Source organism: Phaethon aethereus, assembly GCF_964289735.1.
Source record: "Phaethon aethereus genome assembly, chromosome: 1".
NCBI classification, from domain to species: domain Eukaryota; kingdom Metazoa; phylum Chordata; class Aves; order Phaethontiformes; family Phaethontidae; genus Phaethon; species Phaethon aethereus.
The window spans coordinates 87,426,978-87,499,066 of NC_138575.1; the positions used below are offsets into that span (position 1 = coordinate 87,426,978).

Genomic DNA, 72,089 nt, shown 5'->3' on the forward strand with positions numbered 1-72,089 from the left:
CACACATGTTTTCACATCAGCTGTTTCCACAGATCTATGCACATAGCTTCTAAATAAAGTACTGAGTGTGCACAGACAGCACTGCCCACTTGGACTCGTGTTATGCCAAAGGTTGACAGAATCAGGGTGGGATTGCCTTGAGTCTGGACTTTCATGCCCCCCATCTCTTCAGTTTGTCTCATTTCCTACACAGACATCCTCGCTCCCTCTCTCCGCCGGCCCCGCAACTGCTTCTCTGCACAATGCAGAAGAGCACAATGTCTTTTAAAAAACATACAGCCACTTTCCCTGCTGAGGCTGAAATTGCCACAAGGTCCATCCATTACACAAAGCCAAGCAAGCAGCAGAGAAGACCTGGATCAATCCTCCCCCGGCTGTCTTTACTCCCGTTCTTTCTAGATGCAAAATATATTTAATTTGCATTACAGGCAAGACGAGAATAAAAGCAGCTAAGCTGCTCATCCCCTACCTGAGCAAGGATCTCTCATCCCCAGCTGGTGAGCGGATGGAGACAGGGAACCCAGCTGCTCTCCTTCCCTTACACTATCAATTATTCACGTAGGTTGCAGTGTCCTCCCTCTCCCTCCCTCCCTCCCTCCCTTTCTCTTCCGATGCCCCCACCTGCAGATGAATGGAGAATGAGCCAGTTGGTGCTGTCACACTTGAAACTAGAGATCATTGTCGATTGAACAGCCAGCCTTTGGAGTGGCTGGACTCTTTTAAGCAGAGAAGATTGGTCGTAGGGGAAGGAGCCAGACCGGCAGCTCCATAGGTGGAGCACGGGCAGCTCTGTATACCCACATCCTGCTCCCTGCACTTCTAATCCCACACCTGCAGGGATGACCTTTAAAAATGAGAGGATTTTTGGGGTTTTTTTTCCACAGAAAAGCACGTTTTTTTAGTCCTCTCAAGTATAATGACAGTAATTTGGTGATAGTGAACTGGGTCATGCAGATTCATGCGTATAGATCAGAGTACGAAGGGAAAATAGCAGAGTGGAAATATCTGAAAAATGCTTACTTAGTACTGACTCAATCCCATAGCAAAGGCACTGAAAGAGGATAATCTGAGGGGATAGGATGACATGGTAGTTTCTGCAAATGGTTTTGGAAATCATGAGTCATGAGACTGACCTGTGGATTGGAATGATTGTTCAGTCACAATTTATGTAGAAAAACAAGGAATTTCCTATGTGGTACCAGTCTTAGGCAATGATAAAATTAATTCAGGCAGACGTAGGTGAAGGTGTTTAAAGCATTTTGCCTTTGTAGGGGGCTGCTACCTAGAACTGTGTGAGTGCTTTAGATCTGTCTCAGGGCAAAATTAGGTTTAATTCCCAAGCCAAATTAACCACTCTATTTTGGACTGGAATAACTCAGCCTGACTCATTCTGGTCCCATCAGTCTGCTGAGGGACCTCCTACTAGGTCATCAAATCATAGAATCAGAGAATGGTTTGGGTTGGAAGGGACCTTTAAAGATCATCTAGTCCCCCTGTCGTCCCCCCCCGCCATAAGCAGGGACATCTTTAACTAGATCAGGTTGCTCAGAGCCCCATACAACCTGATGTTGAATGTTTCCAGGGATGGGGCATCTACCACCTCTCTGGGCAACCTGTGCCAGTGTTTCACCACCCTCATCATCTCAAACATCACAGTAATTTATTCTGTTAATTCTTCCCATGACCATATCCATGGCAGAGGTACCACTGAGACAAAAAATAGCACAAGGGTGCTATATATAAAATAGCATACTAGGGTGCTTAAACAAACAGTAGGTCATAATCAGCTTTTCTGCCCTATTTAACTTTTCCCATAATTTGAAAAAAAAATCTGCAGGAACTTTACCAGAAGTAATACAGAGTTTCCTGAAATTAGATTAAAGATAAGGTATCTAATAAAAAATTGTTGGTATTGCAACCTCAGTTGTGAGTAAGACTCCTGAAAACCAGCAACTCTTAAAAAGAGATCACTGTGATTGTTTGTATCTACAATTGTTTTGAATTATATTCTTGTTTTCCAAACTTCATAGATCAAGCTTTGCCAAGCTTTTTTCCACAATTATGCAAGCTGGAAATGCTTTATTTTAAAAAAAAGCAAAAGTCAGCACCTTTTTGTTTTCACATGAGCATGAGAACGAACAAGTTCTATGTATGGAACAACAGCCGTTTTCCAATGGATTTGTTCTGTGTAGTTGTTCCAGGTCTAAGAACTCTCACTGAATCTGCTGGAATACTTACAAGACCCTTCTCTTGTGCTGAATCTTTGATGAGGTTCATTTTGCAACCTATTCCTCTTTTGGGACATTTACAGGATTTTTTTTTTTCTTGGTTGACTTTTCATTAAGTCTATAGGAACCTTTTATCTAAGATAAGAGAACAAATTCTCTTTGAGATCATTATCAAAGATATTTTAAAGAGATAACTATCAAATTATCAAAATATAATTTTGAGAAAATTATCAAATGAACAAATTATCTTTGAGACCTCTATCCCTTAATTTTGGTAGAAGATAATCAACTATTCCAAAGGCTACTATGGGATAATGGTGTACAGGTACACCCACACAGACTGTGTAGAATATGTTTTGTTTCTATAAAAGTAAGCTAAGAACAAAGTATGGTAAAACTCAATAAAAGTAAGAAAACTGGCATGTAAATATTAGAAAAACAGTCATGTTTTTCTTTTCAGTAAACAGCAGATATCGATATCTGTATATCTACCTATAGATATAGGGACATAAGTTTATGCATTTTATTCTGAATATGAGACTCATACTGGACTTATTGTGTCACTGTTCTGGTATCTTACAATTTTAAACTAGTACTATTCATAACTTGATTAATAAAATTATAACACCCTGCCATTTTTACAAGCCTTTAAATTATCCTTAGATTACAAACTGACTGGATCTTCACATTTGTCTATAAAGAATCTAAAAGAAATTGTTTCCACAGAAGTACTAGCACTTCACGTTTCCTTGCCACCTTTATTTGCAGATCCCGCAATATGTTATTGATACTGGTTACCATTATTACCACTATTCCACATATAGATAAACTGGCACAGAGAGACTAACCCTCACTGTCACCCAGGACCAGGAAAAGGAAACAGAGCTCGGAGTCTGTCAGTACAGTTGCATAAACAGCTTGAGACACCTGCGTACCACACTGACATCAGGATAGTCCCACTCAGATCAGACAGCTGATCAACATCCTGAATGCTAGTGCTGGTGAAATGAAGAAGACTGGAATAAGTGGTCAGGGATGGAAATGGGATATGGCAGGACTCTCTTTTTTGCAAGCAACGACATTTGAAACTGGCCCATGAAACTGCATCATCAATCTCCTGGCAGAGGCTCTAGACAACAACTCAATTTATTTTCAAGTTTTCAGCAAAGTTGGCAATTGGGGGAGATTTTGGCAGTGTAAATCTGGATATTTGTCAACAAGGAAAATTCATATGGACGGAAATCATGGAATTACTTGCTAATTTCAGAGATGACTAGAATGGCCATGATTCAGAAAAGCAGAAGCAGCTCCTCCACAGAAGTGAATTCTAGATTCTCACATATGTGCACAAGCAGAAGGACAAGAGGTAACATTCAGGTTGCACCAAGGAAAATTTCAGCTATATGCACGGAAAAATTAGCTCCTCCTATGAGGATGGTTCAGTACTGGGAATAAGTGCCAAGAGAGGCTGAGTAATGTCCATTCTTGGACATCTTCAGAAGATGTATGGACAAAGCCCTGAGCAACTGGTTCGAGCTTTCCATTTCATGCAGGGTAGTTGACCTAAAGGAGACCTTTCTGTACTGACTTATTCTGTGATTTTACTCACTGCATGTTAGAACATGAGTGGCATGAAATGCCCAGAAGCTCAAAGTTCATTATTTCAGCACGAAATGTAAGAGCTTCAAGTTCTGTAGTGTATCAGATCATAACCAAGTTGAGATTCTGCACCACCAGTTTCCACCCAGAAGTCACTAAGTTTTCTAATAATTCAGCAGGTAAATATTTTCTTGGTATATGTGAGACCACTCTGAAAATCAGAGACAGTTTGTAGCATTCAGCAAGTCTTGCCCTGAAAGTATATCTCAGGTGCTCAGCAAGAGGATAATTCAGGCAGATGGAAAATATGAGATGTGAGGACAGCTGTAGTAGAGGAAGGCACTCTAATAAGCCCACATTTTGCAAACAGTAGTGCATTATCCATATAATAATCATGCCTAAGAGAAAGACTTAGTTCCTGGGCTTTACTGCACAATTAATTTCATAATTGGCTTTAATTAATAATTTTAACAAAAAATAACTTTCTTTATACTCTCAGTCAGCTCATTCCCTCAAAAGCAATAACATATGGATATACAAAGCCAGTTCATGTCCATAAATAACATGTGAAATCAAGGCAGAGAAGTGAAAGGATTTCCAGGGTCATGTTAAAACAGCAGGATGGAGAGACTTTTTTGACAGCAGAGGCACGTCATTAGAGTGAGGAAAGGCCGAAGAGCACATAGGTGAAGATACAGGACTTGCCTAGGTTGGGTCAACAAGTTTAACAGTTTGCAGCAATGAAATGGTATTCAAACAAAGGGAATAATAGCGGTCTAATTCAAACAGAAGGACAGGGTGCACATGCAAAGTTTTTGTGCTATGTATGTACCCACAAGTTTCTGAACTGGCACTGGGACTGCTGGAAAGATACACGAGATGGGTAGAAAGGGAGGTGAGACCAGGAAGGATGCAGTGTGGATGAGGACAACATGAGAATGCCTGGATGGAAATGCAATCAGATGAGTACATTCCTTTTTCAGAATTAGGGATAAAGCTGCTCCTAGTTTCTCAGAGCCAGCTGTGATTATTCTGAACTTCAGTCGGCTTGAAACTCCAAGGGGAGCAGAAACAGTTAAAGCACCCTGCAGTTACAAAGGGTGGCAGGGAGCGGCCCCTGCCAAGCAACCTCAAGCTGGCGAATCCCTGGCGGTAGGACGCTATCAGCCCAGAGCCGCCGCCTCCGGCACGAGTCTCTCCTTCTGGTGGATTCCCGGGAAATGAGAAAGATGCCGCGGTCCCTTTAAGAGCGGGAGCAGCCGCTTGTTAGTGTGGACTGCACGATCCACTGCGGCGCGGGCGGGGAGCAGGGGAGCATTCGCCAACTACTGTGCCCTAAAAATGTTAGGGAAACCCAACAGGCCATATACCTCGAGGTAGGAAAGTTCACTTATAAACACATGGGGCAGTGAGTTCGTGCTGCTAATTTCTTAGACTTCATCAACACCTGAAATGTTGTGAAATTACGTATCTCAGAGAAACATTTCTATTGTTTTTTTTATTGGAGGAGGCTGCAAGATAGCTCAGCAAGATCTCGGCTCTATTTGCAAGGCAAAAAATAAGAGTGAGTCCCCATTCTAAAAAAGATTCCTTCTCCAAGAGACCTGCTATGAACTAAACGATTTGCTTAAAGTCACAGCCGAAAGGTTTGTAGCAAATGGAAATTGAACTGAGATTACCTGAATCGGAGGCCAGTTCCTCAGTTAGAAGAACAGTCTCCTTGCTTCCCCCTTCCTTGCTATTACTCCTCAATAGAAGAAAAGCATGAAATACAGTGTCTTTCTTTAATCATAGGAAGGGGAGGACATTTTTAATTACTTGAATCAGGACAGTAAACAAACAATATACAGACTGTTCACAATTATTTCCTCAAGAGAATTTAGTCAAAAAGCAGCTACCAATTATTCCACAATGCTAGGCCACCAGGAAAGTGGCAAAGATGGTTTATGCAGAGCATTAGGAGACAAAATAATGGATCATTTTTTTGTTAACCAATAAGGACACATAAGAATAAGGAGGATCGAGTAGTTTAAGTATGTATGACTGCAGAAAACAGCTGATACTTGCTTTGACAAATACTTAGCATATATAACATCTTAAAAAGAATCACTTCATGATATTCAGTAAGAAAATGTCTACCACTTAGGAACCATACACTAATTCTAAATACCCAGAAAATCTATTAATGAAGAATGTGGGGGACATTTTGCTTCCATGAATGGCTAAATACATATCCTACTGTGTTTGTACAATGCATATCACAATAGGACACAGTTCCAGTTGGCATGTGTGGGCTGTAGAGTATAGGTGTACATACATTTACAAAATACATAATATATTCTGTCAGTAAAAACTGAATCTATGGCTTAAAGTTTAATTGTTACAGAGACGTCCTCCCTAAACCTTTTGGAGTACTGTCTCACAAAATAGTGTTTCCATATCAAACTTAAATGACAGAACAACTAAGGAAAAATTATTCTGTCAACCATTTTGTTAAGCACCTCACTGGCCTGGGTAGCACTAAGAGGACAAACAACTGAGCACCACTGGAAAATCAGCCTGCATAGAGCACTATGGATAGTAAGAATCTGCTAAAATTCCTAGAATGCAGTGAGCTGAACTGCTACAACAAAAAAATCCTAGTAGATTGCAGTGAAAGCAGCATGGGATAAAAAGCACCTAGCCATTCTTAGACAGTAAGTGACCACTTGGCTGCAATAGGAAACAGCCAGCAATTTCTAAAGTGCTGTAAATTGTAGACCTGAAATAAAGAATGCCAGCAGTGCTTTGGTGACACATAAAACTGACAACAGGGAGAATCCAGCAATCTTCTAACAGCAAGCAGAGCTCCACAAATGAAAATGTAATTAAAGGAGGGCAAGATGTTTATTGCCTTCTCAAAGAATATAAAGAACTGATAAATATACTGATATAACTGATGTAAATATATTTGTTCAATGAAAGGTAGAACTATAATCAATAGTGGGTCTCTACCAAAATGAGGAAAGTTAGATTTGTTAGGCAGTAAATATTTATACTGTGTTAGCACCCAAACCCCAGCTGGCTTGGTGTGAATGCTATGAAGAGAACTCAAAAGGGTCAACAGCTAAACCAGAGACTTTAGGAACCGCAACAACAACCAATTACTCTCTCATCCTGAAGAGTTTTACATAGGCATGTCAAATGTGGGAAGTCAGCTAACCACAGCCTCTTTGTTTATAATACCAATATTTCATCTATCACCCCAAAACAGTAATATTTTTTTCCCTTGACTCATCCAAAGGCATACATCCAGTGTTGACTTGGAGAATATCAGGTTTTATTTTCACAGAATCACAGAATCACTAGGTTGGAAAGGACCTTCAAGATCATCAAGTCCAACCATTAATCCAGCACTACCATGTCCCCTAAACCATGTCCTGAAGCGCCACATCCACATGTTTTTTGAACACTTCCAGAGACGGCGACTCCACCACCTCCCTGGGCAGCCTGTTCCAATGCCTGACCACTCTCTCAGTGAAGAAATTTTTCCTAATATCCAATCTAAACCTCCCCTGGCACAACTTGAGGCCATTTCCTCTTGTCCTATCACTAGTTACTTGGGAGAAGAGACCAAAACCCTCGTCGCCACAGCCCCTTTTCAGGTAGTTGTAGAGAGTGATAAGGTCTCCTCTCAGCCTCCTCTTCTCCAGACTAAACAACCCCAGTTCCCTCAGCCGCTCTTCATAAGACTTGTGCTCGAGACCCCTCACTAGCTTCGTTGCCCTTCTCTGGACACGCTCCAGCACCTCAACATCCTTCTTGTAGTGAGGGGCCCAAAACTGAACACAGTATTCAAGCTGCGGCCTCACCAGTGCCGAGTACAGGGGCACAATCACTTCCCTACTCCTGCTGGCCACACTATTCCTGATACAGGCCAGGATGCTGTTGGCCTTCTTGGCCACCTGGGCTCACTGCTGGCTCATGTTCAGCCCGCTGTCAACCAGCACCCCAGGTCCCTTACCGCCGGGCTGCTCTCTAGCCACCCTTCCCCAAGCCTGTAGTGTTGCATGGGGTTGTTATGGCCAAAGTGCAGGACCCTGCACTTGGCCTTATTAAACCTCATACAGTTGGCCTCTGCCCATCGATCCAGCCTGTCCAGATCCCTCTGCAGAGCCCTCCTACCCTCCAGCAGATCAACACTCCCACCCAGCTTGGTGTCATCTGCAAATTTACTGAGGGAGCACTCAATTCCCTCATCCAGATCATCAATAAAGATATTGAACAAGACCGGCCCCAGAACCGAGCCCTGGGGAACACCGCTTGTGACCATCCGCCAGCCGGATTTAACGCCGTTCACCACAACTCTCTGGGCTCGGCCATCCAGCCAGTTCCTCACCCAGCGAAGAGTAAACCTGTCTAAGCCATGAGCCGCCAGTTTCTCCAGGAGAATGCTGTGGGAGACACTGTCAAAGGCTTTACTAAAGTCCAGGTAGACAACGTCCACAGTCTTTCCCTCATCCACTAGGCAGGTCACCTGGTCATAGAAGGAGATCAGGTTGGTCAAGCAGGACCTCCCTTTCATGAACCCATGCTGGCTGGGCCTGATCCCTTGGTTCTCCTGCAGGTGCCCTGTGAGCACTCTCAAGACCAACCGCTCCATAATCTTCCCCGGTACAGAGGTCAGGCTGGCAGGCCTGTAGTTCCCAGGATCCTCCTTCCGGTCTTTCTTGTAGACGGGCGTCACATTGGCAAGCCTCCGGTCTTCTGGGACCTCCCCTGTTAACCAGGACTGCTGATAAATGATGGAGAGTGGCTTGGCAAGCTCCTCCACCAGCTCTCTCAGTACTCTCAGGTGGATCCCATCAGGCCTCATAGACTTGTGGGTGTCCAGGTGGTTTAGCATGTCATTGACTGCTTCCTCCTGGATCATGAGGAGTACATTGTGCTCTCCATCCTCATCTTCCAGCTCAGGGGGCTGAATACCCTGTGGATACCTGGACTGGCTATTAAAGACTGAGGCAAAGAAGGCATTAAGTACCTCAGCCTTGTCCTTGTCCTTGGAGACAACGTTCCCCGCTATATCCAGTAGGGGATGGAGATTCTCCTTGGCTCTCTTTTTGTTGTTAATATATTTGTAAAAACATTTTTTATTATCCTTTACGACTGTGGCCAGACTGAGCTCTAGCTGGGCTTTTGCCTTTCTAATTTTGTCCCTGCTTGACCTAACGAGATCCTTGTAATCTTCGTGAGTTGCCTGCCCCTTCTTCCAGAGGTGGTAAACTCTCCTCTTGTCCCTGAGTCCCAGCAAAAGCTCCCTGTTCAGCCAGGCTGGTCGCCTTCCCCGCCAGCTCTTCTTACGGCACATGGGGACCGCCTGCTCCTGCGCCTTTAAGATTTCCTTCTTGAAAACTGTCCAGCCTTCCTGGACCCCTTTGTCCTTCAGGGCTGTCTCCCAGGGGACTCTCTCAATCAGTGACCTGAACAGGCCAAAGTCTGCCCTCCGGAAGTCCATGATAGCAGTTTTGCTGACCCCTCTCCTTACTTCACTCACAACTGAGAATTCTATCATGTCGTGGTCGCTAAGCCCAAGACGGCCTCCGACCACCACATCTCTCACCAGTCCTTCTCTATTTGTAAACAGCAGGTCCAGCAAGGCACCTCCCCTGGTGGGCTCACTCACCAGCTGTGTCAGGAAGTTATCCTCCACAGACTCCAGGAACCTCCCAGATTGTTTCCTCTCTGCCGTGTTATACTTCCAGCAGATGTCTGGTAGACTGAAGTCCCCCACAAGAACAAGGGTCAGCGAATGCGAGACCTCTGCCAGTCGCTTATAGAATGTCTCATCTGTCTCTTCATCCTGGTTGGGTGGTCTGTAACAGACTCCCAGCAGGATATCTGCCTCATTGGCCTTCCCCCTCATCCTTACCCACAAGCACTCTACTTGGTCTTCACAATCTTCGATTTCTATGCAATCAAAACACTCCCTAACATACAGAGCCACTCCACCACCTCTCCTTCCCTGCCTATCCCTTCGGAAGAGCTTATAGCCATCCATTGCAGCACTCCAGTCATGAGAAGCATCCCACCATGTTTCTGTGATGGTAACTACATCATAGCTGTCGCGCTGCACAATGGCTTCTAGCTCCTCCTGTTTGGTGCCCATGCTGAGTGCATTGGTGTAGATGCACCTGAGCTGGGCTATCGATTTCAACTCTGGCACGTTGAACCTACCCCTAGGTTCAACTCTAGTGAGCCCGGTTTTATCCCCTCCCCCCTCCAAATCTAGTTTAAAGCCCTCTCAATGAGGGCTCAATTTTTCACCTTTTTCTGTATGTTCTTCAGTTGTCTCTTATCGACCTACCACAAAAACCTCTTACTATGGCAATTTCTAGCCAAAACTTCTCCACTGAGAGAGCCAAAATTCACAAGAAGCCTTGCTTTTGTCTCTGTTTTGTTTACAGTCAGATTCTACACTTCTTGTTCGACCTACCAGTTTCAACACAACCTATAAGAAAAACATTCAGCCTGCAAATTAACAAAATATAAAATAGGAGCATAAAAAAATCATCTCTGAAAAAATCTCTAGAAGCATTTTAATGACTCATATTTTGGTCTTAGTTACATTAAATAAGCCATACCTAGTTTGTGTTGAAAAGAACATATTTCTGCCTTGTCCAGTCCCATGGTGAAGTGTGTTGATCTGGTAGAAACTCATGTTGCCAGTGGCACGTGGAATTTGGAATTTCAGAAATTGTGAGACAGGCTTGAAGTTCACTGTAACTGGGCTGCCATGCAAGGACACTTCAGGGTAGGGTTGCAAGGGGAAAGAAGCATGCAGAAGCAAGAGATGCAGAAAGCTGTAGTACTCAATATAAGCAAACATTTGTTGGGGATTTTGCATAAATAAAGATCAGTGCATCATTTGGCCTTTACAGTGCTCATAGGAAACTGAACAAATCACCTAAAGGTGACAATTCTTCTTCACCTCCCCACCTTCCTCATTCTGCCCTACCCCAACTTTGCAAATATAATTTCAAGAACAGCAGGTGAACGTGATATTGCCAAGTAAGCACAGGAGTCAGCTCTCATCATGAAGGCCCTTTATTTTGTCTTCAGATGGCCAAATGTACATCCCATAGCAGTGGCTGAAGCAGAAATTCAGGAAGTCTTGATAATAGTCAAAGCTTTTTCTGAGTAGCTTGATAAGCAGGAGAATCAGGGTAAAAGTAGCACCACCATGTATCAAAGACTTGGAAACTTTACTAATATCAATGGAACCTTGGAGACTTTGTCAATATCAATGGTTATTTCCAGACGTATGGGTATAACCAGGTATAGACCAGAAACTGTTGAGAGATCTAGGTGTCACACACTGCCACACTTTCAAGTGTGTAAGTACTTTCAAGAAGTAAAGGGTGATATAACAGTGATCCTGACAAAAGACTATTATCCCTTTTTTTAATCAAGTGAGAAAAAAAAAGTGAGGATGCAGGGAAGAACTAGAGGAGGCAGTGGACGAGAATATATATCTCATTAGTAGTTCCAATATATTCAAAGAAGTCTCTTCAGCCAAAACTATGATCTCCAATGCACCAAGTGTCATGAGAGCTTTTCAAATAATTAACACTGCCTCTTGAATCCCTCTGACATCTTTCATCTGCAAGGGATTTCAAAGAACAGTCTTATGAGTCACAGGTTGCCAGCAGCCAGCAGACTTGACAACTTTTCTCAAGAAACAGAGTCTTCGGACGCAAATATTACTTCAGTCCAATACAGACATCCATGGACTATGACCACTCTATCCTGAAATCCTCCCTTCACCCGCAATATTCCCATATTCACGGAAGAGAGCAACCAGTCATCACTCTCCTCATGAGAACAGACATGATGTGGAACAAGCAGACAATTATCACTATTAATAAATTCTGACAAAACCATCAGTTCAACAAGATATACACTTAATTCCACATATGGCATGTCCTGTTTTTTTGTCACCTACAATGAATAAGAAAGCTCTCTCTCAGCAACAAAAGCCTTAATAAAACAGACTTCGCCTTTACAAACAGTTGGAGTTGCAGTATCACTACCGCTTCTGCCTCAGGAGAAATCAAAAGTGGTGTATTGCTTTCACAGCACTGATTTACAAACAGCAGCCTGGTCTGGCAGTGATGTGGCACTGTACTCTTTATGAGACCGTTCCTGCAGCTGATGGCTGACCTTGGAAAGAGTAGTTGACTCCAGAGGAAAAAAGATCCAAAACATCTTCACAATGCCACGCTAGAATGTACCAGGATAATAATTCAGATGCCACACAAACTTCAATACTACAGGGCATGATCATGGCACATGCCAGAAATACATTATGACGTGCTCTTGCTAAGCTGGCAGTGTCCATTAGAAATGCTCTTTGGCAACACCTCCCCCATTCTCCCACCCCACTATTTACTGAAAGAATTCGAAAAAAGTGCAACATTATACAATAGGAATGTAAAAGCGCCTCAATGAGAGACACTGTGGGTCCCACCAGTGACAGCGAACAATGTCCAATTCCTGCTCAAGAACCTACATTCTGTGACAGTAATTTCAATCTCTTTCTCCTCCTTGCAAGCCTATTACTTTTCGGTCCACAGTTATTTAGTATTACAGTGAGTTGCACAGTCACTGAATTCAAACCCAAGGAGGCTATATGTTAATGATGGGTGATAATTGCCAAATATTTCAGGTGTGGTTCCCTAGCAGAACCATCTAATGCTGTTGAAAGGAAAAGGGCATCCCCTGTTCTTCAACACAGAAATAGCTCATGAATCCTTTCTCCTCTCTCATGGCCATCCTGGCACTTCCTGCATGTTTTCATGACTGTTAGTTTACTAACCCAACAGAAAATAGCACTTTTTTTCCTTTTTAGTTTGTTAGTTTTATGCTTTGTTAGCAATTCAGAACATGACAGGGAGGGCTCCAGTGCGTAACACGTTTGGCAACATCAGCAGCAAGAATATGTGGCTAGGACCAGGGAGGAAGATAGGGAACAGGAACTCTATGGCAATTTCATGTTAACTTTTCTCACTGCATCTCATGTCCTTTGGCTGAAAACTGTCCAATTTTGGAGCGGTGAAATTACAACTGGAGAAAAGGAATGCAAACATTGTTCTATAATAAAGCAGCTTAGCATATACAGGTCTTACTTCCTCTTATTTCCAGAGACACCTAGTACAGTCTAGAATGACAGCAAAAGATCCTCCTGTGTTCTTTTAACTTCTCAATTGATTCCTTAATTTTCTCTTGAAACTATTTCTTTCTGCTCACTTGCTCTTTCCACACTGGGTATTCCACTTGATTTTTTCACCATATTCTCGCAGTAGGCTCTTAACTGCCCTCCTTCTTCTTCACCTTTAGTCACAGTGAAGTTCTCTCTTCCTCTGTCTGATCCACGTTAGGAGCATTATATTAGCACAAAAGGAGAAGTCACTCTAATATTCCATTTAGTAGCATTGAAGTCACCAAGGTGAATTCCTTCAAAAGAATGCATGCTGCCAATTTACATCCTATATAGAGCAACATCAGATTTTTCATCAGTAGAAGTACTGCAATGTGCAGAAATTCTACACAAGTATAGAAAGTCCTCCAACAAAACATAAATAATATAGACCAGATTGGCCTTTGTCATTAAACTAAACCAGCTGCAGAAAGTTTTACCAATGCTAATGAAATCTCACAGTTTTAAAGCTCCTGCCCTAGGGAGAATTCAGAATACAAAGATTAGGAATTTTCTAGCCTTTGCTTTCTTTTTTCGACAGAAAAACTGAAAAGTGACACATGTGAATTTGAAAGGCTGTAAGAGGAGATAAAAAACCTCATATATCATAGTCTTAGTAAACGCGTGTTACATTTCTGTCATTCTCATGGCAGAAAAGGAGCACTGCTTTGTTAATTTTAAATACTTAGGAACTTTACATGTGCAGGCAGCCCTGGAAACACTTCTCACCTTAAATGTAACTCCTCACTGCCAGAAGATAGAAATCCATTAGTTCTGCACAACATAACAAGTGTCTTTGACTCAATCTCTGTAGATTTATGCTTTTCAGGTATCCCTGAGACAGGTGAGGAACTAGTAGCAGCAGTAGAAGCTCTCCTTGTAATATCAGTCCTTCTATGACCACATCTTAACACTGATCTATAGAGGAAAGCCACTGCAGTTAGAAGACAGCCATACCAAAAAAACACCATATGGCAACTATACATATGGTAACTTTCAACCATTGTCCTGTAAGAACTGGAATAAGCTGGAAGACAAGAAGAGATTGCCAGGTCCCAAGAAATGTATGAACATTCAGCTACAGCAGATCAAGCACAATTGGATTTCTCAAAGTTGAACATCCAAGCATAGGCAAGATCTTGGGGTTTTCTTTCTCCTGTTCAAGACATTATACTGACCAGAAACATATCAACCATAGGTCATGGCTGCTCCATGACCTCTGTAGATACAATGTTGTCATGCTCCTGAACAGAAAAATCAAAGTCATGTTTCACAAAGGGAACTAAGCAGAACCTGGGAGACAAAAGGAGAGGTAGACAAGACAGGAAAAGGTGGTTCAGTAGCGTTTTGTCCCTAGCACTTGCTCAGGCTCTCAGAAATTGCTTCAGGACAAGGTTATGGGGAAGAATAGACTTAGTGATTACAGAGAGATTAATTGTGCAGTGGTATGTACGTCACAAGCCCTTGGGAATAAAGCAAGCTTCTCTGCATACCAAGCTGATAAGCGAGCTTACTGTAGCTGCTAAGTTAATTAGTGGCAATCTGGGCAGGAGGTAAGAGTAGATAGCAAGATGAAACAGGGGAAAGGTGAAATACTTCCTAGAGACCGAATGAAGAACGAAGATTAACAATGAGATAATGTAAGAAAATAAGGAAGAATGAAAAAAAGGAAATCTGTGGTCTCAACTAAAGAAATTTGCTGTTAAATGAAGTCTGGTCCCCACAGCATGACTGAACAACAGAGAACACAGAATCACAGAATCACAGAATCACTAGGTTGGAAAGGACCTTTAAGATCATCAAGTCCAACCATTAATCCAGGGCCACCATGTCCCCTAAACCATGTCCTGAAGCGCCACATCCACATGTTTTTTGAACACTTCCAGAGATGGCGACTCCACCACCTCCCTGGGCAGCCTGTTCCAATGTTTGACCACTCTCTCAGTGAAGAAATTTTTCCTAATATCCAATCTAAACCTCCCCTGGCACAACTTGAGGCCATTTCCTCTTGTCCTATCACTAGTTACTTGGGAGAAGAGACCAACACCCTCGTCGCCACAACCCCCTTTCAGGTAGTTGTAGAGAGCGATAAGGTCTCCTCTCAGCCTCCTCTTCTCCAGACTAAACAACCCCAGTTCCCTCAGCCACTCCTCATAAGACTTGTGCTCCATACCCCTCACCAGCTTCGTTGCCCTTCTCTGGACACGCTCCAGAACAGAAAGCTTTCACATGAAAGGGAGACAATATAGGATGGCAGTATCAATGTCCTTCTTTACTCTCCTTGACTTCCACCCCTTGCTTTACAAACACTGCAGAGTGATACCTCTCAGGCCTTTCGCAAGCCCCTCTGCATTTTCTGAATCTTGTCATTATCAAAAACTTCTTGATACAGCTATGTGATCAATTTTTGTTGTGGATCCCCACATACTGTAACCAATGACAGTCTGAACCAGACTATGGAAACAATGAAAATGGCAGACAGATAAAAAATTTTAGAAGTCCTTCAGGAATGCCAAAAGGCCTCTACATAGAAGCACTGTGTTGCTAGAAGTCATATTGCAAAGGTTAGTTCATCGAAGTTCATCCTGCTTTGTACCTAATCCACAAAGCAGTCAATATCACATTCATAAACATGTTCAACTAATGCATTCATAGCTGCATGGCAAAGTATCATCCTTGTAAATGCATAAAAATCCTTGCTACAGATTTGGCCCCGTCACACATGCAACTCCATGGGTAAAATATACAGCAGTTACTTAACTTTGAACTTCAACTGAAATAAACTGAAGTAATACAAGCAACAATGAATGCAGCAGAGTTATCTACCATTTTTAGCTTTTTTCATCCTGACATTTCATAACTATTTCTATAAATATTTTTAAAAATGGTGCACCAATCAAAACTACTACACAAATTTTCAGCAAAACTTCTATCTTTCTATCTATCCACAAATCAAATACAGCCTTTCCCATCACAGAGGTAGTTTTCCACCAAATAATGAAGATTTTTTTCACCTTTCTGACTTTTTCATAATTTAGCAAAAAGATCTATCCCCAAAGCAGTTTTTATGTGCCTACTCCCCACAGCAGAATGTGCAGACAAGCAAAGTGCCTCAGCTCCCTCTACATAGCCTAAGATATGATAAGAACCTTCTAGGTAAGGATAGGATAAGAACCTTCTGTAGGTACTTACAAGGGGGATTCAACAATAGTCATATTGTTGAGAGGATTCGACAACAGTCAGTGTACTTACCAGAGCTGGGAGTTGCCTAAAGTCATCAGGCTGAGCTGGAAATCCCTGATATAATTAATATGATTTGCTGAGGACAAGATGGGTCACCTTTGGGTAGAGTCTACACCTTTCTGCAGGGCCTACTTAGTCCAATCAGGAAGAACTTCCTTCTGCTCCAATGGTTTGGGCTGAGCTGATTAAACAGCGCTCACTGCAACCGTGGAAGTCATTCCCACTCTTCCTCCCTTCCCCTCCACCACTCAATCTATGCATTCCCATTGCTTCCCCTGAATGGGGATCTAGTGGTTAGAGGATACTTGGTGACTACATTCAGCCCACTAAATTTACTCTGGAAAAATTTAAATACTTTCCCACTAGCCAAGACAGCTGAGGTGGCTCAGCAAGAGATCAGCCAAGCACTAGAATCACTGCAAGGAGGACAGGCTTTGACAGCTGGGAGATGGAGAAGATACAGGAAGGGGGAAGGGCTACCATACTCCACAGCAATTATCTATTAGGTTTGTTTAGCTGCCTTGTCAAACCACACTTTCACTCGCTACTTCAAAATATAGAACCATCTTCTTTGAAAATAATTCTTACAGTAGTGATGCTCTTTTATTACAATAGCTCAGTAAACAGAACACTTAGCCAAGGTCTGTAGTATATTTTAACTCCCTCCTGAATCCAGTCGGATATAAATCTTTTATCTTTAAGGAACGGTTCTACCAACTACCAGCGACCCTGGTTGGAAGGAAGTACCAAGGCATCCAGATTCCACCATGAGTCAGTCATACTTTCCATGCAGAGAGGCTGTGAAAAAAGTTTTGTCAAATCTTCCTTAGCACTTACAGTGTTCTCAACACTAGGCAATTGCAAAATGAAGAGAGCTGTAAGAAACTAATCAGTTTTCCCATTTAAATTATAGTCTTGCAAAATGACACACTACACACCAGATGCCTGACTTCCTGCTCTTTACATGGGTGTTAAGTCTGTCACCTTCAAATGAATTCTCTTGAAAGCAAAGAATGGGTAACAACCAGAGCTGGAAGTCCTTTATCTGTCAGCAGCCAAAAAGGCAGGTATAAGGGAAAAATATGAGAAACATAGAAACATAGAAACATTGTCAGGTCTAGGCTCGTAGGGGAGATCACCTGGTCCAATCTCCTACTGAAAGCAGGGATTTAGACTCAGCTGAGTCTTTAATATTTCCAGCCAAGATGGTTCCTCCACTTCCCTGGGCAAGTATTGCAATGTTTCACTGTTTTCACATGGAAGACTTTTTTTCTTGTGTCCAGAGGCACTGACTCTCTCTCCTATTGCCTCTTGTCCTGTCACCATGTACCCTCATGAAGAATACCTCCATCCTCTGTAACTACCTACTAGGCTTTGGAAAACTGTGAGTAGACACTCAGCATCTGCCCAAGCCTTCTCTAGGCTGTACAAACCCAGTTCCTTAAGTTGTCAAAGTTCTCCAACCCTCAAATCACCTTGGCGGCAACTCACCAGACCGTATCTAATTTTTCAATTTCTCTCTTGAACTCGGGGGACGAAAAATGTACACAGTATTCCAAGTGTGTCCTAAAAAGTGCTGAGTAGAGTGGAATAATCACACCCTTTGATCTGTTGACTACACTTGATGCAGCCCAGGACACAGTTTGCCTTCATTGCTTCAAGGGCACACTGCTGACTCCTGCTGCCCTTCATCATGACCACCAGATCTATTTCAGCAGAGCTGCATCCCAGTCAGTCAGACCCCAGCCTGTACTGCTGCTTGAGATTATTCCATCCATTTATCTTTGTTAAATCTCATGCAATTCTTGTTGGCCCAATCTTCCAACCTGAATACTATTAATAAACATTGAGCAGTAGGATATCTTCCTATTACAGACAAGCATGAGTGGCAGATGGCTCTTTGAGGTAATTCAAGCTCTAGTATTTGAGAACTTCCAATGATTTTCAAATACATGCTAAAGGTTCAGATGATAACAGACTTTAAGAAGTAATTCAGTACCTGTTCTGTTGCTTATCAGTACCGCTCATTCCCAGAAACATCAGGGAGTAAGATGGATTTTAACCCATCTCACTGAAATAATAACCCATTGCCTTCCTTTTTCCTTTTGTTTGTAAAATCAAAGTGGGCATAAAACAACATCTGACAAACAGCACCCAATCAGGATAGGAAAATGTATGGATTTACATTTTGCAGAACTCATAAATAGATTTATGTGGTGGCCATGTGATATGGGCTGGGCTGGCAGTCCTTCCTGCTTTGTGAGGCAGAGATCAAGACTCCTCTGCTACGCCATGGGGAGAACGTAACTTTCAGGGCAGTGTTTCTCTCATTAAGGTAAGGCAGACCAAACAGATCTGACACAGGTAAGCACTCCCCCACTGCTCACTCCGCCCTCTTTCCTAATGAGTTTCCTGCTTTTGTGGGACAGACCTAGAAGAGCTGCAAAAGAGCAGAAGGTATGTGACCGTCTAGAAATTGCTTTGGATTCAGAACCTGGAAAAACGAGGTTCTAGTTTCCCATGCAAAACTTGTACAACAGGATCTTCCCATCGTTTGGTATCTTCCCATATTCACTAGTTACCAGCTTTTAGCTTCAAAAGAAATCTTCATTGTCTCTCTACAAGAAAAATCAAAAGGAGAGGAGAGCTTTTACTGGTCTCCCATTCTCAGGTCAGAAGGGGAAGGAGCAGGGACAAAAGAGCTTGCACATTTTTCCTTGTGATGAAGAAAGCAGTTAAAACATGACTGTTGCTACCTACCGAAACCTCTCTCTGGTAAGTATACACTGAAAGCTGAGAGCAGAAAAGATAACAAGAAGGTAATCAATTCAGAAAGAATGTGTTTCTTTTTCTGGCATTTGTATATATACATTTATCTATTTTTGCTGTAACAAGGGAACACATTTAGTGTGCGAAAGCACACAATGTAACATGGAACTATATAAAACTGTATATTTGTTTGGAGATGCATATTCATAAAAAATAAGTCCATTGTATCATGCTCTTTTCCTTCAAAGGGGTCTTCATCAAAACAGTGCAATATATGTAGGTTAGTAGAACACATGCAAGATGACTCCTTAATTACAGTGTTCTTGAATACCACAGATCCCTGATATTCATTCCATATTGACTGCACACAGTGACAACTGCTGTCTCTTTCACAGAGATGGGGTTTGGAATGGGGGACAGGAGGTGCTCTGGTGTTTGAGAATGGTGCAAGAAAGCACATCAACAGAAAGAGAATTGAGGATATACGCAAATACTCAAATGCATGCCTACCTCTTGCAAAAACAGACATACCCCTGCTGTATCTAGATCCTAAAGTAGTGTTATTGCTCTAATGCTACACTGAAGTTAGACACTCATTTTACTGGGGCAGACAGCCCCATTAATAAGGCAAGTAGCTTCTTCCAGGATCTGAACTAGTATCTGAACCTTCATTATGCAATGTACAAATGTCCTAGAATTAACCTTTAAAGTTTTTATTTGTTTCACTTTCTTAGTAACCTCAAATCTGCATCCTAGACTGCTCTAAGTTCTATTAAGATGTTAGACTTTTTTAGGTAAGTCTGGCAATAAGTGCTGATGGTCTATTTATGCATTTTATGTCTTGCAACTGTGTGTCCAAGCATTCCCATTATTCAATATCCATTCACATAGGAAATTTTAGTACATTTACATTGGCATGAATTTATGCACAGATTTCCCAGATTTATTACGTATGTGCATAGCTGCATGTTCTCATGATGGCAGGTACTTGTATGGCATGTATGTATATTCTTATTCTGATCACGACACTGATAATGTGTTTGTATGCTTATGTTTCATGCTGAATAAACTATTCCATCTTCCACAGATGTCTGTTCCCTTAACTGCTCATCTCTTCTCAACTGTCTGCTACCACCATCCATACTACCATGTGGTTAGAGACGCACTGGAAGAACATCCGCCAAGCCTTGTTGCTTCTTTTCACTGCTGCTCTTCTCATTGGGGTCACCATGCTGGCCATTTCATCTAACATCAATCCAGTAGGCTATTTCTTCCTAGGGTTAGGGGGAGTGTGCCTGGTCGGTTATTTGCTGACTGTGTTTGTTGACTGTTACCTGAGGAATCAGCACCGACATGACACAAATGAGACACATACAAGCAGACAAAGCCAAGCAGGGTAAGCAGCAACCTGGTTATTTCTCTTACTTTAACCCTCCTCAGATATGGCCATTTTACATGTTGTTTTGCTGCCCTTCTCCTAGGATACCAAACACAGACTCCATTCCAGAAGACGAAAGTTCTTTTTAGGTTGTTTTCCTTCATTCTTCAGGTGGAGGTTGCAAATGTCTGTGCAATGCATGTCCTGTATCTTGTCCAATATATATTTTCCTCCCTCAAGGAAGTGATCCACTAACAATTTCCAAGGTTAAACAGATCGCGGCCCAGTTTTATTTTACTTTGAGTAATTGAGTCTTGCCAAACAATGAGTCAGACAAGGAAAAAGAAAAAATGCTGAAGCGATACTGAATCTTAGCTGGGTTTAGCTCTATAAACCTTATCTCCAGAGCAACTGTTCCTAGGCAAACTTCTAAAAAGGAACCTGTAACTGTGTATGTTTCCAGTCTTAAAAATCCAACTTGACACTAATAAGCCCTGATTTTGAGAGGCTCCGAATACTCCCACACCTTTTTGGCTTCATGTATCTTTGCAGGTTTCCAGCATCACCTAATTTAACCCCAATTTGCCTACTGCACCTGAAGAGTTTAATTTTACTTGTATCTTTGCTTCCTTGTCTGTGTAATGCAGATAATCATTATCCACATCCTTAAATGACTTGACATTCTGAAATACAGGGTGGTGTGGTAGGGTAAAAATGTTATGACATGTTTATTTTTAGAAAAAGTACATAAAAAGAAGTCTATATTGGGTTTTGCTAGCTTGGGGGCATACTAGAAGAAAATTAATGTCTATTTATTTAAAAATATGACCTAAAAGGAAAATGTTTCTAAACTAACATTTTTCTCTGCAGACATACTTTTTAACACAGAATAGTTAGTCCTTGTTAATGAAAATACCTAATTTTCTCCACTTCTTAAAAATAGATGAACATTGAGCTCATGTATTAAAAAAGCAAAGTCCTGTTTTATTCTGAGAAATAATTAGTAGTTAGTAAGTCTTAGTAATACATTTTAACTGCTAGGAGATTTTAAATGAGGGGCATCATTCTTACGTGTTCCTTCCAAATTGAGATAATCTACGATTCTATGATTAAGCTAAGCCTAGGACACTGAAACCCAGTGTGAGGATTTTAAGTTATTCTGGGGAGTTTGGGAAAACGGTCACATGAGCCATTCTCTAGACTAGGAAGCAAGACATTAAGTTGTTAGCTGCACAAGTGAGTTGATCCAGTGGCAGAATATCACACACAATAATTGCACATGAGAAATCCTATCTCAGTCCCATCTATTGATCGGAGCATGGTCCCTGTACTACATTATTCAGTCCCTATTATACGGTCCCTATACTACATATATACCACCTGCCTCAGCATAAACTAAGCGGTAAAACAATGAGAGTAACTGCCATTCCTCTCTTTGTGCATAGGGTGAATGCGGCCTATGATGCGCCCACCTATGAGGAGGTGATGACTATGTCAGTTCCAGCAATATGGACGATTGCATCCAATCCAGGCTTAGTGCCATCACCACTGAATGAGCCTCCTCCTTACAATGTAGTTATTGAATCATCTGCCCAAGAAGAGATTATGGTGGAGGCTCTGGGGGTGTCAGTGGCATCAGACACAAGGTGCACCTCTGAGACACACACAGGCTCTAGGATGCAGTTGCAGCTGGTGCTGCCACCAAGACTGCAGCGGTTTGTTTCAGACATCCATGAAGTGAAAGGTATTGAAGACAGGTCTGAGCCACTGGAGCCACTCACTCCGCCACCTGCTTATGAGAGTGCCATCAATGATGAGGTCTTTGAAGATGCTTTTCAGCCCTCCATATTATGATTAATTTCACCTTCTATGAATGCAAAACCAAACCCTCACCCCAATACAGGGTGCTCCTGGAGGTAAAGGGAAAGAGCTGAGATTTTTCACACCCAAAACTGTAAAGTTTTGTTTTGTAAAAAAGTTTGTCTCACCATTCTTCGAACCAGAACTGAACTACAGACACAGCTTCCGATCTCACTAGAATCTTTTTGCACAAAATATAAATCAATCTAATACCACAATGCTTTGTCTTGGCAGATATGTAAAAGCATTGTGAGGAAAGTTTTGTTATATACAGCAACAATTCTCAAACTGGAGATACAACTTTATGGGGGAGGAGAGTGAATCATGAAAACAGACAAGGTTGCCAAAGGACCTCTGAAGAAGGACTGTAGGATGCAGCCAGGGGAAGCTGCCTCAGAAAGGGGAGGAACAGAAACAGCACTAAGTAGATTCTGCTGGTGCATTACAAACAGCAGTATTACTGAGAGCTGTGCAATCATCAGCCACCCTAAAATCCCTACTGAGAGACTGAGGCTGCAGTTCTCCGAGCTGCTGCTTTGCAGCAACACAAATTTATGGTCTACGCTGTTTGTTGCTACACCTCTGCTGCACTTGCTCCATGTCTTCAGCTGTGCTGCACCGGAGGATGACTGAGGGGAGGGTGGCTGTCTTCATCCGGAAGCTGGCACCACCCAATACATGTCACTTGCAGTTGAAAAGCTGACGGCAAGCACAGCACCATGAAATTACTTCTGTTGTTCACAAGGTTCTTATCCCACACAGCCTCCAGGTGGTGGACAAGAGGGAGATAGTACAGTTTTTCTCCTGTAAGAGAGGCCGGCCGTGGGATACATACACATATACATACCCTCTGCCTGGACTACCAGTCTTCGCAGCTCTACAGGAGGGTGTATTTCTCTGCTCTACTACAGCCCCAAACAGACCACTTGAGATACTTTATTGTCATCATGGCATTTGCACAGAAAGGTCAACGCTCCTCCAGTTCCCCGTAACAATGTGGTGTATGGAGGCTTCTCTCTGGACTCTGGAAAGGGCCAGTCTGTCTGCTGAGGCCATGGCTACAGCAGAGTGCACCTGAAAATAGCAGTCCACACCCACACATGGTCTTCAAGATGGCTCTAGGTTGGAGACAGGTTCTAGCACTCACTGATTAGTGATGCTGTGCGGGCTTTTAAAACGGGTGAGTTAAACTGATGGGCTCTGCAGCATTAAAGTGGGCTGCAATATGAAAAGAGATATTCATGTCTGGTGAGTCTCCATATAATAAAAAAAAAAGAATATGGTGGTCTGAATCTCCTATGAAGGACAGCAGCAATCATCACAGCTTTGTCTAGTATGACAGCATCATGTTTAATTCATATGAGGAAACATCAAACCATAGGCTAGAACCAAATAAAATGTTTCTTATTGTTTGATTCTTTATAGTTTAAAAAAAAGAGACTTTTAATGTTGTTTATAAATAAATGGGACTACACTAAAAATAGCCGGTGGCATCATTAGTTTTTCATCCCAAAAGAAACACTCCACAAAGCATGCTTTTGCTTGTATTATGGATATTTGATAATCTTGGCTTAGAAAAAGGAGTTCGATTTCTGAATCTACAGCTGAATCACTTTAATATCAATAATGATGAAATAGCTATGATACCTCTAGCATAAAAGTATTATGAGAGACAAATTTGCTGATTGAGGCAATGTGATTTTTTTCTTCATCTTCAATCATTTCTTGCATGTCCCTCCTGTAGCCGCAAAGACAAAAGAACACACCACAATAAAAAGCAGCGCAGGTGAACCACACAGGAATAGAAATTTAGGGTCTAAGCTGGGTAACCCAGGACCTTTCTGAGTGCACCAAAATGCCAGGAGTTGGGAAGAAATTCAGGAGACCAGCACACATAAAAACCATCCAAAACAAAGACAAAAAAATGCCACCAGCTATGATCACTAGGGTTTTGTCTTCATCATCTGTAAGGGTTATTCAAGCATTCGGAGTGTTAAGTTTTAGCATGTGAAACTCCTGTGCACCAAGGAACAACGTGGTGACTTGGGAGACAGCACCAGAGCTCATCAAAACCTTCCTGTTCTTGCTGGGAATCTCTGCCACCCCACAGACAAAACTCAAAGGTTCCGATTATCTGTGGGTGTTGGTCTCTTCTCCCAAGTAGCAAGCAATAGGACAAGAGAAAATGGCCTCAAGTTGCGCCAGGGGAGGTTTACATTGGATATTAGGAAAAATTTCTTCACCAAAAGGGTTATCAAGCATTGGAACAGGCTGCCCAGGGAAGTGGTGGAGTCACCATCCTTGGAACTATTTAAAAGACGTATGGATGTGGCGCCTAGAAACATGGTTTAGTGGTGGACTTGGCCGTGTTAGGTTTACGGCTGGACTTGACGATCCCAAGGGTCTTTTCCAACCTAAATGATTCTATGATTCTAACTATCAGAAGCTTTACATGACAGGAGCTGTAAATTTGCTTCTGGTAAAAGGATGTGCACTTGCTTTTCCCTTCGTATTTCACATGCATGCCCTGTGCGCTCCTTTTCTTCCAATTACTTAATGTTATTTGAGCCGTTTTTTGATTTCAGCTCAATTCAGCTGAAATGTATGTCAACAAAACATATGTAACAAAAAACTCTGAAAATAAAAATTCCCAGAGCCGGTATGTCTGCAAGGAAAGCTGCGTAGCTGTTAATTCTACCTGCACGCAGAATCCTCCCCGTTACCCTGATGTGCAAGACTACAAGTCCCTCTGCCAGCACGCTGGCCCGTACGCCTCCACACTGCCCCCCCGCCGGCCCGCGCACCGCGGGGCCCCGGACAGGCCGGGGCGGGGCCGGCACGCGCTAACAGGCCACGGGAGAAGCCCCGCCCCCCGCGGCCGAGCCGGGGAAGGAAAAGACGCGAAACTTCTTCCGTGCCGCGAGCCCTTTGGGAAGGCGGGGCTGCGCATGCGCACAACGGTGACGGCTTGACGCTTGCTTTGTTTAGCTTTCGGAAAGGGAGGGGCTATGTGGCACAAGCTCCCGCCTGGGCCACGTGACTGGAGGAAGCGGGTCTCGCGGCTTGACTCGTTGGGGCCGCCGGGAGGGAAGGCGAGCGTGTGCGCGGCGGAGCGAGAGGCGAGTGGCGGGATTTGGTACCGGCAGAACGTACAGCGCTTTGCGCTGGACTGTGGCCTGCCGCCGCCTGGCCTCTACGGCCTCGGGAGTCGGGAGTGGCGTGGAGCGGAGCGTGCCCTTCCCCGCCGATCGCCGGTGGCGCAGGCGGTAGAGGCCTCTTCCGCCCGTTGTGAGGCGGTGGCTGCCTGCGGAGATTGTCGTCTTCTTCCAGAAAGCTGGGAGGGGTAAGGGTAGTTCTTGCCGCTGAGTTTGGCTTTGGTCTCCCCTCTCCTGCCAGGATGCTGGTTGCGTGCGGCATGCAGCGATGTCACCAGGAAGCGCTAAAGAAGAACCGGGTGATGCTGGCAAAACAGCTAGTTTTAAAGGAATTGATGGAGCATATGATAGAGAAAGACATCATCACCATGGAGATGATGGAAATGATACAGGTATGCAGGTTATACTCGACTGCACAGTGAACTTTATTTCTAATTAAGCGCAGTGTCGTTCTTGGCAGTGGCAGCACGGTAGAACTCATCAGTGTGTTGTCTACATATTCTAATGTGATTATGTCTGGAGAACGTGCAAAGCAGTGTGGGATTTGCTTGCAGCACGGAGGAGGACTATAAGCTGCTTTTGTAAGCTGAGATTTACTAAATAGTTGGCTTGCATGCTGGTGTGTAGTTGTGGCAGGCTGCACTTCATGAGTCAGGTTGTATCTTCCAGTCCTTTGTTGTCATGTTGTGCCTCTTTTTTTTTTTTTTTGGTCCATTTGTAAAAGTAGGACTAATACCTATTTCCAAAAGAATACTGTGAAAGTAAGTGAATTAATATATTATAAACCAGGTTGTTGTGGCACTTGTGCATGTTGCACTTAAAGAATTTGTATTTCCTATGTGTTTTGGTAAATTGCATGAAGAAACTTACATGATCCAAGACTTGCTCTCAGATGGCAAATGCAGTTCATGGGCTTTTGCTACTTATCCTGAGCAGTGGGTGCTGTGAAGGGAAGTAATTGGAAGTAGGTTGGGATTATTCCCAGAGTTATAGTGATGCACTGAAGACTGTGTAGGATGCAGATACACTTCTTCAAAGAGAAAGCAAACTGGAACGGAAATTACTAAAGATGCACATCAAGTGCATCTCAAGACTCAAGTAAGCAGTTGAGGGGCTTTTTAGTCCCTTAGTAAGGTTGATGGTACTGTCATAAGAACAGATGCTGAGAAACAGAATTATGAGCTATTTGCTGGGCACAAGTGCAGGAAGTATAAACCTGAGACTGGTAAGGTTTTTGAAAGAAACAAGGAAATAACTTCCTGATGAATTTTGACTCGTGTCAAAGATAATGGCCCTCATGGGACCTGTCAAGGATACTTGTACTAAGTTGTGGGAGATGCAGGCAGTCTTACTTGAAATAGCTCCAATCCCTAGTGAAGGAGGACAATGATACAGGAAGACAGTGAAGGAGGACAATGATACAGGAAGACAGTGAAAGTCAGAGAATTAATCAAGAACTGATTGTACTGATTTTGTCTGGGATAGAGTTAATTTCTTGATAGTAGCTAGTATGGGCCTATGTTTTGGATTTGTAATGGAAACAGGATAACACAGGGATGTTTTAGTTATTGCTGAGCAGTGCTTACACAGAGTCAAGGCCTCTGCTGCTTCTTACACCACCCCACCAGCAAGTAGCCTAGGGATGCACAAGAAGTTGGGAAGGGACACGGCTGTGATAGCTGACCCCAGCTGACCACAGGGATATTCCATACCATATGACATCATACTCAGTGTATAAAGCTGGGGGAGAAAGAAGGAAGAGGGGGACGTTTGGAGTTACAGCATTTGTCTTCCCAGTTAACTGTTATGTGTGATGCAGCCCTCCTTTCCTGGAGATGGCTGAACATCTGCCTGCTGATGGCATGCAGTGAATCAATTCCTTCATTTTGTTTTGCTTCTGCGTGCAGATTTTGCTTCACTTGTTAAACCATCTTTATCTCATCCCGTGAGTTTTCTCACTTTTGCCTTTCTGGTTGTCCCTGCCATTTTGCTGGGGAGGGAGTGACTGAGTGGTTTGTGTGATGCTTAGCAGCCCACCGGGGTTAAACAACCCTGCTGAAGTATGCGTGCTTAGTAGGGATGTTCAATTGCTGGCCTGCAGCCACTGAAGGGGTGAGGGAGGGGAAGCAAAAAAAAAAAAAAAAAAAGCCCTCTCAAAGGTAGGATAATGCCAGAGAAAATCATCTTTTTGGGGAAAATGCTGCTGTAGTTAACTTTTAAACTGAGATGGAAGGGAAGAAGGCTAAGGGAATCTTCCCTTCCAGGTGTAATTGGGTAAAAGGAGATGCAACAATGCTTAGTAATGGATTATCAGTAATGAGAAAGGTGTTATGATGGGTAAGTCCAGTAAATAATAATGGCTTGGTGGAAAAAGTGTGCCAAATACAACATATACACATAACTAAGAGCTTAAATGTATGTAAATAGCAATAGCAACCTGAGCAAGAGAACAAAGTGACTTGAACTACTGTTGCAGGGTATAAATCTGGAAATTGCAGCAAAAATTGAAATATGTCAGGGATAGGAGGAAAGCATTCACAACTGCAACAATAGTACTGCAAAATATACATTGCATTAGAAGGATTGAAGTGAATGTTTGCAGGATAGTACTAATCATAACAGTGCTACAGATAAACAAAAAGTAATGTTTATTAAAAAAACAACAGTTGAGTAAAAGCCACTTTGTGTTACCTTTCATTTTTCTATAGGAGGTCTGTGAATTTGTAATAGTCTTCCAATTTCTGGCTCAATTGTGAACAAAGGTCTTAGGAGTGCTGTTAGGTAGCCTATTCTTGAAAATGTATTGTGACGCTAATCATCAAGTAGAAATAGGAAGAGACTAATGCCACTGTGTCTGATAGAGCATAGAGTTTCCTGGATATTGTGGTTCTATGTACCCCCCTGCTCCCTCAAAAAGTCAGGAAATCAAGAAGATCTAGATAAATGGTTATATTTTAAACAATCTTGTCTTAAAAACACAACAATTATACTGGTCCTGATAGTTTGATTTAAACTGAACAGAAGAATAAACAAACTGGTTATGGAAATAGGGCACTATTACAAATTAACTTTTATAGTCCACTTTTGTAACCTAAGGAACGTGAAATAAACCAAGGTACTCAGGGAGATGAAGGAAGGATGAAATTTCTTCAAGTGTGAGGTGCTAAACCAGTATTGAACCTTTACCACAAGTTAAGAAAAAGGTGGGAGGGGGAGAATGTTGCAGGAGAGACACTGAAGACAAAGGTGGTTGAGCTGGATGGAGAGCTCACAAGGAATATGAAGAATAAATAGAGAGTCTACAGATGTTCACCGGAGAAGAATTAATAAATAGGAGCAGCATGCTTTGATGTCCAAAACGGGAGGAGAGAGTAGGAACTGACAGGAATTGATTTAAATTGGGTCATTCAGAAAGATACTAAACAACTCCAGTTTTTTTTCAATTACATACACTTTTAAGAAAGAATAAAGAAAAAATTTGTGTTTACAGTGTAGCGAAGATGATGTAAATATAATTATCTTGATGAAGGCCCAGAAGAGAGGGATTTCAAACACAGAGCAAAAATGATGGTGGAAATAAAGTGGGACAGTGGAAACAGCTGTTTTTATGATGAAGTCCAAAATACACTTCATTAATGTCTTGTTGTCAGAGCATCAGATGTTCTTCCAGAGCTCTGGGATGGGCCTTCAAAATTGCAGATATGATAGCAAGAGTTTTCTCTTGTTTTTTAAATGAGTTGAATACTCTGTACTGTAATTTAAGACTATCAGATCATGTAGAGATTAAAATGCTTTGTGTTGCTCACTAGACAGTAATGAAGGGATCACTGGCTTTGACAAAGAGATTAGAATGTTTGTCAAGTATACATGCTCTCTCCACAGATGCTATGTGTATATTCAGGCTCAATAAGAAGACTAATACTATGGGATTTTGATAGGAATTCAGAGTTTATTGTGCATCCAGTTCATGTTACGCAGGTTATCAAACTCATCTGTGAGGGAACAAAAATAAATTAAGGATTTATTAGAAAATAAAATGAAAGAAGTCTGTCTTATGAAAGTTTTATTTCTGAATGTTTGCTCAACATTATTTTGTATAACCTAGGTGTGGTGTTGATGTGGATGTCAAGGAGGGGGTACAGCACTTTGGGTATTTAAGGAAGCATTAAGGAAGAAGTCTGCCAAAAGCTGACTACTGTACATACAAACTGCTGAATATGAACATTATGGAAATTTTTTAAATTTTCAATAAAACTTAAGATCCATTTCTTGAAGTCAGCTTGTGTTCTTAATTATGATTTATGGCTTAGAGTCATAGACTATGAAGACATACCAAGTGAAGAAGATTAATGATCCTAAGCTTGTCATAAAAAGCTGCAGGCCTACTAGAAAGGAAGAAACAATTAATAGGTACTTTAGAATATCATCTGTCAATTTACTTTATTAGGTAGAATAAAATTCATTGGGCTTACAGCACAATACAAGTATATGGAGCTGGTTATCTTCTACAGACAAATGGAGAAGTGTTACCAGGAGGAAGGGGCAAGCATTGTCGTACTTCTGGAAAGGCACAGGTGAGATGACTGTATACACTTCTAGTCAGCAGTGCTCTGAAAGTTGAGGTTTCTGTGGGAATAGGAAAGGGTACTTGCATTGTCAAGGGGAAGAGGACATTTTTGAGGAGGCTGAAAGTGGCTTGTTTACTGTAGCAAATGGAGACCAATTTATAGGAAGAAGTTTGATAATAAGGAAAAGGCTAGGAGAACACTGAAGTCAAGGGACATTGTTGATACAAAAATAAATGCAATTAGTTAGTCATGAATGAACATAGCTCTGAAATTTCAGAATAGGTTCATAAGCATTGGGTCAACAAGATTTTGCAATATCCTGTCGTGGTTTAACCCCAGCCGGCAATTAAGCACCACGCAACCACTCGCTCTCTCCCCCACAGTGGGATGGGGGAGAGAATCAGAAGAGTAAAAGTGAGGAAACTCATGGTTTGAGATAAAGACAGTTTAATAGGTAAAGCAAAAGCCGCACACACAAGCAGAGCAAAACAAGGAATTCATTCACTACTCCCCATGGGCAGGCAGGTGTTCAGCCATCTCCAGGAAAAGAGTGCTCCATCACACATAATGGTTTCTTGGGAAGACAGACGCCATAACTCCAAACGTCCCTCCACCTTTTCCTCCTTCTTCACCCCAGCTTTGTATACTGAGCATGACATCATATGGTATGGAATATCTCTTTGGCCAGCCTGGGTCAGCTGGCCTGGCTGTGTCCCCTTACAGCTTCCTGTGCACCCTCAGCCTTCTTGCTAGCAGCTGGACTGTCCTTGACTATGTAGCAACAACTCAAAACATCAGCACATTATCAACATTTTCTAATCCCAAATCCAAAACACAGTCTCATATTAGCTTCTATGAAGAAAATTAACTATCCTGGCTGAAACCAGGACACCTTCCAAACAATGTTATGGGACAAAAGCCAAACTACTTTTAACACCAAGCTTGGTAAATTTTATGAAAGAAACCAGATGATGTCAATTCTTCTGTAGCAGAGGATTTACACATGTGACTCAAGGTTTTTTTTTCTGATTTTCCTGTGATTGCAAATGTAGTGTTAGGCTTTGATTTTGTGTAACTCACCAACCATTTCTTATCATCCACCAAAAGAAGAAATCTTGGGTCTAAGTGGTCATTCCAAAAATATAGGATGAATGCCATGAAATTGATAAAATTTATTTTTGATACCAAATATTTTAGTATATGATATTTTGGTGTGTTTTAGATTTCACAGGGAAGGCTATTACTGTATAAATTACACAGTTTGTTGGCAAGTGTCTTGTTAATATTCTAACAATTAGAACTTCCTGGGATTGTTTTACAGATACATAAATTTATTTTTTTGTTTTTACTTTTTCTTATATACTACTATATATTGCTTCACTGGTCTAAATGTTGCAGCCTGTACCTATGTAATATCTTTTTTTAATTGACTGCATAAAATAAGTATTTTATGTAGCACTTTCTGAGGGATTTGCATTATTGGTGCATGAGACCATAAACCATCAGGCAGCAGTGAAAACGTATTCTGGACTTCAAATATTCAGTGAGGGGAAATAGATACTATTCCAACAGTAACTGGAAGTAAAAGTTTAGAGAGAAGAGGGTGTATTACTGTGTGTGGTAATGTATGAATTGTTGGCTTGCTGTGTTGTCATACGCTCTCCCCCTTCCGCTAATAACTGGGAGTGAAATCAACTAGGGAAAGCTATAAAAATGTATCTAGCACAGCTAAGCACAATGATGACATATTTACATGAAAGAAAAAGTTCAGTTTTTCTGAAGCTTCATTCAAAAGTTGGAGTCTCACTTTGAATGTAGATTTTGGTTTTTTTTCTCCGGATCTAGGCCAAGTCTGGGAGCTTCAGCCAAAATGTGGAGTTCCTCAATTTGCTACCCAAGAGAGGTCCTAATGCCTTCTCAGCCTTCTGTGAAGCTCTACGAGAAACCAAACAGCAGCATCTGGAGGCAATGATCTTGAACACAATATCCAGTCTGAGCCATGGGATTGCAAGGGTATAATAGTTTAAAAAAAATAAAATGGATGCACTGCATTTCAGATTGGGTTTGGGCACAAGTGGTCTTTTACAAATGGAAAAAAAGTTGTTTACAAGGGACAGCATGGGTTTTCGTTGCAAATTGAAACTTGTAGTAGCCTTAGTAAAAGCAGAGGGGAAGAAATTTGGGAAAAAGACAATTTTCACACAGAATCACAGGATGGTAGAGGTTGGAAGGTACCTCTGGAGGTAATCTCGTCCAACTCCCATTGCTCAAAGCAGGGTCACCTTGAGCAGGTTGCCCAGGACTACATCCATATGGCTTCTGAATATCTCCAAGGATGGAGACTCCACAACCTCCTCTGGTGCTTGGACACCCTCACAGTAAAAAAGTGTTTCCTGGTATTCAGAGGGAGCCTCTTGCATTTCAGTTTGTGCCCATTGCCTCTTGTTCTGTCACTGGGCACCACTGAAAAGAGGCTGACTCCATCCTCTTTGCACCCTCTCTTCAGTTGATTATGTACACTGATAAGATGCCCCTGAGCCTTTTCCAGGCTGAACAGTCGCAGGTCTCTCAGCCTTTCCTCGTATGTAAGGTGCCCCAGTCTGTCATCTTTGTGACCTGCTGTTGGACTCTCTCCGGTATGTCCATACCTCCCTTGTACAGAGGAGCCCAGAGCTGGACACAGGACTCTAGGTGCAGCCTTGCCAGAGCTAGTAGAGGGGAAGGATTATCTACCTTCATCTGATCTGCTGGCAACATTCCTCTTAATGCTGCCTAGGATACCATTAGGCTTGTTTGTGACAAGGGCACATTGCTGGCTCATGTTCAACTTGGTGTCCACCAAGTCTCCCAGGACCTTTTCTGCAAAGCTGCTTTCTAGCTGGTGGCCCCCAGCATATACTGGTGCATGGGGTTGTTCCTCAGGTGCAGAACTTTGCAGGTTTCTTTGTTGAACTGCACAAGGTTCCTGGATGTTCTTACATCCAGCATGTTCTTAATTGATGTGTCATCAGGAACCCAAAAGATGCAAAGAAAATATTTTCTCTGAAATCTTTTTAATTTAGTGTTCAATGATTCTCTGAGTAGAAAGCTACTGAAAGCTTTGTCAGTTGAGAGAGGGACTCTATTTTGTTATTTTTATTTTCACCTTTTTACTGTCTGCAGTGGTCAGCATTGGACTAAAGGAAGAATTTAATAAAGATTCAATATTCTCAGTGCGTTGACAAGCATGGAATCTCACAGTAAACATTTTATATGAAAGAAGGAAGACCTGATATTTTTGAGCAGGCATGTTCCCTTATTAAAAATGTAGGATTTATTAGACTACACTTTCTGGGTTTTTTGTTTTCAATTGTGCTTTACTGTACAAACAACGAAATCTTGAAAGCAAACAAAAAGATGAGAATCACTGGACAAATCAAGTTTTGGCAAAAATGGAGAGGATATGACCACACTGTAGGGTTTACAAACTGGGGATTTGAGTAGAAGTAGAGATGTGCAAAGAAGGGAAGGAATTTTGCATTGAGAGAAAATGCTGCTGCTATCTTGTCATGATATTTCGTTTGGATGTGAACCATATTACTAGTTTTTAAGTCACACGTACATGTATGTAAACATATGCATCTTTGTTCCATGATACCTACAGGCGTGTACTGTAGAGAAGAAAAATAGCTGTTTTATGCTACTCTCTCTCATGGATTTATTGGATGTCTTGTAGCTTGAACACTGTTATGGGTCAAATCTTCCATTTCCTGCCAGTGAATCATGTAATTCAAAGAAACTGCGCTGGACTGGTGAGTCACACACGACTTTGTGAATACTTGATTGGATATCTGGTTGGTTGCTTCTAATTTCTTAATACTCTATTAATTCAGTTCTAGAAATTAGCTTGCTACCACTTTGCTCATCCCAGGAACACGAACTTGACAGTGAACTGACTATATTGTGATCAGATGCAGGAGGCAGAATTAGGCTAGAAAATGAAAGTGAAATAGCATGTTGGAAGAGAGAACCCAATCAGTTTCTAGTCAGCTTCATTTATTCTTACAGGAGATGTTGTTGCTTAAACAGTACTTGTCAGTAAAACTTGAGATTTTTCAAAGATTTTCTTCTTTGTTTAAGATTTGTAGTAGACTTTAATTCAACTAGAGCTGTGAAAAGATTCTGATCTGGGGCAGTGTTCCTTAACATAGACTTTCTTCTTAGCAAATAAGTTTAAGTGCAAGGCCTTATATATGTTATATGGGCCCAACATAGATTTCTGTAGCTTCTGTCAAGTGCAGCAAGTCAGCTTTCTTTAGCAAGCATTTGTGACTTCCATCAGGGAACTAGTTGCTGGAATGAATCTCCTTGATAGTTTTCGTGTTGCCTCTGGTAATGCCTGTAGTACTTATCTTCCCTAACCACAGGTTTAACTGTCTGCTGGTTACTAGGAGCTCTCTCTGGTGTTAAAGAATATTTTTTTTTAATTATAGATAAAAATAGATTAAAAGCCTTAAAATAGATTTTTAAGGGGTTTTTTTATTTAGGTGCAAAGGTTATAGAGTTGGGTTGTTGGTTTTTTTTAGAGCATATGTTCCTCCAACCAGGAGAGCCATGTCTCAGAATGCCAAAAAAGGATTTTAAAGGAGATCATGAATGTCATTAGCTCTGTTTCTTCAGGATAGGGTTTGTCTGTAAATGGCAAATGGTTGATTATCATTCCCCTCATTTGCTCTTATCCAGAAGAAAGGGTTGTTCAGAGACAGGTAAACAAAACAGGGCATTTCACAAGTTAAAAACATGTAGTTTGGTCACTTATGCAGGTGTTCAGCAAAAAATAAAAAATAATTGTATCCAGTGAGCATGGGAGGCCTTTTATGAAAGGAAAAACACTATTCTAATTGAATATTTCTAGCAGTGGATTGTCAGCCTAACTGTGAAAGGAATAACTTAGGGCACAAAATGACAGAAAGCACACACTCTCTAACTTTAGATGAGAATTCTGTCTTCATACTGTGTACTAGACAAAAAGTTGCCAATTAAAATTATAAAAAAATAATTATACCATTCCAGTACTTTTGTTCTTTCTGCTCTGTTTCATTGTGTGTCTGTAGTCCCTGATCAAGGGAAAATTTTTAGAGGTATGAATAGTATAATAGAGGAATATGCCCAAGACCACATACTTCAGAATTTGCAAGTTACTACCTTAAGGCAGAGGTTTTCTAGTTGGAATTTTTTATTGTTATTGATATGTTTGTTTTGCACAGAACCAATGGAACATTCCTTGGATAATGGAGATGGTCCCCCACTTCCTCCAGTGAAGTATTGCACTCCTGAATTTTATCATGATCATCAGCACTTGGTAAGTAGTTGACAGATAAAATCTCCTAAGATGTGAAAGATGTGACGTGTCTGGATATATCAGCTGAACACGTGCTACTTAAAACTGAGTCGAAACACATGCTTCATTGGGATACAGATCAGTGTTGTGCTATTTGTGTAACTGAAAGATGTTACCAGCCATGTTTGATTCGAGGTAGTTCCAATTTACAGGTGTCAAGAAATTCTGAGAAGTTCTGTAGCTCTGTACAAATCTCTGCCTCTGATTTTTGTTCATTAAGAGCTTTGTGAAATGCCTTCTGTTCTGTTGCTCTGTGTAAGCTGTCAGTATTATTGCCTCATATTTATTTGTCTGCATCCTCATCTTCTGTATGATGGCACGCTCTGCAAATGACTAAGATACTAGAACTGTGTTTGAACTAGTAGTCACAGTCTTGGCTGTTTTAATTGCCAACTTGTACCCAGAAGAGTCTCTCCTTAGGCTCAAGAACCAGATCAGGATTCTGTACAGGGTAGAACAACTTGCCCAGAGAGATGGTAGGTGCCCCATCTGTGGAAACATTCAAGGTCAGGTTGGACAGGGCTCTGAGCAACCTGATGTACTTGAAGATGTCCCTGTTCATGGCAGGAGGGTTGGACTAGATGACCTCCAAAGGTCCCTTCCAGCCCAAACCATTCTATGAGTCAATGAATTTCTATTCCTCTGCAGCGTTAGAAGTTATGTAGGTAGTCTAATTACTTCTTGTTTATTCTGTTTGTAAAGCGTAGGTTGTGGTGGGATAAGCTTAATGAAAAAAAAAAAATTTCTTGTAATGGGACAGACACTTTACTAGGATTACACAATGTGCTAACACTTAACACTTCTGTCACAGGCCCTGACCGCAAAACAGATATTTTTTTTAACTATCTACTGGGGAAACCTAATTAGGCAGCGTCAGTGTGAGCTTGCCTTGCCTCCTTTTACATTTGCTTCTGGATACACCCTTTTTGATATGCTCCTTTGGTATTAAATTTCACTTCCAATTTACAGGAGTGTTAGTAACTGATTTACTACTGATTTGTTGTGGAGTGAAAGGGAACTTATTTTGAAGAGACTCCTCTCAAATTAGTTCTTTCCCTGTTAACCTTTTTTGCCAGCCACATAACTTTCAGGATCAGTGACTGACAGTCCCTTGCTATTAAAATTACACTCACATGCTATTTTACATCTCTCTCTGCTCCCAACAGCAAGTAAGAAATCTTAACTAAGTTTTACATAATGTTGTCCTAAAGCCTTTGATGAGAATGACAGAAATATGTGGGGCTTGTGCTGGGTGAGGGTGGGGAAAGGGAAGAAAGTTAGCAAGACCTAATTCACAGTTTGAAATGTATAAGCTGTGTTTCTTTTAAAACGAGAAATAAGGCAAGCTAGTATAACATTTTAATAATAGTGTTGTAGGATCATCAGTTATGGAGACTTGCAAATACAATTGTCTTTGGGACCCTTTGCAATACAAACATTTATTTTATTTATTAAAAAAACTTCAAAAATTTGATCTCTACTGTTTTTTTTGCCTTTTCAATTCAGAAGTCTTGCATATCATATCAAGCTGGTATATAGGGATTGATGTTCTACTCTAACACTCTATTGTTTCCTTGCGTAGCCTAAACTTACCGATTTTAAATCTTCTTCTTAGGCATATAAACTGATATCAGAGCCCCGAGGCTTAGCACTTATTCTCAGCAATGTCCATTTCAGCAGTGAGAAGGACTTGGAGTATCGTGCAGGGGGAGATGTGGACTGTACTTCCCTGGAGATGCTTTTCAAGCATCTTGGGTATCAAGTGACTGTGTTTCATGATCAAACTGCACAGGTAAGGGGGATGGATCCCAGTACTTCACAACCAATATGGATGAGAGTTTGTAACTGTTACATAAACATCTTAAGAGGTTTCCTTTGGTATAACTAAGCTTGAGCAGGAAGATGTGAATGGTCACTTAAATAGAAAATAAAACTAAATGGGATGATGTCTGCTAGCATACTGACAAATATGAAGAAGCTTGGAAGGCAAAGGACTTTAGGATGGAAAGTAGGTTCACAAAGGACCACAAGAGGTACTATTCTAGTCTTGACCGCTTGTAGTGCAAGGGGCAAGAATTTCTAGACCACACCTGACATATGTGTTAAAACTACAAATTAATAAAGTCTCCACTTTATGTAGACTTTTCCAGTGATCTGCTATCCTGAAAGTTAAACTTTACGAATATTTGACCTAACCTTTGCAAGTGTAAGTGATGTTTTCATGTCCTTTCACTGATGGACTCGATTGCCATCCTATTTATTAGTCTTCCAGTACCTATGCAGTTAAGTTTCACTCTTTCAGTTGTTGCTTTGCTAAAGTGGCTCTGCTTCACTTAAGAAAATTGGCAATGTTCCATGATTAACTGAATCAAGCCACGATCTTTCTGTAGGAGTGCAATTGCTGCATTCTCCAGCCTCATTTGTTCTTATTCCTTGTAGATCCCTATGAAACCAAGTGGTACAGAACCTGTTAAAGAGTGTTTTATTCAAGGCAGCTTTTGCAACATTATAATAAGACTTTTGCACTTGCCATGTTGCCAGAGTTCCTGAAGTTTTCCACTTTAAATTGTTATTGTGTTTTGATTGCTAGTGTTCAAATGCCTGAAGTACTAGACTATGTATCTATTAAGTGGCTCCAATACCCCAGCCAGACTCAAGTGTCAATGTAAAACCTCTATAAGATATCAGTTGATTTCTCCTGTGTTGAATCCACATGTGCCACTTCAAATATTTGCTGCATCCCCCTGTTGGCCATATAGAAATGTAGATGTTCTAAGTGATTTCCACTTCATAATGTTATACTTAGGACTGAATATTACATAAAAGAACAAGAGCATTTTGCTGATTTTTTTTATGGAACACATGTCTTTTGTCCTGTGAATTTGATGTACTTAAGGTTTATTTCATAACAGGAGGACCATTTGTGTTCTTCCTGTACCTTTATGTTTTTCCCTGTACATTGACCCACTTTCCCTGTGCAAGTCTGGAAAGTTGGGGTTTTTTTCCTCTCTTCCAGGAGATGCAGAATGCATTGGAGAGATTCTCTAAGCTGCCAGATCATCAGGATGTGGATTCCTGTATTGTAGCTTTACTTTCCCATGGTGTGGAGGGTGGGGTTTATGGCAGTGATGGCAAACTACTACAGGTATATTCCTGTATCCTGATGTAATGTGTTGTTGTAGGTTATATCTTGGAAAGTAACAATTGAAAGAGGGGGGAAAAAAAAGGTTAAAAAAAAAAGGAGAGAACGAGAAGGTGAAGTGATGGGAGACTGAGGATTTACATATTTCTAAAAAGGAAAAAATTAGTGCTTGTGGGAAGAAAAGGACAGGGGTCTGTCTGAGAGGTCTATAAGATAAAAAAAGGCATAGAAGTACGGCAGGTAGGAGAAGTTATTTCATATTCTCTTTTTGTACAAGTGCTAGGTAGAGTGAATGAACTCAAACTAGTAGGAGCTGGGGGAGGCGGGGGGAAGAGATGTGTTTGTCACACTGTTAGTTTGGAGATAAAAGAGAAAATACCAAGATTTAATAGATGTAATAACCAAAATACAGGGAAGCAAAGTGGGACTGGGTTTGGCTCACAGAAGTCTACAATGAAGAGTATTTACCTTCTTTCTTCTCACAGTTGCAGGAGGCTTTCCGGCTCTTTGATAATGCAAACTGTCCAAATCTCCAGAATAAGCCCAAAATGTTCTTTATTCAGGCCTGCCGGGGAGGTGAGTGCCCAAATACTAAAAGCCATGTATTTCACATGCCATTAGGGCTCACTTTACACACATACACACCCTCCCATTCAACTTGCTGTCAACTCTCCTCTTTGCTTCTCTCAGGTGTAAGTGGGACCCATATTCACCTCCCTCTGCCCTGCTGCTGCCACTGCATCTGTTACTCTGTAAGTGTCTTTTGCTCTGCATGAGGTGTGTGCATTGACTTGCAGACCCCAGAGCACCTTAGTGATAAAAAATTCATATCATATCCCACTCATATATTGAAGGGATTAAAGTCTCCAGTTTTCACTCCATCTAGGCTTTTCCAGTGATCTGCTATCCTAAAAGTTAAACTTGGCAAATATTTGACCTAGCCTTTGCAAGTGTAAGTAATGTTACTCTTGCTATGCCTGCAGTAGGGGGAGTGGGGCATATGATGCATCAAATTGCAGCACCCAAGAAGAGTGGTACACTAGCACGGGGTCTTGTCTGAGGTCCTGTCTTTCTCTTGATCCCAGATGTGCTGTGTCTCTGGTGATGGTGTCTCTTGAGCTATCAGGCTCCAAGTAGTCATCTTTTTTATTGTTTTTTTTTTTCCTTTAACTCTATCCTGCTTTCAACCTCCAAATGACCTTTCCTTATACCCTTTTCCACATAGTATTGTGGTTACAGAATTCTTTTCTTGATTCTCCTAGACTTGTTCTTTTTCCACTCTTACTTTTTTTTTAAATCTGCTAATCATTTTGCCCCCTGTTGTAACTAAACACATGTCTGTAACTACCTTTCAGATCTGCTAGTGACCAAATTTTTCCCTAAAGTATTTGGACTTTTTGAGATAGCTGTGAAACTGCAGATACTCTAAAGAGAAGTTCTGTTCTTAGAAAGCTTTGTTTTTTCCCTTGTGATAGAGTTTTTCTAGAGTGTATGCTTTTTCCCCCTTCTTTTCCCTTGTTCCTTGCAATTGTCTCCCTTCTTTTTCACTTTTAGCTGAGCTTTATAGTTTGTCCTCTAGCCAAGAGAATGTTTCCTTCACCTGTTACCTACTCATGTTTAATCACAATGCAGAGAAAAACCTATAGTCTACATGGTATTTTGGGTATTAAAAATATTTGATCCTTTAAGCATTTGGAAATACTGTAGCGTGCATGTTTAAAATACAAATTGAATGTGATTGCTTTCCTTATGTTATTGAACCTTTAGATACTCTTGAACAATGTGCATATGCAGACTCATAACAGTGTGGAAATAAGTGTAATAAGACAGAAGTGGCAGCTGACCTAATTAGGTAACTAAGTTTATTTGACTGTAATGTTACCATAATGGGTCTGTTCACATTGTCACCGAAATCGGGAATAAACCTCGTAACACCAATGTAGTGTTAAAAGGCAGGCATTCTTTATTCACGGCGCCGGGAACACGGGGGATAGCTCCTCCTAAATCGTGTTCGCTCGATCAGTTCAAAAATCAAACATTTATAGGCAAGATTAATACATATTCATCAAGTGTCCATACAATGATTAGTTAAGTATTCCTCGCCTACCATGTAAATGACCACGCATGCTCAGTATAATTTCTTGGGATTTTACTTCCTTAATCTTTTGAGTCGGAGGGTTTCTTGAGTGGGTGGTCTCTGAGTCGGTGGTCGCGATCTCCCCCTGCCGGAATTACCTTTCCCTCTAAGTTCATTTAAACTTGGCAACACTAAATACATCTTCACGGGCTATCGGTCCAATATGCAATCATTCACCCCACAGCCCTTTGTTTTAAGACAGGACTATAGAATGAATAATTACCCACCCACCGGACCGTAGAACTGACCAAGGTGTTCCTTCTTTCTGACTATTTGTTATTAGAACAAAACATAATACCATGATCACAAAGTTACACTTAACTCCTTGATAATTAAATCAAGATGGGAAAGGTTAGGTGGGTTCTCGAGCAGCATTGCTGGTGCATCATGTTCTTATAGTTACAACTTGCTACAAATTCACAAACCTATTTTCTAACCCTATTTTATTTTAATTCCCTACCACCTTGGTTACAACATCAACAAAAGAGGCTTGGCCTTCCTATTCCCAAAAAGATTTCAGTTAAGAAAGGTATGCAAAATGCTGTAGAATACTGGAATACTGAAAACCAGAAATGCTGGAATACTGCAATAGGCAAAGGATTGAGACTTGAGCAACTGAAAGGGAAAAATCTCTAATTAAAAAAAAAAGCACAAAATTGCCTTTTTTTTAAACCTCTCTTTTAAACCTTGATTAATAATTGGAGGGGAAAGCCAGTTACAAAGTAATTGAGCTGTCAACAAAAATGTGTACTTTTTCATGTTAGCATTCAAAGGTTAGACTAGGAAATACAATTTTTTGGAAAAAAAGCAGCATTTGAAAGACTGTATAAATAGTGTGGACAACTTTAGATTAGTAATCAGTCTCTCTATGCCATGCAAGTTAGTTAGAACCAGTTGAAACAAAATGAGAAATACACAGGTTATTCTTCTTCCCTAAGTTTATGTAATAGGCCTTATCTGTCTTCTGTTAATGAAACATTAAAAATGTAGATAAAGAAGAGTTGGTACAGTCTACTTAATTTCTCAAGGGCCTTTGGCAGGAATCTACTAAAAGAATTGGAGGTAGTCCACCTACAGTCATGGGTCAAAAACTGGTGGCAACAGCAAGCAATGGGAAAAGACAAATAGTCAGATTTCACTGTGGCATAAAATGAGACTTTGAAGCCGCTTAACATCTGTGTTTAATATAGTAGTTGACCCAGAAAAGTGAAGAACTATGGTAAATAATGACAAATAGGTAGTTAGCAGTTATTTAAATCAATTGGGAAAACAGTGATCTGGGAGCTTCAGTAAAATTTAAACAGACTGGATTGATTTGGGTGGCAGTTATTGGTGATATAAATTAGAGGTTAAGTATACAGAGGAATAATCTGATAGGGTTAGTGCTTTACACTTTCAGTTACATTGGTAAGTCGATTGGAATGGTCTTTGAAGACAAATGCATGAGGAAGACATCTAATTCTGAAGCTTTATTCAAAATGGTTTTGACTTATATATTATGGGATGATGACAGTGTGAATAATATAGCTTGACTGTAAAATTACTTGAGTCATATCTGAAATAACATAGTGTGAACAGTACACTAAATTTTTAAGAAGACACAGAACTAAAAGGATTTGGAGAAGTGTGATAAAAGACATGAAAAAAGTGTGGTTAAAAATGGAAAAATTCGCATTGCTACCTTAAAGAGATGATGAAGGAACTTGATGGAAGTAATCAGGAAGTTTTGAGCTATGGAGCCTTAATTATAGGCTATATCTAGCCTGCCAAACAATCACACCCCTCCCACTGCAGCTTTCATTTTGGAGGAAAAGAACAATGTTGCTGACTTAAGAACTGACCATTTCCTGTGCATAATTATGAGATGCCACTGCCTGTAAAAAAGTTAGAAATCCAAATACATTTCTTAGGCACGACCTGGCAACAAAAACTTAGAGCCATCTGTAAGTTCTATAAGTTTGGGGTCAAATTATTTTGCCTTTTACTATTGTACAATTTACACTTTTGATTGAATCAAGTGATATTATAGTCAGGATTTAGAACTAGGTGAGATATTTGGTCCATTTTTTTGATGTCTTGGAGGTAGACGTTAGCAACTAAAATTATAGCTCTCATCTGAGTTCTGCAATAAGTAGGTGGTTAGCATTGCAAACCGGACAACATTTTTGGACACTTCTATGGTAGGTAAAAGTGGAAAATAGAAACTTTTAGAGCTAGGCATCAAATCCTTCCATGCATGGTGAAGAAATATCAGAAACTTATTTGCTTTCCCATTATCCCATGATCTGCATAGGAGGGGGTGGGGGGAGGCAGGAATCAGTCAGCATGTGGACTAACAGTCCTGTTAGGTTGAGCAGGTTCAGCACTTGTTGGTATTTATCTGCATTAGTTTGTGCAGAAGAACTTTTAGATGAGTTTTAAAAACAGATGAAAAAGCTTGAAGTTTCTGCTTGAAGTTCATGCAAAAGCTTTCTGCTTGACAGCAGTTCTGGCATTGGTGACCAGAGCCCAAAACTAAGGAAGTACAGGAAAACTACAGGTAATTCAGGATTTTTTTTTTTTTTTTTTTTTTTTTTTTTTCTCTTCTCTGATCCTCCTCCCACCCTCCAGACGAGACAGACCGGGGAGTGGATCAAAGAGATGGGAAAGAATGGTCAAATTCTCCAGGTTGTGAGGAAAGTGATGCAAACAAGGAAGAAAATCTCAAGCTGCGTCTGCCTACATGCTCTGATATGATCTGTGGATATGCTTGTCTGAAAGGTACTGAGGAGAGGCTCTAATTGTTAGGGCAGAAGGAGTTTTTACGTGTTTGTGTTCCTCAGAAACTTCATACACACTTTATTCTCAGGCACTGCGGCCATGCGAAACACCAAGCGTGGATCCTGGTATATCGAGGCTCTCACCTCTGTGTTTGCAGAGGACTCCCGAGACACTCATGTGGCTGACATGTTGGTGAAGGTGAGCTGGAGTGTCTTCCCTCTCCCACACTTACCTGATTTCTGAAGAGCCTTTCAGTGCTTCAAATTGCTAGGATTAATCTACCATTAAAGCAATTGTTCTTGCCTTGTTTCTAGCAAAATTATTAGTTCTTTCCCCGTATGCGTATATATATATTTATAGACAGTCCCACAGCAGTTTAACAAAAGTAAAAATGCTGTTTCTTTGACTCCATCCATTTCATTTGTGTGATTGCATGGTGACCTTATGAGAAGAATTAGTCTGGCTTGCCAAGAATTACTTTTCTTCTATAGAAATTGCTTTTTTTCAGGTGGATTCCTTCCCTGACCTGGCTCACCACATAGCTGCACAAGTGCTTGCACTTGCATAAGGGAAAGATTAAGAAAAGGGGAGAAGAGGGAATGAAGACAGAAGTGTGACCACAGCAACTTGAGCTGCTGTGAAACTGCACCCTAGTTCTTTATCCTTCTAATAATCTAGAAAGACAATACATAGGGGGCTGCTTAATAAGTTAAACAGAATAATCTATGAGTACAGAAAGCAATGACATTTTTCTTACTTCTGTTTTCTTAATCCTTCTAGTCATTTTGGTTTTTTCAATCTCACATCTAGGTGAATAGGCAAATCAAGCAACGAGAAGGTTATGCCCCAGGCACAGAATTTCACCGCTGCAAGGAAATGTCAGAATATTGTAGCACGCTCTGTCGGGACCTTTACCTGTTTCCTGGCTATCTACCAGGAAAATAACCCTGCCGGCTCTGTTGGAAAAGAGATCCTGCCAAAGCTGAACTTTGAGGATGGATGGCTGTGTTTTCATTCTTACGGGCTGTGACATCATAAGTGCAAGCAAGGAATACTTGTTTGTATCTGGCCACTCCAATTCTTGATGTCTTCTTCTAAAATAATCTGGCAACACTCTTTGTAGTCTGATTCAGTTCAGGGTTTAAAATTCTAATATTCTGTCTTATTCCATATGTACAGAAATTGATGGAAAGAAGATCGGCACTGGAACTGGGAAGAAATGGGAACATCCTTTGGAAGGATACGTAAGGGCATTTGTAAGCAAAGTGAATGTGAAAAGGGAAACAGACTATTCAGACAATTTTTTTTTTAAAGTTAAGCCTTTCTGAAAGGAAAATTATTCATGAAATGCTGCTTATCTTATGCTTGTATTTTAAAATTTTTAAATACTTTCTGACTGGTTCTTCGTACAGTCAGCTCCTGTGCACATTAGAAAAGGGCTCCATTGTGAAGGAGAATCCTTCCCCTCCCTAAAATGAAAGGTTATTGTTTTCAGTACTTGATACTTTCCTGTCCATCTTGGTCACTTAAAAGTCTATTTTTGCACATTCCTCTGTAGCCAAGTTATCAAGAGAACTACAGGACAGCCCAGGTTATCAGCAAAACAAATAGAGATCCAGGATTTCTCATACAGACAAATAAGCCTCCATAAACTGCCCCAGAAATAGTTTTTAATCTAGAAATTCTAGATTAGCTCCCCTTAGTCACAGAAGTGAACAACTGCATGGAATATTACTTTTGAGGAATTTTTTTGCCATAGTACCTGTGTGTCAGCACAGGCATAGCATTCAGTCCACCAACTTCTCAGGAGTCTATAAATTGCACTGTACAACTGAATCCCTGAAAGCCTACAGCCTCGTTCAAAAGGATCTTTTGTCTTTTGTTTCATTAACAAAAATATTCAAGGCAGCTCTGTACAGCCTAAGGGTGTTGCTTGGTTTATTTATCACGGCAGTTTGCTTCCCTTTTAAATGAAAGAGAAGAGTTTCACATTATTACCCTGTTATGTGAGTTTTCTTTCTTTAGCCATGATCACTTAAAACTGTTTAGCTAATACTTTTTGCAAAGTGTCACTTCAGGTGGTCAATAAGAAATGCTGTGGCATCACTTCTTTTGGAAATTTCCTACACAGTCTCTTCATGCTGTAATTTGTCTCTTGCTTGTGTCCAGTTGCAGTTACTCCCATTTGATGTGACGTGGGAGATGGGCATTGTTCTCTCTTTTGTGGTAGAGATAGATCGCGATATACTGGGTTACATATGGACTACGGTGTGTTCACTTGAGTCTCAGTCTTCTCTGTTTTGTAGCAGTAAGTTGGCGTAGTTTCTGGCTTACTCTTTTTATGTAAGTGTGTCTTTTAAAATACTTTTTTGAGGATACAATTATGAATAGGAAGCACAAAAGGATATGGAGGGAGGCTGGAAAGTTAGGCATGTGCTTTTTTTATTATTCTGCCTAGGAAAACAAAGGCTGTGTTTCCTCCAGCTGACAAAGGTGCAGCATTAACATGCATCTTGCGCTTTTCTTACGCACAACATATGATAAACAGAACAAGGATCATACTTGCCAGTTGGTGCCTTACTCTGAAGTTTAACATACCAGTTTAGGGGATGTTGTACTTCGCTGGAGTATAAACGTTTTCTTCCTGAGTGCTCCCTCTGAAATGGTGCAATATTTTACAGATACGTATGTTGATGAAGCAATCCACTCTGATGGATTAGAGTTCTGTAGGATTGCATCAAGTTGCATTATCACTGCCACTTTCGTATAAACTTTTTGTATACTTGTATTTTACTGTCTTGAGGTGTCAAAATAAAGAATTCTGGTTTGATTAAACTGTGCAGTATCTTCCATTTGGGGAGTTATACCTCTGTGCAGAAATGGAGCTTCTATATAAAGACAATTTTGCATAATTTCTTGAGATACTACCTCCCAGAAGTGCTTTTGAATTCTCAGACAGAAGCCTGCTACTTGCTGTAACCAGTATGGGCTACTTGCGAATTTTGATAACATCTGGACAAAAATAAAATTAATACATTTTTAATAGAGAGATACGAGCTAGAACAACCAGTTAGGAGGCTGCTGTTGTATTTCAGCATGTAAAATATTTAGGCTGGGAAAATTGGGCTTGGTGTTCTCGAAGGAAGAGTTAATGCCAAAAAGAAGGGCTCCTGAAAAAAAAGAGTCTTAGAAGGAGGAAGGGCCAAGAAAGAAGGTGAAGATACCATCTGGAGGAAAGGTACGGGAAGTGGGGGAAGATCCAGGGCATCAGGAAATGGAAATAAATGCCAGGGAATGCCGAGAGGCCTTGACCTGTAATAACCAAGACTGGTAACTGCAAGCAGCTGCACAGCACAGAACCAACACGACTTTCTGTTCCACCTTCACAGACCAGCAGTGATCTTGCTGCTGGGAAGGGAAGCTGAGACTTAGGTAATGCACCTGGGAGAAAGCCAGTGGGTGAGTGTGAAATAAGAAGGTAAAAGCTCTGTTCTCTTTACTTATAAAATAAATATCTGTATCCAGACCTACTAGAGGTTGTCATTTACTCTGTCTCATCTGTGACACCTAGAAGGTTGTTTCCTGTCTTCTAAGTTCTCTTTTTTAATGGGGAGAGTACACTCTTTTTTCAGTAATACCAAATTCTGGTACAGGAAATCTAGTTACTACTCTTAGTAGCAATTTCACTACTAGTAATTACTAGTAATTCCACTACTATATTAGCAGTGGAATTACTGTGCAGAAAGTGTTTCCAGTAGTATAGAAGATGAAGTAAATAAGACATTAGTATTTTCAGAGAAATAAGTTTTGCACTACTAGCATGATTTAAGGAACAACTTTAATAGCAGGAAAGTGTTAACCCCATCAACATTTTGGCTCAAAACCAAAAGAATAAGGTCAAAAGTTCTGTTTTGTGAGACGGAGTGAAAAACAGTGAACAGGACATAGACAAGGTATTTTACAAATCTTGAGTTGCATGAAAATCATTGTATTTATTAGTAGAACAACACAATTGTAGTAATTCTAAACTGGTTTTGTTTCCTTATTTGCCATCATGAAAAGTAATAGATACTCGGAGGATTTGACTTTGTAAAAATAGTCACTGATCTGCTTAAAAATTAGGATGTATAGAATGGTATTGAAAGAGGGCATGCTTTCCAAAACACCAAAAGATTTGACTAAATCTCTATAAAACATCTTGTAAAATAAAATTTATGCCAAGCTGAGATTATTCCTAGCATACAGTGTACCTGTGTTGTGCAATGTGTTCTTACCCTTGTCTTTAGGATGTGAGAATTCTTCGCTACATCACAACACTAGATTATTAAGGCAGGAGAAGGAAATGCAGGAAAAGAAGATACTGTTGTGGAATAGATCATCTTCATTACATAAAGATGATGTCATTAGCATATGCATACAGGAAACAGCTTATTTTAAAGAAAGGAATGAAGTATGAATCTGCAGAGAAGTTAAAATCAACCATGGTCATAGGGTCAGCACCCTTGGTGAGGCTGTTTCACTAGGCACGAGTACTAAGTTCTACTTCATGCAGTTTGGACTAGTGTTGCTGCTTTTGCCAATTCTACGTGTAGAATTCTTTCTTGTGAAGGTTTGATATTCCTTTCTTTCCATTCAGATGGATCTGATACCTTGTTTATGTTCGTGAGTTTGTATAATGTAAGTCTCCATGCTGTATTTTTGCATAAACTTATGCCTGCATGCACAGATTCTTAAGGAGACATCTTCTGTGTAATTCACTACATCTTTCAAAGAGCTCCAAGTTATATTCAGACTTCTATAACTTCAGAAAAATAACTAGAATTGTTGTGGTTTAGGTTGTTGATTTTTTTACTATTTCTTCCTTTGTGACTCCAAGAAGTTCTGATTTTCAGCTGCAAAATAAGGAGAAACAGTAACACTTCTCATGGAAAGCATGCTTTGACAAAGGTAAGTGTCATGCTGCATTGAGAAAATATTTAAATTTGGATCTGTTATGTTCAGGTTGTAAAGAAAAACACAAACTAGCTAGCTGTTAGTATTCAGTTGCTTGTAAAGTGACTTAAATGGTAAGGGGAAAAGGTCACACTGAGCATAGGCTTAACTTTTATAAATTGATTTTACATAGAAATAAACACTTATGGGATACTATAAGCTGCCACTGCCTCTGGCAACTCTGTGGCTTGGGTATGCCTTCTGTCCAGCTCAGAAACCCCGGGCTTTCTGTCCCGGGGTGATTTTCCATTTGCAGGTTCAAAGAGTAGCAAGGCCAAGTCTGCATCTTGGAAGCAGACATACAGAGGACACCGATGTGGCTGGCTACACAGACTGCAACAGGTAAGGCACTGTCTTCAGCAACACCTACCTTCAGAGCTACCAGGACTCAAAGCGTTAATAAAGACAGCCACCTCCCCTTTCTCTTCTTTGGCTGGTAAGGGTTGATGTTCAGTAGTGAAAGCACTTGCATTCCCACTCTCTAGATTCACAAGCACATTCATGGATCCACTGAGTACACAGAGAGCATGGTCCCTCTGTCTCTCCCATACCCCTGCCTAAATCTTGGGCCTTCTTATCTGCTCCATGGGTCTGCTACCTGGTGGCTAGGCCAGCCTGGTGACTCAGGGGTATCTCATCAGTGTACAATGGGCACAACTGAAACACAGGAGGCTTTGTCTGAACGTCAGGAAACAGTTTTACTGTGAGAGTGACTGAGCACTGGAGGAGGTTGCCCAGGGAGGTTGGGGAGTCTCCATTCTTAGAGATAGTCAAAAGCCATGGTCTTAGGCAACTGATTCTAGGTGGCCCTGCTTGTGCAGGCGATTGGACCAGATGACCTCCAGAGGTCCCTTCCAACCTCAACCATTCTGTTATTCTATATGAAAAAGATACTGCATGTTGGTTATGCCAGTGGATGAAGCTTCATGAAGGTACAAAGACTGTGTGGAAGGCTGTTTGTTTGTGGTGAGGTATTGTGGACAGGGAATCAGCAATAAAGGGTATGCTTTAAGAAAAATTATGTTAAGTGTGAGGACACCATGTAATTTATATAAGAAATGGTCTTTCAAGGCCTGCTAGGAGAACTTGCCCTCTCAGATGCTGACAGTTCACAAAGTTGTCCCTGAAACAGGTTGTAGGAACAATCCTGCTCAAGTTCCAGGGTGGTTGTCTTGTCTCTAATTTTGGTAATTTTTTATTTCCTGAGTCTCTCTCTATCATCAGCCCCCATTCTTTCTATGGTCCCACTGTTGACCCCTTCCAAAGGCACTGCATAATGACACTGCCTGAGAGAGGAGAGGGAAACCTTACCTCCTGTTAATTTACTGAGCTGTCCTGGTGCCAGGGCAGCAGAGAGTTATTAAAGCAGGGAAGCTGCTGCTGTGTCCAAGCCCAGACTGAACAGGAGGGGGCAGGGAGTCTCTGGTTACACACTCCCTCTCTGTCTTTCCCTCATCAGTAACCTTCTCTCTCAGGGTGTTCTGCGAGATTTTAGCTGAAGCCTTGTGTCTGTTTCACTCCGTGATTTTGCTGTGGAGAGCAAACGGGAAGACATTGCCCTGAACAACCCTTACTCCACAGGACATCGTCTCTGGGGATATGACTGGGGGTGCCTCTCCAACAAAAGCGTTCCGATACCAGCAAACTCTGGTGAGTACAATACCTGCAGGAGGACAGAATGTTTCCTATGCAATAGCTGTTCCCTTGTCTGCTTAGGGGGCTAAACGCTTTATTTGCCTACAAATATCCTTCCCTGTTTGTATTAGGAAGAATCTGTGGAAGTTCTGCCTGAGCACATGCCCCAGTAGCGTCCTCTTCCAAGAGAGAATGAAGCCATATTCTCTTTTTCTCAGTGTGAAAATGGGAATCATTCCTAATCCCCATGGGTGAAAAATTTACATCACTGAATTCACTGGACAAGGAAGAAAATGCTGGAGAGACTCAGGGCTTATTCTGTAGGGACACCTAGACTGCAGAGCTGTATAGAAATGCAGCTGCTGGTTGTGAATGGGTTTCCTTTTTACAGACAACTACATGCACTGAAACCTTTCCCTGCCCTTTGCTACAGCTCCCAAAAGATGTGGTTAGGATTCTGCCATGCTGGGTATTAACAGGTGCTGAGAGCGCACAGAGCATGTTGACATCTTTTGGGCACATCCCAGTGGGGTCTTGCACTTCTTTGTTTTGCAGGTATTTGGATGCAGACTGTTGCCCCACTTTCTGCTTTATGTACTTTAAAAGATTCCTGCCAACTAGGAGAACTAAGACTTATTGCATCTCATGAGTCCTCATACTTCTTTAGACAAGCTGAGGTAGCAGTTTGTGCTGTACCTAAAAAGCCACTTCCTTTGGTAATTGAAGTGAGAATTGGCATCATACACTCCAGATTGCCCAAATAACAGTATGAATGGAATCCCAGACTCTAAAAATGAATGGTGGCCTGTTTGTACCTGAGCATGCGAAGTTTTGGTAGCAGTGTCTGGAGACAAATAAGACTGCTGGGGCTGAGGAAAACATGAAATCTCATCTTCTTTGAGCTACTGTAAAGATATATGGAGAGACTCTTTATAGAAGCTAGAATACCTGGTTTACTAAGGGGGAATGTATGATTGCCTTTGGGAACAGAAAGCTGAGGTGAAGACCAGGAGAGTAGCTCTTAGTCTAACATTTTCTGCTGCTAAGTCCTGCTCTTGTATATGATGTAGTGCAATGGATGAATGAAGAATAGTATGATCTTTAGTGTGACCATATAGCCCTTTATGACTGAAAGCTTGATTTGAAATCCAGACTTACGTAATGAATATAAATTTCTTAGTGCTTGTTGTGGTTTAACCCCATCCAGCAACTAAGCACCACGCAACCACTCGCTCACTCCCCCACAGTGGCATGGGGGAGAGAATCAGAAAGGTGAAAGTGAGAAATTTCATGGTTTGAGATAAAGACAGTTTAATAGGTAAAACAAAAGCCGCACACACAAGCACAGCAAAACAAGGAATTCATTCACTACTCCCCATGGGCAGGCAGGTGTTCAGCCATCTCCAGAGAATCAGAGCTCCATCACATGTAATAGTTTCTTGGGAAGACAGACGCTGTAACTCCGAACGTCCCACTACCCCTCCCTTCCTTCTTCAACCCAGCTTTATATACTGAGCATGATGTCATATGGTATGCAATATCTCTTTGGTCAGCCTGGGTCAGCTGTCCTGGCTGTGTCCCCCTCACAGCTTCCCATGCACCCCCAGCCTGCTCACTGGCAGGTCAGCATGAAAAGCTGGACAGTCCTTGACTGCTTAGCAACAACCCAAAACATCAGTACCTTATCAACATTTTCTCTTCCCAAATCCAATACATAGTTTACTAGCTTCTATGAAGAAAATTAACTGTATCCCACCTGAAACCAGGACAGTGCTCCACATAGGCACATCACAAGCATGCAACTTCAGCTCAACAGTGTTTTACTAAGAATACTATTTATCACTTGTCAAGTATTAACATTGCTGAAGGAACTAATCATTACAGTGGAAAGGCTGGATTATAAAATATTTAATTTATGTTGGCGCGGCTTTCTATAGTCTAATACAAAAAAGTAGCATCCTCAGTGTCAGGATTAAGTAGCAGCAACAGTAGAGCATTGAGGCTGGCCCCAATATACAACATAATGGGATTGCAGTGGCCTGTTTACACAGTACACAAATGCGTAAAGTTCGTGGTGGGAGAACAAGAGTTGCGTTCTGAGTTAAAAAATTCAAACTGAGTTGGTTTCTGAGTTGATCAGAATGCTTGAGGTACTGAACTGTAAGGAAATGCTACAAAACTGAACAAAAGCAGTGGTGAAGAAGAGAGCATGAAACAACAAAATATGCAGAAATAGAAAGTATGCTACTTGGGGAAAATGGCTATATTTCTTCTGTAACTGTAACAAAATCATGAATCTCTAGAATTTTCAGGTTAAGATTCTTTCGTTTAGAACTAGACTAGTCAGAGTATTTAGACTAGTGACAATTTTCTTGAATGCTTGTGGGAAGACAGAACTGGTATTAGATTTCTTGAGTTCAAAGAACATAATCTGTATAACTTGAGCTAAGGCAAATCATCTTTGACAAAATATTTGTACATTACTAAATAGCTATTCAGAAGAGAAAGCCAGACAATGTACTGAATGATCTTCATTTATTTATAAATTTATCCCAAATATTTGCTACTGAGATCTTTTTGGCTTCTGGACAGGACAGGATTACATAATAAATGGTAGCTGTTTGATCCCTCAAGTATCTGCATGGATAAACCCAAAACACTTAGTTCTTTAATTGAATTCAAGTCACTCACATCCCAGATAAGCTTTATGATAAGAAACAACTATGCTACAACCTATTTCATTAAAGAGGTGGCTCTAAATTTGGGAATTTTTCAGAGACTAAGTCCTTAGGGATCACAGGCTGAGTAGTTAGTTACTGAGAGCAGCTACTTGCTGGATTTAATACAGGCATCAGCGCTAAGTAGATGCTGAATCACTAACCTTGATGAAGGGTGAATTATTTATCTGTGCTAGTTTTGGCTGGGATAGACTTAGTTTTCTTCATGGTAGCTAGTATGGGGTTATGTTTTGGATTTGTGCTGAAAACAATGTTGATAATTCAAGGATGTTTTAGTTATTGCTGAGCAGTGCTTACACACAGTCAAGGCCTTTTCTGTTTCTCACCCCACCCCACCAGCGAGTAGGCTGGGGATGCACAAGAAGTTGGGATGGGATACAGCTGACCCCAACTGGCCAAAGGGATATTTCATACCATATGACATCATGCTCAGCATATAAAGCTGGGGGAAGAAGAAGGAAGGGGGACATGTTCGGAGTGATGACATTTGTCTTCCCAAGTAACTGTTACACATGATGGAGCTCTGCTTTCCTGGAGATGGCTGACCACCTGCCTTCCCACCCATGGGAAGTAGTGAATGAATTCCTTGTTTTGTGTGCATGGCTTTTGCTTTACCTATCACTGTCTTTATCTCAACCCACAAGTTTTCGTACTTTTACTTTTCCAATTCCCTCCCCAATCTTGTGATGGGGCAGCAAGCGAGGAGTTGCGTGGTGCTTAGCTGCCAGCTGGGGTTAAACCACAGCATTCTCAAAACAAAAAATGAAGAACAGTCATAAGGATTAGGTAGCAAGTGAACAAGGGACTGTGATTCTGGAGGTAGGTGCCTCAAGTGGATGCCAGACACTTTTGGGACACAAGTGTCTTAGCAAGTTATGCCTTACAATGCTATCTTTACGAAGGTACTCCTTTCAAGTATCATCATTACCACTATCCACTCCATGTAGTCAGTCATGTTAGTTCTGTCTTGTTTAGCGAGTGAACAGTAGCAGAAAGCACTTCGAAGCTAATGCTACATACATCAATTTTCATACATAAAGCAGTCACTGCTCTCTGGGCATGCTGTTCTTTACTAAAAGAGAGACAGTAGGTCATCACCTGGCTTCAAAGACTGTAGGAATGACTGCTATTTTCCTCTGACTTAGAAAATCTTTTGCAGTGTCACAATGCAAAACCCAAGTCACTTATGAAGCCTTTATACATTGGGATGAGGAGAGATGGTAGACTGGGTAGTTGCTTGTGAGCCTTCAAGGTCACAAGTCATCTACATAAGAGCTGATGAGTCAGCTTGCCATTTCTTGTCCTTCAATCCCTTCTGTGATTAAAGTATTTAATCTCTGCTTATTTATATAACATGGCCACTTTATTAACTTTTTCTCCTCCTGGCTCAGTCTTTTGCCATTTCTCTCCCATATTCTCTTTTAGCCATTTCTTTCACAGGTGTTCATTGCCTCTTTGTCACTTACTTTTTTACCATTCCATTGTTATCCTCACATGCCTTTTTCTCATTCTTGTCTTCTGCTGCGTCTCCTCAGTTTGTCTCTCTGCTGCTCCTGCTCTCAGTATATATGAAGCCAAGTGTTAGGTTTCACAGCTGTGTTTTTCTCTGTGCCTTCCTCACATCACTGCCATTGAATTCTGTTCTAAAAATATCCCATGTGACCCTTTCCATGTGCTGTACCAAGGCAGTGGGAGGATCCTCCACAGCCCCCCCTTTCCTCTTTTTCTTTTTGAAGATGTTGTCAATCATACAGAAAGTAACATTAGAAGGCAGAAAAGACCTGGAGAACTGAGGTCATGAGAAAGATCATTTGTGCAGATTTCTGTTATTAATTCCAAAGCTGGAGAGGACAAAAGATGCAGGGCCAAGCTCTACAGTGCAAGGTGTAGGCTACTGACAATGACAATAGGAAAGAAAGGAATTCTTCAGTTTCTTGCTGTTTGATAAGAAGTACAAGCATTTAGGAGCATCACCTACTGCTATTAGGGAGCAATTTTTAGCTTCTCATATTCAGTCTTTCGGGGGAGAGAGTCGCCTCTTGTATACTGGCAGTATTTGTTGGCTCACAGGCCGGCCTCTGCTGAAACAGAGGCAAAAAGAAGAGGTCCATTGCCCATCTTCCCATAATTCAGACTGGAATTTAATATCTACTGAAGCTAAAGGTTTCCTATTCACTTATCAACCATATCCACTTTGCTGTCTACTGCCCCTTGCTTTGGCATCTAGTGACTCAGTTCCATATGCATATTTGAAGGTCTATGTTCATTTCTCTCCCCGCTTCCCATTAACAGGATCACAGAACTAATGCTTTGCCTGGGCAGAAATTTGCTGCAGAAATCAGTCATAGGGTCTTGTCCTGGCTGCATGTACAAATGCCTGGGGAGTTGAAAGGCATTCCCCTGCAATGTTCACAGTTCCTCTTCTATAACCGTCAGCCAGTCACTGGGCAAACAGACCTCCTGCTTTTGTGCTGTGGGATTGTGCTGTGCCTGGACCTTTCCGAGCTGAGGGATGGGACAGTTTCAGAATCACAGTGAGTAACAGAGTGTTTCCAGTGCCTGCTGGCATGCCAGGAGGAAGGCTGAGGAAAAGAAAAATGAGAACAGGCCTACTAACAACTAGCTTTTTCTTAAACTAACTTGCTTTTTATTTTTAAGATTTTAGTAAGGTGGAATACATGTGGCATTCATTGATTATTAGCAGGTTAAAGGGTGGTTTGAGTATAGATTTATTTATCCAGAGTGCCAGGCCCTAGAGACAAATCATGAGTTCATAGCTGTCCTATCTACTCTGTTTGCAAATAATTTGTGTAAGTATGTACCTCTTCCTCAAACGGCAAAGTAGTTCTCTGTCCATCACTGTATGGGAGAGATGTTCAGAGCTGCGCTATTTCTTTTAAACATGGAGGTAGAAAATTTTCACATATTTTGCTGTGGCCATGAGTTCCACTGTGAGACCTTGCAGCTTCCTGAAGAAATTATCTCATTTCCAGTTTTTATTAGTAGCAGACCTGGTGTTCGTAGTTCTATTAATAACCTAAGTTTGTCTGCCAGTATTTTCTTTTGTCTTTATCAAAGCAAATAAAAGAGTCATAGAAAGATTTAGATGAGAAGGGACCTCTGGCAGTATCCAGTCCAACTCCCCGCTCAGGCATGACTTTCCTTTTGTTGCAAGTCATGGCTGTTGCCTCTTGTGTTGTTCCTGTCCCTCTTTGAGTAGAGCCTAGCTCCATCTTGTCTATACTCTCCCTCTAGGTAGTGGCAGACAGCAAATAGACCCCTCAGCCTCCACTTCTCCAGGGTGAATAAACCCACCTCCTTCAGCCTCTCCAGTCAACAACCCAGGCAAGATTTCCCAAGGTGACACCCACAGCTGCATACCAGTGCTGTTTATTACTCACCTAAGTGCTTTTCCTGTAGAGAAAGTTTGATTTAACAGTAACACATGCAGCAGAAATGGCACTAAAGACATTGCCCCCCACTTGGCACTACCTTGCCTGGCTGTTACCCATGTTGTCCTTGTACCAAACCTCTGGAGCAGTTGCAGCCTCACAGGTGCTGGTTGCCTGGAGGCACCTTACCCTAGATGGCATGGTCCTAGCAGAGTCCTACAAGGGACTTTTTCTGCTATTTGCAGAAAAACATTCTTTTCACCCATTTCCAGCATTATTCAGGTACTGGGTTCTGTCATGAAGGTGTCCAGAATTGTATATATAACATTTATAATTCATATAACATAATTGTATATGTAACACTTTAATATGTTATTTCCAAATAATCTGAGGTGTCCAGGTACAAAGTGGAGGTCTCACACACCAGCAGCTAGCTGACTAGCAGCAGTGTTGTCTCTCAGCACTGCAGTAGTCTATTCCTGAGAAAGCTGTCACAACTATAGCACAGCAGCAGCAAGAATATCTTGATACTTCAGTGAGATTGCCCAGCTACATGTCCCTAACTCATAATGCTGTAAAATTTAAGCTTTTCCATGAACTGTACAGACCTCCTGTCAAAGCAAATAAATACTATGGGCTGTCATCATGCTGATCAATCTAACCCTTGATCTTGTGCTGTAAAATGTAAAATAACTTGCTTGTGTGTAAATGGCGTAAGGGGGCATCCCACATTTGTTTGAAATGTAATAGGGCAGCTGCATGCTATAAGTTTTTTTTATGTGGACAAAGAAAGTACATCGTTTTCTTGACAGCTGATACTTGCATGCTAATTTGGCAGTATAGAGGTTAAATTATTTCAGACAAGTTTGCGTGGGGGAGACTGAAGGACCACATACTAGCATTCCTGGTATTTCAAAAAGTTAGACCTGTTGCTAGCAAAATCATCAAAAATGGTAGTAGACAGGCAACAGGAATCCAGAGGTTACTGCCCAAGCTCTACAGCAGGTGGCATACAAAGTACAGTACATGAGAAATAATGCATCAATACAGAAATGTACAGCAACTGCAAATCTTCAAGGTAAACTCAACTACTGTTGTGAAACTCCACAAAATCATAGCAAAGAACCTGGGCATGCTGGAGAGAAGCTGGTGGTAATCACTACATAAAAATAAGTTATTTTGTTAATGCTTGCTTCAGTGAAGTAGCTGGAAGTTGCTGCTGAAGCTGCTGCTGTTACTATTGATAGAACAGCTTCCACATACCTGCATGATACAATGATAACTGTTAACTCATCTTGTGAACACAAAGGGAAGAGAGACATAGGCTATTAATGTTGGAGAGTACCTTATCAGAACCTACTTATTTAAAGTGTTTTCATTTACTATTAAGTGACTTAGAATTACTTGAGGGACCAGATCTCATTGCTGGTTGTCTGCATGTGAAGGCATTCGATGCTTTTGTATTTGATAATGGTACAAGTCTCCACATTGACCATAGGAGTAGCAAAGAGATCCTCTACAAGTTGTTACTGCAACAGACACTTCAATCTTTGGGCATTGCTCCTTAGCAACACAGCAATGTAACCTTGCAGTATAGGCAAGGTTAAAGTATTTGCTCACATTGTTAAAACTGGGCAATGTATCTCTACAACAAATTCCTGACTCCTGGTGAAGTAATTGATTCCTATGTGTCCTTAAAGGCACCAAGTGACTGTTGAGATTGACAGTCATCCATTTGCACAAAATATTTATATAAAAGTCATGGATCAGGAATGTTTGCCTATCAGCTATTGGCACTGAGAGTAGATTCTAAAAGTACATAAGAATACAAAACAACTTTGTTGTAATTATTGCACAGTGCTAATGCAAATGTGAGTGGCATCTACACCTTTTCAAAGAAAGCCATTACGTGCAGCTCTAAAAACTCTGACAAATTACACACAGTATGTTCTTTTCTGATTTGATGATGTGAGGAAACACAGTGTTTAAGTACATTACCTTGTGGACTCTCAAGTTTGTTTCAGATTGAAGTGAGGCCAATTAGTCTTAACTGTGCATAGTCTAGCATACACATTCTTTGATCCTCTGTAAACTACTATTGTGATTATAGATGTCTATAACCTGAGACTCAGAGCTACACAGAGCTCTACTGAGGAGAACAGAATTTGCCTGAAGATCACTTGCAGAAGCTGACAAAATATTTCACTGTTAAAAAGAAATTACTGCTTTTAACAGCTACAGAAAAATAGCTATCTATTTTTGAGTGTGTCATCAGCTTAGGTACAGACCACATTCCTGCAAAGATACTTAAGAATTAGATGAGGCTTTCTTCAGACAACTGAAAGCGCATTATGTTCACAGTCCCTGGAAGCAATCTGCTGGAGCAACAACACAAAAGGGCACAAAGCAATCCAGGAAGTTTCTGGAGTGCATTGACAACAAGTTCTTAATACAGATAATCAAGGAGACAGCAAGGGGACATCTGCTGGACCTGATACTTACGGACAAGGAAGGACTGGTTGGGGATGTGAAGGTCCAGGACAGCCTCAGGATCTGAGGATGGAGAAGGGCTAAAAACAAGATCACAGTCCTTGAGTTCAGGAGAGCAGTCTTTGGCTCTTCAGGGATCTGCTTGGAAGAATGCTATGGGATATGGCCCTGAAGAGAAGAGAGGTCCAAGAGAGCTGCTTGATGTACAGGAATAATCTCCTCCAAGCTCAGGAATGATCCATCCTGAGAAGCAGGAAATCAAGAAAAGGCAGCGGGCGGCCTACATGAATGAACAAGAAGCTCCTGAATAAACTCAGACATAAAAAGATGTAAGCAGGGTCATGTTACCTGGGAGGAATACAGAAACACCAGCCAAATGTGCAAGGATGAGTTTAAGAAAGCCAAAGCTCATGTGGAGTTTAATCTGGTGAAGGACATGAAGGGCAACAGGAATGGCTTCTACCAGTATATCAGCAGCAAAACAAAAGTGGTGGAAAATGTGGGCCCTCTGCTAAAGGGGCAGGAGACCAGGTGACAAAGAGCAAGGACCCTTATTGGAAGAGGATGAGGTCAGGGAAAATTTAAACAAACTGGACATACACAACTTTTTGGAACCTGATGGGATGCACCCACAAGTGCTGAGGAAGTTGGTCAATTTTATTGCAAGGCCATGCTCAATTATCTTGCAAAGGTCATGGGGCTGGGGAGTGGTTACGAAGGACTGGAAGAAAAGAAATGTCACTCCTATCTTCAAAAAGGGCAAGGAGTCCATCAAACTACAGGCTGGTCTGCCTCACCTCAATCCTCAGAAAGGTGATGAGCAACTCATCTTGGGAACCATTTTGAGACACATGAAGGACAGGAAGGTGATTGGGAGTAACCAGCATGGATTTATGAAGGGAGAAATCATGCTTAACCAAACTGATAGCCTTCTGCAACAGCTTGGTGGATGAAGGGAGAGCAGGGGATTTTGTTTATCTTTACTTTAGCAATGCTTTTGATGCTGTCTCCCACAACATCCTCATAGCAAGCTGATTAAGTACAGGCTAGACAGTGGACCTCAAAAGGGATTGAAAACTAGCTGAACTGCAGGGCTCAAAATATTATGATCAGTAGCACAAAGGCCAGCTAGAGAGCAGTCATTAGTGGTGTGCCTCAAGGGTTGATACTGGATCCAATACTGTTTAAATCTCTTCACTAATTATGTAGATGATGAAACTGAGTAAACTTTCAGTAAATTTACAGATAATACAAAACTGGGATGAGTAGTTAATACACCAGAGGGTTGCACTGCCATTCAGAGGGACCTTGACAGGCTGGAGGAATGGGCAGAGAAGAACCTCATGAAGTTCAACAAAGGGAAATGTAGAGTCAAGCACCTGGGGAGGAATAAGTCCAAGGCACCAGAACATGCTGGGGACTGACTGGCTGGAAAGCAGCTTGGCAGAAAAGGGCCTGGTGGTCCTGGTGGACATCAAGTTAAACATGAGTCAGCAGTGTGCCCTTGCTGCAAAGGTGGCTAATGGTATCCTGGGCTGCATTAGCAGGAGTGTTGCCAGTAGGTTGTGGGAGGTGATCCTTCCTCTCCACTTAGCTGCAGCAAGGATACATCTGGAGTCCTGTGTCCGGTTCTGAGCTCCCCAGTTAAAAAGACATACAGAGCTACTGGAGACAGTTCTGTGAAGGGCCACAAAGATGTTGAAGGGACTGGAGCATCTCTCATATGAGGAAAGGCTGAGAGAGCTGGGACGGTTTAGCCTGGAGAAGAGAAAGCTCAGAGTGGATGTTGTCATCTGATGGGAGACTTAAGATGATGAAGCCACACTCTTCTCAGTGGTGCCCAGTGACAAAAGAAGACGGAATGAGCACAAACTGAAACACAGGAAATTCTATCTGAGCATAAGGAAAGAGTTTTTCTGCTGTGATTGAGCAGTGGCCCAGGTTGTCTGGAGAGGTTGTAGAATTTGCATCCTTGGAGATATTAAAAAGCTGTCCGGATATAGTCCAGGGCAACCTGCTCCAGTTAAAACTGCTTGAGCATGGTGTTGGATGAGACAGCAGGTGTCCCATCCAAAGCTCAAATATTCTGTGATTCTGTAATTAACTAAAGTACTCAGAGGAACAGCAGTGCAAGTTACCTACTGGTCAACAAGATTATTGCCTTCTAAATATGACACAATGTATTTTTGATTCCTCATCTGTAATGACTTTTAAAGGACTCACAAAAACCTGGCATTTATTCCTATTACAGAAAAGCAAATTAAAACTGTTTGCCTGCGTATAAATTATAAGAAGTTATGACTTTCATAGAACAAGATGCATTTTGTCTGACCAACAGACTGCCTACCTCCCGACATACAGCAAAACATACCTTCTCAGTTCACTTTCTCTGTGTCACTCATGTTCTCATGTTTTTATTCATGTCCAGCCCTCCTTGCCCTTTCCAACCTAGGAGAATCAAGTCTGCTTAGCTGTTCCTCATACAGCAGCTATTCCATAATTTTGACCATCCTCTGAAACTCTTCCAGTTCTACCATATTCTTTTTGAGATTGTGGGGAACAGAAATGCAAGTACTACTCAAGATGTAGTTGCACATTGCATTTTATCTGGTCTAATTTTCCTACTTAAGTCATGGTTCTAAAAAAATACTGAGGGAGTCATTATTATGACCATTCTGTTTAACCCGAAGACGTTATCCTTAAATAGTAAAAGTCAGCTTAAATAGTAACAGTTGGACGATTCTTGTGTATGAAAAGCTAGAACATCTGTTCCTCCTCCCAGTCAAGACTTCAACATTTATTGTGACTGTTTCATCTGTCATTTTATCACTCCGTCATCCTGTTAAGATCCTTACACAATTCTTCACTCGGTCTTTGTTTTGACTCTTCTGAATAACTTACCAACGCCTCTGAGCCCTTTTCCAGACCAGAAAGATACTTGATTTTACACTGTTTCACATCAAGTTTATTATCAGCAGTAGAGGGCAATGCACTGAATGTATGCTGCTTTTAGTTCCAATTCCATATAGAAACAGAGCATTCTGGAAATCTCATTTCCATTAATTGGAAATCCATAAGGCTCCAGGCCCATAGAGTGGAAGAACTGCAGGTTCACCTAAGCTTTCCAGGAATAGTAAAGGCAAATGCAATATTAAATACGTCACAGCTGTGCTACATAGTAGTGATAGAGGAATCATAGAATCATAGAATAGTTTGGGTTGGAAGGGACCTCTAAAGGTCGTCTAGTCCAACCCCCTGCAATGAGCAGGGACATCTTCCAACTAGATCAGGTTGCTCAGAGCCTTGCGCAACCTGACCTGGAATGTTTCCAGGGATGGGGCATCTACCACCTCTCTGGGCAATCTGTGACAGTGTTTCACCATCCTCGTTGTGAAAAATTTCTTCCTTATATCCACTCTAAATCTGCCCTCTTTCAGTTTAAAACCATTACCCTTTGTCTTATCGCTATAGGCCCTGCTAAAATATCTGTCCCCATCTTTTTCATAAGCCCCCTTTAAGTACTGGAAGGCCGCAGCAAGGTCTCCCTGGAGCCTTCTCTTCTCCAGGCTGAACACGCCCAGTTCTCTCAGCCTGTCCCCATAGGAGAGGTGTTCCATTCCTCTGATCATTTTTGTGGCCATCCTCTGGACCCACTCCAACAGGTCCATGTCTCTTTCCTGTGCTGAGGGCTCCAGAGCTGGACACAGGACTCCAGGTGGGGTCTCACTGAAGCGGAGTAGAGGGGCAGAATCACCTCCCTCAACCTGCTGGCCACGCTTCTTTTGATGCAGCCCAGGATATGGTTGGCTCTCTGGGCTGCGAGCACACATCACCGGCTCATGTCTAGCTTTTCATCCACCAGTACCCCCAAATCCTTCTTGTCAGGGCTGCTCTCAATCCCTTCATCCCCCAGCCTGTATTGATACTGGGGGTTGCCTTGACCCTGCATTTGGCCTTGTTGAACCTCCTGAGGTTCACATGGGCCCATTCCTCCAACTTGTCCAGGCCACTCTGTATGGCATTCCATCCCTCAGGCATGTCAACTGCACCACTCAGATTGGTGTCTTCTGCAAACTTGCTGAGGGTACACTCGATCGCACTATGTCCTTGATGAAGATATTAAAGAGTACTGGTCCGAGTATGGACCCCTGAGGGACACCGCTTGTCACTGATCTCCATCTGGACATTGAGCCATTGACCACTACCCTCTGGATGCTACCATCAAAGCAATTCCTCATCCACCCAACACTCCACCCATTAAATCCAAATCTCTCTAATTTAGAGAGAGGGACGTTGTGGGGGACCGTGTCAAAGGCCTTGTCCAGATAGACTACATCAGTAGCTCTTCCCTTTGTCCACTGATGTGGTTACTCCATCATAGAAGGCCACTAGGTTGATCAGGCAGCACTTGCCCTTGGTGAAGCCATGCTATCTGTCTCAAATCACCTCCCTGTCCTCCATGTGCCCTCACGTGGCTTCTAGGAGGATCTGCTCCATGATCTTCACCCCTCACACAGAGGTGAGGCTGACAGGCTGGTAGTTCCCAGGGTCCTCCTTGCTATCCTTTTTAAAAATGGTTAGAAGAAACATCCAATGTGGTGTAGGAATTTTATTCCAGAGGTACATGAAAATCTTTCTGTTGGGCAGATTAAGCAAGGGCTAAGTAAAGTTCTCCTCTAGCCTAAGCTGAGATGATCCGTTGATCGCCACATGTAACAGCTTCTTACTTAAATGCTGCTTCCCTGACCTATGGTGAGCTCATTCACAGCATGACACTGGGCAGTTAACTGCATAAAAACATGAATGTTTTTCCATCCGTTTACCTTTCACAATGCTAAAGACAGATATATCAGCACAGGTTCAAGGAAGGGAATGTGACTGTCTTGTCTTTATGCCACTCACAATTTTGTGGCAGCTCTGAAGGTTCAGGACAACACTGAAAAATCTTGAATTACTGTGTGTTCCCTCTTCTTTAGCCCAGCCTCTCCTCTATGTTTCAAAAGCAGTCTGAACTACTCTTATCTCATGACCCCTAAAGAATTCCTTTTTTCTGTTTTTTTTTTACTGCCCTTGTACTAAAAGATAAAAGACCAGACTTCAGAGTTTTTCTGGAAAAGTGGAATAAGGGAGCCTATGTTCAAGGTCTGATACATTACTGGCTTTTGATTAGGCAGGTGCACAGTGTGACAGGCAGCCTGTTCTGTGTAGGGCTCAGGTAGCATGGCCTATTCCAGCTTTCACCGCAAGCTTACTGAAACAGAGAGTAAGAATATCTGCAAGAAGTAGTCCTACCCCATAGCGCCTTTCACTCTCCATTCAGTTCTAGCCTTTAGCTACCCGATGTCACCCTTATGCTTTACTTTTACTGTTCCATCACTGTGAGAAACTGCTTGAATGCTACATAGGGCACCCATAGGAAACACCACCCTTGAGGCATGAATAGCAACGGTTTAAACTTGTGAGGCAGTATCAACCACTGCCCAAAGTGCCCTTACTGGATCAACCCTTGTGAGCTCTATCCCACTCCGTCATCTCAGCAGCATCTTAGGGCACAAAACCCCAGGGGTTGGGCAAGTACAGAATTGACCTTTTCCTTCAAAAGTGCCAGTCCTGGGAAAGAAAGGGAGGGAATTCATATATCCTCAGTTGATAGCAAGAGATTCACTGAATATAGCTTGCTTATTATTTCTTGATGTGCTGTTTTTTCCAGTCTTGTTTGTTTTATACTCTACTCAGCCACCTAACTCCTGATACCTTATAGCACCTGATACCCTTATAGCAAGTACATAGAATAATGTTAGTTTAATATATTAATAAAACACCCTAAGATACCCTGTCACACCCTTTCCAAATCATTCCGCAAGGGTTTTTGATTCTTTCAGAACCTCTAGTTGTTTCCACTTCCAACACAATCCCTTTTTATGAATGTAGGCTTCTCTCTCCTTCTCCCCACTTTCCCAGATCGGTGTGTTTGGGTTTGTAGTAAATGGATCTTGTCTAAAGAGAATGAGCAATCATCAGCTGATGACATTTTGCTAGTGAACATGGAGGACTGTGGGACTGACACAACAGATTCCATAACAATATATCAGCTGATTGTGCTTTTCAGGGTGAAGTTTTACAATATAATACAATATGATCTAATGGCAGGTAGCTGTGAAAAGCAACTCTGTTCTTGGACATGCTTTCCTACTGCCCCTGTCATGATGGATCTAATGCCCATGACTGCAATGTTAAATTAGCTCAAGCCATTGATTGAACAGAAATCTAACCCTTCAAAACAATTAGTTTTCCATCAACCCAGCTTGGTGACCTCTCAGTCACATGACTATTGAAACCCCAGGGAAGGAAGAGGAAATTGATTGTTAATACAGCTTCTTGCTACAGATAAAGAGTGACCTTGTACAGGAGGGACAGACCAGCTGCAGGAATCAGACTTCTGATGCTGAACATTAAGGTTATCAGCACACTTTCAAACTGAAGATTTAGGAGAAGATAACAGGTGCAAAAGCATATTTTCTTCAGGTTGTTTCTATGAAGGATAGCAAAGTTACAAAAATTCTGTATCCTCAAGCGCAGGGCAGATCACAGTCTGTGAATAATCAAATTAGACATAGAAAGCACATATGGTTCAATTTAAATAGCATACCAAAACAAGAACCAAAGTAGTGGCATACCTACTTCTATGCAAATGCTAGAACTATGAAAAATAACATGTAGGACCAGTCTCTTGTCCTAACAGGAGATGCACCAGGCATATTAAAAACTTTGCAGCAGACGATCAAAGGGAAATTGTAATACCAGAATACAAAATATACAGAAAGATAAGGTAAACCATACTAGTGCTAGAGTTGTACTATATGCTGATGAGAACCTGAATCAAATTAATGAACTCAGCATCAGAATAGATTGAAATTTCAGACCTAAATAGGAAGTGTGTAGTGTTGGATCTGCATCACCGCCTTCTGAACCGAGATTGCAACACTCTGATAATGAGATTGCAACACTCTGATTGAGACCAGAGAGCCAGCTAGTGAAGAAACTACAGTAGTAACAAAAAACTGCAACGGCCCCCATTATAGGCTGGGCATGTCACATTGAGATGTGAAGTAGATGCAATCGGTGATTGTGTTATAGTCAGCTAGGAAGTCCACAAAAGTTTATGACTAGATACTGTACTAAACAATTCAACTTCTTAGTTGAAACCACACTTCATAGTGACCACAATGTGCTTGGAGTCAACAGCTCTGTAGAAGTAAAGAGGTTCAAAAAATCCACTAGAATGGATCAAACAGAAAACCACATAAAAATGAAGCAGCCTTTTAATCAATTAAGAGATATAACCAAAAAAATTAAACGTTCCCAGAAGACATGGAGGTTGCTGAAGGACACCGTATTGGTATCTAAAGAGAACAGGTCCACATAGTCCTTCTTTTATCTGTTTCAGATCCTTAAAAGGAGTGCTGTCCTCTGCCAGGATGAATATTATATGCTTCCTAGAACCCTCTTTTTCTCCAAGGTGTAGAGGAAGTGTGTTGGTATGATCTGTCACCCAAAGGAGTTGCATGAATGACCAGAAAAAAAACATGCCAGGTCAAGAAAATTTCCAAATCCTATAGCTTATCCTACTTCTCCCAACACTCACTGTAGGAAGATGGATCACAAGACAGACAAAACACCCATCCAGCTCCAAAACCTCCTGTTACAGCTGCCCTCTTGCCACATCCTTCTGCTGGCAAGACAGCCTTTATGTGTAGATGTGGCAAGATAGCCAGGCACACACTGTTTCCCAGCCGTTAGCCCTGTCTTTCCCCAGGTCCTACAATGCCCATATTAAAATGGCTACTAGGCCAGCAAAAAGTGTCAGCAGCCCTCATAGAGAGTAGACAGTTGTCTGGGAATGACAACAGTTCAGTGTCAGACATTGTGAGATGTTTCAGTGCAAGATGCAGATTCTGTCTAGTCAGGAGTGGCTCAGCCCGATCTCTTCCACTTGGATATAGGTGAAAGAGGTACTATTATCTTGTTAGAGGTGGTACCAGGTGTCCTTTATGGAGTTCTGACCTCCTCCCTTCCTGATGATATCTGCCTCTTATTTCCAATGCCACTCTGTGAGCAGGGCAGAAGCAAAATTCACAGCCAAGGCCAGACACTCCTGTGGACTGATACTGCTGAGAAAGGCATGGTGATAAAAATCACATTGCAGACTTGGTATCACAACACAGATATTGAAGATGTTAATACACTTCCAAGCAGATCTGAATGTGCAGCAACTATTTTAGTATAACAATCCTGTTCCCCAGCATTGAGAATTATAGGTCAAGAGAAGACAGGGTTGTAATGATCAGTGTGGCAAAACTCAGTATGAAATTGTATAGACAAGGCTATGAGGATGATTAAGGGACTGGAACATCTCTCGTATGAGGAAAGGCTGAGAGATCTGGAGCTGTTTAGTCTGGAGAAGAGAAGGCTGAGAGGGGACCTTATCAATGCCTATAAATATCTGAAGGGTGGCTGTCAGTAGGATGGAGCCGGTCTCTTTTCAGTATTGCCCAGTGATAGGACGAGGGGCAATGGGCATAAACTGCAGCACAGGAAGTTCCACCTCAACATGAGGAAAAACTTCTTTACTGTGAGGGTGACGGAGCACTGGAACAGGCTGCCCAGAGCGGTTGTGGAGTCTTCTTCTCTGGAGACCTTCAAAACCCGACTGGACACGTTCCTGTTTAACCTGCCCTTGGTGATCCTGCCTGGGCAGGGGGGTTGGACCAGATGATCTTCAGAAGTCCCTTCCAACCCCTACCATTCTGTGATTCTGTGACAGACATTTCTGTCCTAATGGTCTTGCCAGAAAATACAGTTAGATTGTGAAGGTGAAAGCGTCTTGTAGGAACACAATGAAGAACCCTCCTGTCCAAAGCAAGGAGAGTATGCTGCCCCTACAGAGACCCTCTCTCCATCGCATGGGGTTTAGTGATGGGATTTTGAGCTGTTTCACTTGGCGAGAGAAAAGGGGGGTGAGGAACCTTCTGGCCAGCAGTGGTGGTGCCAGTGGTACTAGCAGTGCTCTGTACCAGCAAGTTCTGTAGCCAGAGCTGTGGTCCCCGTGGTACAGGGAAGCACTCTGCCCTCTGTGTCCCCTTCCCTCCTTGAACAGGGCCCTCACTGATGAAGATTAGGTTGTAATCTGCCATGGCAAGGGTCAGCTGCATCTTCTTCCCAGAGCAATGAGCCTTCAGCAGGTGGCACAGCTTGTCCCTCAGCATGATGGGTCTGAGGAGCTTGCAGACTTGTATGAGTCCACGGTCCTTGTGCCCAAAAGCCTGTGAACTGGGACATTTCTGTCCTTCTCCTGGCAAGTAAAGGTCCTCAGCCCAGCCCAGCCAGTACACCTGTCAGAGATCAATGACTCTCCCCCTGATCCATGGACAAGCAGCAGAGGGAGTGGGATTTGAAAAATTTCACAAAGACCATCTCTGGTTTTTTTTGTTTTCTGACTGACCCTTGTCAAAATATAGACATAATATTACTTGTGGAATAGAATATGACTGGGATAGAGATAGGCAAAAATTGAATTATGCCGCAGTCCAAGGGCAGTGTCTGAACAAGATACCACAAATACTCTCAGTGATTTTTGCTTACTCTGAACACCAAATGAACATGAGCAGGACTATGAGCAACGTTATTAAACACATAAACACAGCATCCAAAAATCAGTAATTTCTCATAAACAATCTAAGTTAGCAGCTTCCAGAACTTATTTCAGTTCTCAAGTTTAATGAAAGTTAGAATAGTTCCCATCATTTATTCTCTGCACCTTCTTTTTCATTGGCACATTATCTCTCCACCACTCTTGACTTTGGTCAATAGCTTCTAATGTCGATCTAAAGCCACTCCCTGGATTCCTGTTCCAGGTTTAACATTTTTAGATGACATGGACATTAAATGTCAGCCTTGGGACACAATGCCATTTGTGGGGCACTTCCTGCACTTTCTTCTGCTGACTTGTCTTGGGCTTGAAATACTAGGCTACCTGTCTCTCTGACATCTGGAGATTGTTGCTCTCTCATGGCCATCAGGTACTTTTTGCACCTTTTCCCCCTTGTGACAGTAAAAATTGACTCTTGCTGGTAAGTATACATCAGCTTTAGTTTAATGAGTTCCACAGAGAAAAGCCTTTCTGCAGCCTTCATGCCAAAATGTGACCCAGTACTTCAACCTGGATGCACTTGCTCAATGCAGTTCTTCCCTTCCTCCAACACTTTCCTACAAGTCAAAGAAGGGGGCTGATAAAAGAGGGAGTGAGTCTAGTGAATGTCATGCTGACTCGCACTACCATCCCTGTATCAGCAGCCAGTGATAACATGAAAGTTTATTACCACAGGGGAATTGCTTTGCCCTCATTTATGATGTATTTATTGTTTTGGCTGCCAAGAGAACTACTGTGTTCCTTCTGTTTACCTTCATCTTTATCTCATATTACTACCAGGGACTGGTTTATGGGAAGCATGCAAGAACCCTGCTGTGCAGGAGGGTTAGGTTTTTTCATATGGGTATCTGCCTTTGGGTGGCAGAAGGAGAAGGAAAACAGAGAATTCTGATAACTTCAGAGAATGTTTGTGATGCAATGTTATTCTCCTAGAAAAGAAGAAATCCACTGAACCCACTTCAAACAGTTCATTGAGTATTTGCTAGTTCTTATTGACTTTAGCTGCTTTTGGATGCATAATGCAGTTATAATAAGTTTTCTGCCTCTCAGCAGTCTAATTTTATTTTTTATCTTTTTTTTTGCTTTATATTTTTGGTATTTGTATGCACACTGTGCCTATTTGATTTGTTCTCAGTTTATTCTAAGACAAGACAATCAGATCTCTACCCCACCAGTAAGATACATCTTACTTTGGAAAGCTGTTGAGCATGTGCAAGGAAGAAATGATTTAATAGAGGTTACAGGGTGCTGTAAGGTACAGAGTCACTGAGGCAATTGAGGGTTGCAATTTAAGATGAGGGGCAGCTGTAGGGGAGGAGCCATCCAAGCTGTGGAGATGCAGAAACAATCTCCTAGGCAATGGAGTGCAAGCACAAAATTCTAGCAGCTCAGAAGGTCACCAAGTTAATTGCAACCAAGGTTGCAGTGGGTGTGGGAGAGCTGTGTATAAACTATACATTTATTTCTATGCTTCCTGACTTATATGCTTGAAGTTTCTCTATTTAAAAATATCAAAGAATCTTATTTTTATTCCAGTTAAGACAGTTTTATTTTGAGTTCTGAAGTCTGCTGCTCTTGACCAGAGAGCTCACCAGGACATCTAGTCGGATCCACCTTAAAGTTCTGGATAAGTTGGGATCCATTTATAAAACCTAAATTTGCTATCTTCACTTTCACCTGATTTTCTGTGTCTTGCCCTTGCTACCGGGTTTGTTTAATTTCTCTCTGCTTGTTCTTTTTGCTCTCAGTTCCGAACTGTGACAACACTGTGGTCTAAGATAAAACAACTTCAAATTAACAAGATATTTACCTTAGGTATCACCATCAACATAGATACAGCTTTGTTTCCTGTGGTTTTGGGGTGAATACACAAGGTGCTCTGTGCAGATTGTCACAGTTGGGTTGTTTCTGGAAGTAGAACATAACCTTGCCCCTTTAAAGCTCATTTGGTTTTCGCCAAGTCATGGCATGTTATAACGTCATAACATGTCATACTACAATGTCATCAAGTTATGTCATGATCTGTTCAAGTTTCCTTCCAAGTTCATCTATTCCAACATCTACTTCAATGACTCCTTCATGTCCCTGTGTTCCTGTAAGTATTTATCTGGTCTCAGTTTTGAGGTCTATTTTTTTTCCATTCTGCCTCTCCTCTGGTCATTATTATCTCCCTACTTAAGTTATCAAAAGCTGATGATTCTCAAAATCTGTTCTGTTTCTGTCAGTTCTGCTCTATTAAATGTATTATTTATCACTACATGCCCGCTTGAATATCATCATATAATCTTGTTATTTCTCCATGATGAAAGCCCTTATATTTTCTGGATTTCTTATTTCTACTTTCTACAGTGAGGTCAACCCTTCTTTCAAGCGTTCTCTGAGAGTTCTCTGTCATCACCTCTCCATATTCAGCTTTGCTTGCAATGTGCTCCTGCACAGCTTAAATTTCTGTCTTTTGCTGCTGTTCAAGCCTTAGCCCATGGTCGATTTCTCTGTTTTACTAGAAACACTGTTTCTACCAGTCTCGCTCCCTCTTCCTAACCCTTTTCACAGCATTCATTTTTCCCAAAGCTCTAGTTGCCTCCTGTAGCTCTTTGAAGCCTTCACGGGTATCTTGTGTAATAAAATGTCCCATTCAAGCACCTTGTTCTCATCTACAAGACATTGCATTATCTTATGTCTACTTTTTTTCCTGCCTTTTCACTCTTTTTTGCTCCATTTGAAGCTATTGCTTGAGGCAAGGTACATTTGCTATGACTTTTTCCTGTCCTGCATCTCACCCCCTCATGTTCTTCTATGCTTTCTTTGTCTCTTACTGCCTCTGTGCTTATCTCTTTAGAGCCTGTTACTCTTAAGCAGTCTTCCTTTTGTCTCCTCTCTCCTCTTTCTCCTTCTAAACTCCCCTTTTCCCTTTACCTTTACAGTTTCTTTTGTCTCATAGCACATCTTGAATATTTTCTCATCCACAGCCTTATGGGCCTCATGCGCTGAGTTCTCTTAAGCACTGAATATCATTTTTTCTTTATTCAGAAATGACTGCTTTTCTATTCTGCATGCATGGTTCTGAGTAACAATAACTGCCTCCAACAACTCAACTCTTGTCAGTCTGGGACCGTAGAGGGCTCTGCATCACCATCTGCTATAATGTCTGTGTATACAGTATTGGTGGCAGCTGAAAAATAGACATTACGTTTCATTCCAGAGGAGGCTGTGGTCCAGTGGTGGGCCATAAGAGTTTGTATACAGTGAGGTCATGAAATGGTCAAGATCTTTTAGGATGTATCTCCTAGAGAAACAAAAAAAAAATCTCATATAAGCAGAATGCTCAGAAGTTAGTGTGATGCCTAATAATTGTGTGGGCAGGGCACAGGGAACAACATTAAGCTTGTCACTGTTGATTAATAGCACTGGGTTTTCAGGTGATTGATAAATCTCCTGGGACAGGACCATGAGAGAAGTGCAAGTCTTCAATCATCCCTCACCCCACACTATCAGAGCTTTCACTCTAAAGGCAGTAGAATGGTAAGGCTAGGAATTATATTTCTGCATCCTGAAAAGAATTCCAAAAATCAAGAAGATTTTTTTATCTTCTTGATCAAAAGATCAAAAAATAAAGGCAGGTGTCCCTTTCTGGACACCTGAGAGAAAACTGGGAAGAGGAGCAAGTAAGATAGGCTGA

At 41.5% G+C, this 72,089-nt stretch overlaps 2 protein-coding genes across 2 annotated transcripts; both read left to right on the forward strand.

Moving 5' to 3' along the window:
- Positions 1 to 20,222: 20,222 nt before the first annotated feature.
- On the forward strand, positions 20,223 to 22,306 carry TMEM139 (transmembrane protein 139; the record flags this gene model as incomplete). Its single annotated transcript, XM_081996898.1, has 2 exons — positions 20,223 to 20,470; positions 21,898 to 22,306. The coding sequence occupies 2 exons, from the start codon at positions 20,223 to 20,225 to the stop codon at positions 22,304 to 22,306; spliced, it is 657 nt and encodes a 218-aa protein (XP_081853024.1).
- A 3,403-nt stretch (positions 22,307 to 25,709) lies between these two features.
- Positions 25,710 to 44,399, forward strand: CASP2 (caspase 2; the record flags this gene model as incomplete). Its single annotated transcript, XM_082002031.1, has 10 exons — positions 25,710 to 25,859; positions 31,881 to 32,048; positions 33,751 to 33,826; positions 35,282 to 35,376; positions 37,031 to 37,207; positions 38,432 to 38,560; positions 39,043 to 39,133; positions 43,305 to 43,454; positions 43,543 to 43,652; positions 44,265 to 44,399. 10 exons carry the CDS (start codon positions 25,710 to 25,712, stop codon positions 44,397 to 44,399), a joined length of 1,281 nt encoding a protein of 426 aa, XP_081858157.1.
- Between the last annotated feature and the right edge of the window lie 27,690 nt (positions 44,400 to 72,089).